The sequence below is a fragment of the Onychomys torridus genome, chromosome 7 (genome assembly GCF_903995425.1).
Source record: "Onychomys torridus chromosome 7, mOncTor1.1, whole genome shotgun sequence".
In the NCBI taxonomy this organism is placed as follows: Eukaryota; Metazoa; Chordata; class Mammalia; order Rodentia; family Cricetidae; genus Onychomys; species Onychomys torridus.
Genome location: NC_050449.1, coordinates 19,946,890 through 20,018,978, shown reverse-complemented (window position 1 = coordinate 20,018,978; position 72,089 = coordinate 19,946,890). Strand labels below are relative to the sequence as shown.

Here is a 72,089-nt window from a genome sequence, read left to right as displayed (position 1 = left end):
GTGATATTTTGGTGAAGAATGTGGCTGCCTTTTGCCCCTGTCTGAAGAGTCTGCCTGAGGCTAAATCGAAAAGTTTTGGATTTATTCTGCCAAACTCTCAAAACTGCCTAGTATAGATTCCATCATGTGGCTATTAATGGTAACTCTAATGAAGATTTATAATGAAAAGGAACAAGCTAAACAAGGAAAAACACAAAATGTAGAACAGTTTGAGGAGAAAAGGAGCACCAGGAAGTGGAATGGACCTAAATCCTGTTTCCAGGGAGATAAACAGATTAAGGAATGGAATAAGGGGAGTGGTGACCTCAGGGCAAGATCCCACCCAGCTAAGGTTTCCGACTTGTGAAAAATTTAGAGCCCAGTGTGGAGATGCACACCTTCATTCCCAGAACTGGTAAGGCAGAGGCTGGCAGATTATGGAGTTCAAGCCCAGCCTGGTCTACAGAGCAAGTTCCAGAACAGCAAAGTTTAGGCAGTGAAGGAAACCACGGAAAACACAAAACTGGTGAAGATGTGATTAAACAAGGGGCCATTTTTCAGCCCCAGTGAGCAGCAGGACCTGGCAGCTTCAGTCAGGTGGTTCCAGCATTAAGGATACACAAAGGGGGCTATGAAATTTGCCTCTGTGACTAAGAAAAGCTGCTGAGGCCAAGCATGTGTCAGAGGTGTCCCTGAAAGCAGGGTCTCTAGAGACACCATTTTGTGAAGCTGTGAAGTTGAAGCCTGGATTACCTTGGAGACCCCAAGATGTTGGAGATGCCAGAGCTGTGGAATTCCTGCCAAGGACAGCTGCTAACAGGGAGTGGAACCAGCTCAAGAGAAAGAAGTGTGTTGCAGTCAACAAAGCTCAAAGGAGTTGGAGATCAGAAGAGTTCTTTGACATCAGACATGGAGATGCAGACTTTGGAGTTTACCCAGCTGGTTTTCAGTGTTGCTTCTGTCCAGTATTTCCTCACTATGTCCCTTTACCTATGTTTTGGAACGGCAATGTATATCCTGTGCCATTATGTGTTGGAAGTATGTGATCACCTCTTTGATTTTTATTTTACAGGTGATTACAGTTAAGAGCTTGCATGAATCTTAGAAGAGACTTTGAATTTTAGACTTGTAAATAAGTCTGAGACTGTTATAGACTATAGGGACTTTTGAAGTTGGACTGAAAGCACTTTTGCATTATGATATGACTACAAGGCTTTGGGGGCCAGGGAGTGTAATGTAAGTGGTTTGAAAGAAAATGGCTCCCAAAGGGAGTGACACTATTAGGAGGTATAGCCTTGTTGGAGCAGGTGTGGTCTTGTTGGAGAAAGTGTGTCACTGTGGAGGTGGGCTTTGAGATCTCATATACACTCAAGCTACGCCCAGTGAGACAGAACACTTCCTGATATCTGTGAATCAAGATGTAAGAACTCTCAGCTCCTTCTCCAGCATCATGTCTGTCTGCATGCTGCCATGTCCCACCATGATGATAATGGGACTCTGAACTGTAAGCACGCCATCACAATTAAATGGTTTCCTTTGTAAGAGTTGCCATGGTCATGGTTCTCTTCACAGCAATAGAAACCCTAACTAAGACAGTATCCTTGGAACATTTCATGGTTTAAAAAAGAATGAGAGAATCAAGTTGCTATAGGAGGGCTTGAATATTTGCTAGACAAGCACTTTGCCTCTGAGAAGCACTCCTAGTCTTTGGAATTGAATCTTCACAAAAATACATTAGACATTTAAGAACATGTAAACATATTTGAATCCAAGTTTTATTAATATAATTCTGTTTATGGTAAAAAAAATATAAAATTTAGCCCCATTCAAGACTTCAATAACCTAAATGCAAATGATATTCTAAGGAGTCTGGCCACTGCAAAGAATCTGATTCAGTAAGACATTCAAAAACACAGAAAGATCCCAGAAGCCACTGAAGGTAGTGAAGTTAATGGGTGGATGTGCCTGTTGCCACTTGGCTCCCACATTCTGGCCACATTGATTGGGGAGGGGCAGAAATTGTAATACTATTGCCATATGTATTATCCTTAAAAGTGACTCAATCCACCCTAAGGCTGGCCTATGTGACCAGAGCTTCAAGTTTACATATGGACTTCTCTTTGGGTGAGATGGTGGTTGTGATTACCTTCTATCTATGGCCAGCCTATCCTTCTTCCATTCTTTTGCAGGTAACTCCATGAGCTGCACAGTATTAAATAATTTCAAATCCTAGTGCTTAGGATCCTACATTACTTCTTCATCTGTTTGAGTTTATCTAAAGCTACATATTATCCAGCTTGGAACTCTGTCTTTCGCTGAGAAGGTAAACTTGATACTTAAATTCCATTTTCTCACTTGGAGTGCTGTCATCACCACGCTCTGTGTTTAGTTCCTCTATTTATAGTCTATAGAATGAAAAATGAATTCTGCTTTCATTGCTGTTGGAATTCAAATTCTATTCATCTGACTTCACCATCCATTCGTTTCGCTGAGCAGACAGGTAAATCAGCTTGCAGCCAACACTGAATTATAGTTCATATTTAAGGGTACTTCAAACCGTCACCATTTATGTAACTTCTAGAATGTCCTTTTTCTAATGGAATGACTCAAGGTTGAAGTACAACTGTATTAAACAATGATCTTTCTTCAAAACTTTTCTGCCCAACCCAGCTTAGACAGGGCAGCAAAGGAAAGATAAAAACAGAGAAGGGAGCTTTTCCAGGCAGTAGATGGTCACCAGGTGCTTCCTGTGTGCTTTGAAGGCATCTGTAAGTGATGGTGCTTTCTTCTTGTGCATAACGCTGCTACTTAGTTGACACTTACTGTGAGAGGCAATGTAGAATTCCATGTGTATAAAAGAACTGCATGTGGTCTCATGTTTTTATTTGATTATTGGACTATTAAAATGATAGCTATTAAAATACATTTACAAATTACAAATGGATGTGATTTTCTCTCCTTGGCAAATGAAGTGTCCAGTTATCAAAAAAATGAAAGAAAACATGACACACACAGGGAGAACTGTTTCTCAACGGGCTATCTGACAGGAAACTGCTGGTCTTCTTAACTAATAACTCTGTGAAGCAACTGGAGATAGGAATGCAGAGTTCTGGGTTTGAGTCTCAGCACCCTATGGAGGCTCACCAAGGTCCCTAACTTGAGCTCCAGAGGATCTGATGTTTTCTTCTGACCTCCCCGGACACCAGGCATGCACCCGATGCAAATATATGTGAAACAAAACACTCATACATGTGAAAAATATTTTTTAAGTATAAAGAAAGGAAACTGAATAAAGCTTTGCTCCCTATCTCTTTGATTGGAAACTTCATTCAGAGATAGAGTGGGGTGGTGCAATGGAGACACCCAGTGGCTGGTGTGGTTAATGCAGCAACAGCATATTTCCCCGTGTGGCTTCCTGTTTTCTGGGTATATATTTCCTCTTGAAAATAGACATTAAGTATACTTACATAGAAATTCAATGACATAAAAATAAACAATAAATCTATGATTTCAATGTCACTAAAAGACTAGGCCTTCACCTGAAAGATGGGAAAAAATGTATTTTAGACATGAATGAAGATTCCTTTTTCATCATTAGCTGTGATTTAGGGAAGAATTCTTTAAAGAGATTAATATTTGAAACTTAAAACTCGAGGGCTGAGGAGGTGGTCGAGCTGCCAGAGTGTTTGCCACACCAGCCAGCCAAAGGACCTGAGTTTGTTCCCTAAGACCTACCTAACAAGCCAGCGGGGTGGTAACTCCGATATCACAGGGCTGGGAGAGGAAGGTCCATGGAGCCTGCTGGCCAGCCAGCTAGTCTAACTGGCAAGCCTCATGTCCCAGTCTCTGTTTCAAAAAATGAGGTGTGGCCAGCTAATTAGAGCTCAGTGTGTTAAAGCGCTTTTTGCTCTTGGAGAGGATCTGGGCCTGGGTTCAGTTCCCAGGACACACATAACGGCTCACAACCATCTGTGACTCTAGTTCCTGGAGCTCTGTCAATGTCCTCTCACTTCTTCAGGTAACAGGCATGCATGTGCTGCATACATACATGCAGGTGAAACACTCATACATCCCCCAAGGTAGATGGCTCTGGAAATGATACCTGAAGTTGACCTCTGGTATCCACTTGCATGCATACACACATGTACAGGTTCACCAGCATACACATGTGTACCTATACACCATATACATTCATGAACACATATACAGACATAAAATATTTAAAACTTGATAATGTCTCTGTAACTTCACTGAAATTGTCCACACATAAAACATATTAATATATCAAAAATTTAAAGACTGTGGAAAAACTTTTTTGTAAAGTACATTTATTTTATTTATTTGTAAAGTATATTTTTTTTAAAAAAAGAAAAAAGAGGGCCAGTGTGGTAGATAGCCATCCCAGCATTGGCCTGGAAGTTCCAACCCCCATTGAGGCTTCGGTAATGGTCACGCCCACAAGGCGGGGTGGAGGAGGAAGCGGAAGACCCAAGATAGAGAGGAGGTCACTCTCTCTTGGTGCTGGGACACTGGACGCTGGAGGTAGACTGAGCAGAGTTCTCCAGAGAACACCGCCAGACTGCGCCATACCTTTGCCAGACCCTACAACCTATACCTTCATTTGTAAGTTACCCCACAAAATAAACCTCCCTTTTAACTACGTGGAGTAGCCTTAATAATTTCACCAATATCTGGCGCCCAATGTGGAGCACGAACCCACGACCCTGAGATTAAGAGTCTCATGCTCTACCGACTGAGCTAGCCGGGCTTTTTTTTTTTTTTTTATTTAAGAACTTTTTATATTCCTATCTAAGATAATTTGTATATTGATACAAATACAGAACTGTGTTTGTTATATTGTACACATATTTTTACTCTTATTAGAAATATTTGTATATTGATACAAATGTAAATTTATATCTGTCATACTGTATGTATGTTCTACTTCTGTTTAAGATATTCTGCATACTGATATATATTTAGGATTATTATCATATTGCATATTGCACTATACATTCCTACCTCTGTTAAAGATATTTTGTGTATTGTCACAATTTAAAGTCATTGTCCTTTTACTGTACATTTGCTTACAGACTGTTTGCTTTATTTATAGGAAACCTTAGTCCTTAGGTTGTTTAGGTAGATAAGATTTATAGAGTTATTGTCACCTATGCTTGTCATCTCTATAATTATGTTAGTTAGGTTATCCAGATTTATAAATACATAGGTCAGATGGACAGGTAATCTTCAAACACTTCATGGACCTAGAGAATATGGCATTTAAATAATTTAGAATTCTGTTGATGTGAGACACAATTGCTCCTGGCAGCACCAATTTGATCCCGAGAGAATGTTGGGCTTCTAAGACATTTCCATTTGGAAGTTTGTCTTCTTGGCACAAAATGGCCTCCTGGGCAAAGAACTGCCCTTGCCTCAACTGCTGACAGTACAAATGCTGTCCTTTCTGGACAAGCGGGACACAAGGAAAGTGACCACTATACTTTGCCAAGATAGGGTAAGACGGTCTTTCAGAATTCCTGCTTCTGAAAATGGTCTGTCAGATACTCTAGGCCTGTAGCCAATTTGAATGCACCAACGATGTTGAGAAACATTAGGTGACTGTCCAGGCTGCCAGCTGTCTCTGTCTACTCTTGCAAAACTCCTGAAAGTAGCTTGTGTCCTTCTCCCATTTCTCAGGTATTATTATATTCCTTCTTGGGTCTTTGATGAGGTTGAAGATTAGCAGTTATAGTTACAACTTAGTATATATACATATATAATATCTTAGATAGAATATATTAAGTATTAGACTCAGGTTCTTTAGGATAGAACACCTTTTGGAATGATCTTTGTAACATGCCACCTACCCATGCTCTAGACTTCCCTGGATTTCACTATGTGTTTTTTGCTTGATACTGTTTGCACAAAATAAACCTCCCTTTTAACTATGTGGAGTGGCCTTAATAATTTCACCAATAGTCCAGTGAGAAGGCTCATTGTTAAAAGCTCTTGATGCACAAGCTCTCAACCTAAATTTGATCTCCATAATCTCATAGTAAAAGGTAAACTAACTTCTGAGGGTTGTCCTCTGACCTCCACACGTGCCCACACATGTATATCACACAAACATATAGACACTAAAAGATTAATAGGAGCTAAGGAACTGCTGCTGAGTGAAGAAATAAATGGGCTTAGTTTTAAAAATAGCTTTTATCATAAAAAGCTACATCAATTCATTTAGAAGATAGAGAAACATTGAAAACAAGAAGCAGCATGCCCACTCATTCTTGTTTTATATGTATACATATACGTATAGACACACATACACATGTGTCTACATGCATTTCCTCATACAGTGATGATTTTCTAGCAAAAGAGGCCACATACTGACCTGTCCGAGAGGAAGCTCCCCTAGCCCAGAAAGGCTAATGGAAATGGGTCAAACCTAGTGACAGCGTTTGCATCTCAGTATAGGAAAGCAATCTAGTTCAGACTGTTTAATCAGCTTCTCATTTTTTCAGTGAGCTGCTCATTTCCCAGTGTCAGATTGATTCTGAGCTTGGCGGGGCTTAAGAGGAAAGGTGTCCTAGTGTCAAGGAGCAGTTCTTTTATTTGTACACGACATCGATTTCCAAACTATGTATAGCTAGAGAACTATGGCTTAGATGTGTATGTATCTGTATATGAGTATGGCCATGTAGAATAAAAATTTGCAAATATACTTAAAATTTAAAAAAAAAATTGAGACAGGGTTTCATGTGTAACAGCCTTGGCTGTCCTGGAACTTGCTCTGTAGACCAGGCTGGCCCTGAACTCACAGTGGGCTTGCTTCTGCCTCCTGAGTGCTGGGATTAAAGGCATGTGCCATCACCACCTGGCAAATTTTTAAACTTTTCTTTCATATGTATGAGTGTTTTGCCTGCATATATATATGCACCACATGCATGCAGTGCTCATGGAGATGAAAAGAGGGTGCTAGATACCTTAGGGTTGGAGTTACAGACTAATATGGCTGCTGGGAACTGAACCCAGGTCATCTGCAAGAGCACCAAGTATTCTTAACCACTATGCCATCTCTTCAGACTCTACAAATATACTTTTAGGGTAAAAAATAAATTAATAAAATACTGTATGTATAATTATTACTTTAAAAGACTCTGTATGTACATGAATTACTTATAGATAAATTATAGATATGTATATATAACCAGCTAGAAGACATGAAGAAATAAGAGCTGCTGCCTTAGATTGATGAGATCATATATTAGATTAAATATTTTATAAAGTTACAAAAGGCTTTCAAATGAAGGAAAATCATAGCCAATACCAAAACCCTTATAGAAGATGACTTCTATAACATAAGACCATACCTCCAGAATGAAGATTTCTAAAGGAAAAAAATTAAAGATATATGTGTGTGTGTGTGTGTGTGTGTGTGTGTCCCCACAGGTATGCAAGGTATGTGTGGGTGCCTATGGAGGCCAGAAGAGGGTGTCAGATTCCCTTCAGATGGAGTTACAGGCTGTTGTGTGCCACCTAATGTCGGTACTGGGAACTGAATTCTGGTCCTCTGGAAGAGCAGCAAGTGTTCTTAACAGCTGAACCACTTCTCTAGCTCTTCAAAGGAATTTCCATGATAACTCGAAGAAACAATTTAGAAATGGTAATGAGCAAAGAATACCATCCCACATGAACTGGTTTTGACTTTCTGTAAACTTACCCACTGCTATAGGTTCTTTGGCATCCTTATAATGTGTGGTTCATAAGAAGGATGCCTCAAGGTTTCTTCTTTGAGTATTATGTTATGAGCTGCAATCTACTATAGAAATGAATCAAAGATGTCTGTGTTAGACAAAGAATGACTTTCATAGATACAAATGTTTCAAGCATGTAACACTTTTAGAAGATCCCAGACATATGTACAATAACTATTACCAGATTAATTACTGTTTGCCAAAGGAGCCTCAAGAAGCTGGCTCTGTTAAGGCCAGTCTTTAAATGAGAACGTGTATAAGAGATAAGAATCAGGCAGAATGCTGAATCTTGTGGCTGTTTTTCCTTATTTTCTGGGTGGTTAAGAAGCACATTGGTGGCGCATGCCTTTAATCCCAGCACTGGGGAGGCAGAGCCAGGTGGATCTCTGTGAGTTCGAGGCCAGCCTGGTCTCCAAAGTGAATTCCAGGAAAGGTACAAAGCTACAAAGAGAAACCCTGTCTCAAAAAACAAACAAACAAAAAACAAACACAAAAAAAAAAAAGAAAAAAAGAAACTTTGACCATGTGGCAATTTTGTAGTCTTTCTGCTTAACTCTGTATTCTAATCTCAACACCATTAAGATGTTTCCACACACTCTATGTTTACCATCATACAGGGTAGAGGACATGAAATGGTTGTACAAAAGCTCTTCATGACTGTATCTAGAGTGATGTTAAATATAAATAAATGAGAAGCTAACCTATAATTATAAGGCTGTTTGTAGCAAGTGTTCTATTAATTACTAAGTGGTTGATCCGTAATGAATTACTCATTTCTCTACAGCTCATGTAAAATGAAAATTATCATTTAATTGATAGTATTTATTACTTTGCAAAAAGGGGTTATGTGGGAGCAATGGTGATATAAAAATGGTTAAAGTTCAACATTTAACCAAAGCCTGGTAGGAGACAGGCATATTAAGGAGCTATCATACTGTGAAACTCCATTTTACATGGAAGCCTCTAAGGCTGTGACAAGGGTAGGTCTGAAAGTGGCATCAGGGCTCATCTTGAAGAGATTCAAAGAGATCATCCTGTATTAACACCCTGCACACTTCTCATCTGGAAGGGCCCCTATAATACATTTTTCTGCGTGTTGCAGTGATTTTGGCTATGCATTCCTACAGCAGAACTGAGCATTCTTCCACTGACAGCAAAGTCATCCCCTTTGGGGATAAACGGCTGCATTTTTGAAGGATGACTATTGCAAAGGCTATGTTCCAGCATCTTGTAACACTGGGAATTCAGTACATTTTCACTAACTTGCATTTTCAAAGACGCTTTGAGTTGACAAACCCCAGGAAGTCATGAAGAGCAATATACAAAGGAGACTAAGAAAGCAAAATATGCGAACCCAGCCGAGACTGTTCTCGGAAAAATTTGGCATTTTCTCTTGACTAGTTATATAAATATTTAAGTGGTTTGCATGGTTTTAGAAATGTTTTCAAGATGAGATAGAAAGCAAAGCGCGTGTTTGGATTACTGAATGATCAGAACAAATAAATGAAATAGGCTTGGGATATATAGTACTTGAAGCACTTGACCTGCCAGTTCCCATTTTTTTTTAACCTTTGTCAGTCACACTAGTCAATATTGTCCTGATTCTACAGCTGGCCTTAGAGTTTGGATTTTGTTTTTGAGACGGTGTCTTGCTATGTAGCCCTTGGCTGGCCTAGAATTCAGTATGTGTACCAGGCTGCCTTTGAACATTTGCTGAATCTCCTGCCTCTGCCTCTTGAGCACTCAGAGACTTGTGGCACTGTGCCCAGCCTAGCCTTAGACTTTAAAAACATTTAGTTAGGAAACTACCACCATGGTAAGGAAATGGCAATGGAGATCAGAAGTAGAATGGGAGGCAGTGGTGGAGAGTGTGATGGAAAGGCTGAGGCTGTCCTCCAGAATGGCAGTGGGGCTGGGGATGGCACAGGCCTAGGATGTGTGTGCGTGCCAGCCAAAGCTTTGCAAAAGAAAATGACTCAGTGGACGAGTAGGAGTTAGCAGGTATGAAACAGACACCTGAGAGTTGGGGGCCGATCCTAGTTCTTGTATCTTACAGGGTCAGTTTTCCCACAGGGCAAATGGAGTCTTGTCTGAGTTGGAGGAAAGACACTGGATAGATGTTAACATAAAATGTAGGAGATATTGAGGAAAAGAGTGTGGGAAGGAAAAACTATGTCAAACTATTGTTTGCATTTGAAAATTGCTCCAGCTCGCTTTAATATATATCACGTGCTTTTCCTCACTTTATTCTTCTCTTAACTGGTGATGCAGAAGGGCCTGGAGCACCTTCCTCCCTCTATTTTGTTTTTATAGTCACTGGGTGTTTGTCTCATTTTCTCCTACTGGATTGTAAACTCCTGGGAAGGAAGTGGATTGTGTTATTCCTTACATTCTCTGTAACAGCGACTAGAATAAACACTAGCGTTTATTAGAGCCTGCAAGCCTCTCTGATTCATTTTTACAACAGCCTGTAAAAGAAAGAGGTCCTCTTTTTTGTTTTTCCTCAACTTCAGCCACATCAGCAGGTTCATTTCAATGGCGTCGCCTTGCAGTGTACCTGGGAGAGTGACCAGAGCTTCCCCAGTGTTGCTCCTTTCACTGACACCCCTCCTGCTCTTGCAGAAGGCAGCCCCTACTCTGCAGCTGAGATATAATGCAGCTCAGCAGTATTTCTGTTAGCCCTGCCATGCCAGGAAAACTGCTGTGAATGTGGGCTGCTGCTGACTTCAAGCTCACCCAGTGGGAAAGCCACTTTTGCTAGTAAAAAAAAAAAAAAATCTTAGAAGCTTCGAGTGACTTGGAGTTCATGGTCCCAAGAGACAGATATTTATCAGACTATCAGACTGTATTTGCTCCAAACTACAGAGGAGGCACACACACACACACACACACACACACACACACACACACACACACACACACAAAATCTGCAGGGAACTATGACCACGCCTAACAGCAACTTTGAAATCTTCAAAAGGATGATGGGACCCCACAAAGATGATTTTACATGGACTATGGTAAAGCCATTAAGCTGATTAACACCACCAAAAGATCGACTTTGGACTACAAACTACTCAGGACAATTTTGAGATGGCTAGCTGAGATGATGCAGCCTGACAGACTACTTGAACAAGGACTTAAAACAAGCCCTGCACTTTCTCATTATGCATCGGCTGGACACATGATACAGGACTTGACAATTAACCCAAAAATTTTTCTTTTCAGGATTCCCTAAAGATGCCTTCACCCCCAGAAAGCAATTTTAAGAAAACGATGCCCACATTTCCATGAGGTGAGTGGATGTTTTTTTGGTCATTCAGTGGCTTATGGATAATTGTTATTGTTTGTGATGGTTGGTTACAAGTTGTTAAATGTTAATGGTTGCGAAAAAAGCTGAACAAGGAGATTAGATTCAGAGTTTTTGTTTGAAAAAAAGGAAAAAGAAAAAAGAGAATATAGATATGAGATAGATCATTGAATCTACTTTGAGAAAAATATAAAGAAATAATAGGATAAATGGGTAAATCATTGAATCTACTCTAAAAAGAAAAAGAGGAAGGTATAAAAATGACAAAAGGTAGATTACTGAATCTATTATGAAAAGAAAAAAGAGAGAAAATGTGGATATGATGAGATAAAAGGAGATTATTAATCTACTTTTAAAAAGGAACCACTTGTTTTACATAGGATAAGTAATGAACATTTTTGTCTGAGTTTATCAAATGTTACTGGACTGGACATTGTTCATATATATATTTTATATGAACATATAATATATATATATATATATATATTATATGAACATATATATATATATAATGGAGTTTTTTTTGTCTGAATCTGTCAAATGTTAATTGACTAGACACCATTAATGTAATTCTTGACTGTATATATTGTATATACTTATTGGATAGTTTTTCTTATATTAGTTATAAGCTTTTTTTAAATTTTAGACAAAAAAAGGGGAAATGTGGTGGCATTGTGTTCCCCAAAATATTGTGCACTCTAATAAACTTATCTGGGGTCAGAGAACAGAACAGCCATTAGATACAGAGGCTAGAAAATCGTGGCACTCACACCTTTAATCCTAGCATTCCAGAGGTAGAAATTTCTCTGGATCTCTGTGAGTTCAAGGCCACACTGGAAACAACCAGGCATGGTGACTCACACCTTTAATCCCAGGAAGTGATGGCAGAGAGCAGAAAGGTATATAAGGCGTGAGGACCAGGAACTAGAAGCTTTTGGCTTGGTTAAGCTTTCAGGCTTTTGAGAAGCAGACCAGCTGAGACCCATTCAAATGAGGACAGAGAGCCTTCCAGTCTGAGAAAACAAGATCAGCTGAGGAACTGGCGAAGCGAGGAAGCTGTGGTCTGTTTTGCTTCTCGGATCTTCCAGCATTCACCCCAGTACCAGGCCCTGAGTTTGTTTTATTAATAAGACCTTCTAACAATTCTGCTACATCTATAATTTGGTCTGGCTCCAAGCAGACATCTCTCCTCTAATAGCCAAGCCCTAAATTTCAACGCAAAACTTGAATATAACTGCGCACCCAGTTACTGAGTCAGCAACTCTTAAAAATTGAAACTAGGGGTGGTAACATTTATTTCCAGTACTGTGGAGGCCAAAGTAGGAGTTCAAGGTCTGAGACCAGCTGAGGAACACAGTAAAACCATACATAGACCCAAAACAAAATCTGTGTTTGGTCTTCAATAGCACCTCTCACTCCATGTCTGCAAGCACTAAAACATCCTTTTCAGTTATAACAGAAGTTTCTGGCCTTAGGCCGTGGCTGGTGCTGGGACTTGTTCTCTTTCTGGAGCTACTCAAGGGCACAAGCGTCTCTGTCCCACCACCCTACAGCTATTGAAATGGCTGAAAATGTCAAGTGCAACACCCAGCTGTGGGACCAGTTGCCCCATTATCTCACCTTCAAACTCAGAAGAAGACATCTAATTGCAGTACCCCTGTATCCCAGAGGTCTCCAGCAGGACATCTTACTGAGAAAGGCCACAGTGAAAGGATACAACGAAGCTGATTCTCAGTTTGTCTCTGTGTGTCCATCTCCGGGGGTCATCCCTCAAACCAATTCCGTTTTAGTTCGTGTTGAATAAAAAAAAGACAAATCATACACTATTTTGAACACAAGGGTTCAAATAAAAGAATTTTTACTTATTACAAGGACAAGGGGCAGCAAGGGGATGGCTAGAAAGGAACATGCAAAACCCTAAAGAATATAGGAATAACATATATAGGGATGGGTCACTCCCCTCAGGACCATGACTCAGTCATACAGAACCCCAGCGAGTGTGGCCCACGGATATCCAAGGTTCTAAGAGGGGCACCCATGGTGTTCCACTAGGAAGGCAGGTGGAGGGGTCCAAGGAAGCTACCAGTGGAACTGCCTGAAGTTTGCCTCAGTGTGCTCCTAGATAGATAGCTATGGGAGAGGGGTACAGTGTATCACTGGTCACTGCCACTGGTCACTGTCACTGGTGGAATCTGGTGCTAAAAGTGTAGATTTCATGTACTGAAAGAGCCTGTCTAAGCCCGGTGTAGGAGTGCATGCCTTTAATCCCAGCACTCAGGAGGTAGAGGTAGGCAGATCTCTGTGAGTTTGAGGCCAGCCTGGTCTGCGGAGTGGGTTCCAGTCTTGAAAAAACTGAAAAATAAACAAAACAATAGCAAAAAAATAAAAAGGAAAGGAAGAAAGAAAGAACGACCTGTCAGTGTCTCTTGCAGAAGGCTCAATTCCCGGAACCCACGTGGTGGTTCACAACCATCCATAATTCCAGTTCCAGGGGATCTATCAACTCCTCAGACACCCATGTGACATACAATACACACACACACACACACACACACACACACACACACACACACACAAATGCAAGCAGAACACTCATACATATAAAAATAAATCATAAAAAAGAAAGAAAAAAAAGTAAAAGAAAGAAAACATACTACCAGGTAGATACCTCTCCAGTGCTCTCTATTGACAGCTTAAGTTCCTGCAAAAGTGTTCAGAAGATTTGACTATTTCTTACAGCAAGCAAAGGAGGGTATATTTGGAATCTTACAGTAATAATGTTAACTGGGCACTTTTTTAATTGAAAAAAAATCTCCTACTGAGAACTGTATCTCATTGGCCTTTGAGAAGCATTGCCAGTGAGCCAGACACTCTCCTGTATATAAATGGATGTCTGTATATACAAACACAAACCTTAGAAGATTCAGGAGCATGTGTACCCTGCATGCCTGTCTCTGAAGGAAGATTAGAACTACTTCCCCTCTGCTGGTTAGGCTGATAGCTCTTCTCTTGTTTAAATTTAATGTCATTGTTTCAATTTCATTTGAATGTTGCTTTTGAGGCATTTGAGAAACAGTCAACTGTAGGACTAAGAAATCAATGAAAGAAACACCCGAGCGCCTATGAGCAGAAGGGAGAGTAGCTGTGAGCCACTTGGGATTGCTCTTGGACAGTCATCGGCAGAAGGGGAAGGGATCTGCTGTGCTGTAGTTAAGTCCATTATGGTAGCTTTCCTGGAATGAGACCAACACACTCCACTGCCTGGAGTCTATGTATATACTCTTCTTCCCACGTCTTATCAGGATGAGTTAATGTGACCAGCAGAGCACAACAGGTGACCAAATGGTCTCCAAGGTTGTCAAAACAGGCATCATGGCTTCTGCACTGGTCTCTTGGACATCTCATTCTAGGGAAAACTAGCTGTCATGTGTGGGACACTCAAGCAGTCCTGGAAAGAGGCCTAACCAGAGAAGAACTTAGACATTAACCAATAATCAGTACCATTGTACAAGCCATGTGAGTCAGGTACGTGCAAAGTTGGTCCTCCTTTGTTTACTGAGTTTGTAGATGACTGGGGATCAGCAGATACAATACCAGTTAGAATCTCAAACCAGAAGCACGAAACAGCTCACAATTTTCTAACCCACAGTGTTTGGAGGCAATTTATTTTATAACTAATACATGCTCATAGATAATATTCTCAGAGAGTAGAATCTGTCCCTCCCCACATCATAAATAAATGTGAAGAATTTAAAAGGAATATACACATTTTTTGTGCCACATTTCAGTGGCAGAGTGCTTGCCCAGCAAGCAGGAGACCCTGCTTTCAATCCATAGCACCAATAAAAAGGAAGAATAAACATATTTTGGATTAACCAAAGGGGAAGAGTAGGCCTAACAATGGGTGCTAATACTGCAGACTTTAGCTCACTTATAACAGCTGTGGATGTTTATGTGACTAGCTGTGCTACACTGAAAACTAGGATTCTCCTTTCTCTGCAAATGTTTTCCAGCCCTTCAGAAACGTGGGAAGAGTGCCTGAGTGCCTGTGGTATTTGGAATGCTGATCTAGCTGTCTTTAAAAATGTTTCTGAAAAGCTTTTCTTATGATGTGCCTTGTTATCCATGATTTTTTTTTCCATTTGAGATGGTGCCTTGTTAAATTGCCCTGGTCTTGAACTCTTTGTTTTAAATTAATTTATTTTTATTTATTCTTTGTGTCTTTCACATCCTGCCTCCTGATCCCACCCATCTCCCTCCCCACCCCAAAACAAAATAAAATTTAAGAGAAAAAGTGGGGGAAAAACTGTCATGGAGGCTGCAGTGTGACACAGTGAGTTACGAAGCAAACCTCTTTAGCCATACATTTTTTCATGCCTGCATTTATTTATTTATTTATTTACTCATTTATTTTTATATTATTTATTTCTTTATTATCCTCTCTCTCTCTCTCTCTCTCTCTCTCTCTCTCTCTCTCTCTTTCGGTTTTTTTTGAGACAGGGTTTCTCTGTGTAGCTTTGTGCCTTTCCTGGATCTCGCTCTGTAGACCAGGCTGGCCTTGAACTCACAGAGATCCGCTTGCCTCTGCCTCCCGTCTGCTGGGATTAAAGACGTGCGCCACCACCGTCCGGCCATGCGGGCATTTATTGAAAAGATCATTGGGCTGGTTCAAGGCCCTTGGTCTCTGCTACACCATCGACTCTGGACCCTCCTTGGGGCTCTTCCTGGACATCCTGTTGTTGCTCTGTGTCATGGAGATCCTTCAGCCCTGAGTCCACAGGACTGCGCCCCACCCCCACCCCGATTCCAAAAGTGGGTCAACACATAACTCTGGTTCTGGGCCTGGATAGTTGCAGGGTTGGTCAGCAGTCAGTTCTTCCCTGTCTTAGCCGCCAGGGTGGGCTCTCCAGCTTTGCCCTGGCTAGTCCACCCTTAGCAGGGATGAGCAAGGGGCTGGGCCAGTTCTCTGGCTTTCACAACCAGGTTGGTGGTTCTCCTATACCTACACCTCCAGCTCTGCTGTGTTGCCCAGGGAGGTGTAAAGGCCATTCTCCTCAGGGCTGCAGCTGATGAGGGGCAGGGACAGCTCTCCCGCTCTGCTCTTCTGACCTCAGGTATAGCTCTGCCATCTGCCTCAATTGTCGATGGGGGTGGGGGACAGGGTCTTGAACTCTTGAGCTCTATGGATCCTTGGCTCCACAGCTGGGACTATGGGTATGTACCACTGGGCCAGCTCTTTTCCATTCTCTACAAGATGGTTTATAATCAAACATCTGAGACCAATTAGGATTTTTAAAAATAGCACTGAAATGAACTAATTTTTATAGGGTTCCAGTACAGGTGGTTTTTGTTTTTGAGGGGTGTGTGTGTGTGTGTGTTTTAAATAGCATAGCATTTGATTGAGACTTGATTAGATATTTTGTGGCATAGCATTATAAGAAAATGCCAAGGATGGTGAAGGAGGAAATGGAAGAAATTAGAAGCCAGATGGTCAATGTCACCTTTGAAATAGGCAACTACAAGAACTACAAGATAACTTAACTTGACCAGAGCCCTTTAACCCAAGATGGCAATCAATCTATCAGCCATCCACCCAGCATATACCAACCAACATCCTCAGAGTATTTTAGATTCCTAGAAGGTACTTCAAATTTCAGATATAAAGCCTTGATTTTTCCTTGAATTTTAAGAAGAAACTAGATTCTCATAGAATGAATCAATTATGCCTTTTTAAAAATCTATCTTTGCCCCCTACCTTGATGATTAAAAGAATCAGAATTAAGCATTCCACAAATACTGGAAATCACTCTTTGCTATTTAAAAATAATTTTCCTTAAATGTCTCTTTTACTTTTATTTTCAGTAGTGCTACTCCATGGACAGAAATCAACCTTAACCACTAGCTGATGTATAACAGAAAAGTTAATATTGTTGAAGAACATTAATCAACAATCACAAATTTTTCATTATCTGTTAACACCGAACTCTTAAGAAACAATGGGGACAATAAAATAAAACACACCAAGACCAAATAAATGAACAAAAACCAAGTGTTTGTCTTAGAATCTGTCTTTAGTAACAAAGTATAAGTGACACCTTTAATTGTTTTGTATTTCCAAATTTTATGTACCACATGTAAAGAGAATTTTAAGTGGCATGTTAGTGCTAACATTTGGTTATCCCAAACTCCAAGTCACAGTACCAATATTCTGGGACCACCATTTCCAGTATTATTCTATACTTACACATTAAAAAATGAAATATTTATGTAATGTGCCTCATTTGACCCAGTTCAACAAGAGCAAAACTAGTTTTAGGAACCCCCTTAATACAAGTTTATAAAGTTTAAAATCATCTAACATATATTTTAAATTTCTTGATTTTGTTTTAATGTTTTTCTCTATGCAGTAATTTGATGGACTCTACTTACCACTGTGAAATGCCTTACTGTCTTAGTAATTATGAACATTTTGTGGCTGGTATGCATCTTATAGTGCTGCATGAGATGGTTACATCAACTCTAAAGGATTCCTGGAAGCCCTAGTCAAAGGCTAGGTGACAGGAGCTGCAGAATTGGTTGATGGGGGTTGTAGGGAGTTCCTGGATTCAACAGGATTCTGACATAAAACAAATCTTATGAAGACAGATCACGATGTCATTAAGGACCCAGCCTCCAATAATTGTTCTGCCACTTTCTCATTTCCCTCTTTGTGGTTTTTGTTTTTGTTTCTTCATGTCCCCCATGAACATATAAATGGTTCAAAGTCAAATAGCCACTAGCTTTAAGGGAATCTGAAAAACTGTTTTTAGCTAGAATTAAGGTCCCACGGGGGTGACTCGGTAAATAAAGAGCAGTCTTACAGAAAACTTGGAGTCTAGGGGGCTATGGTCACAGTGACTGGGAACGGAGATTTCACTCTTTCTAGAGAATAGAATTTGAGACAGTACAGCTACAGTATCAAGGGTGTCCTAACATAAATGCAAGGTAGTATGGGGAAGGAAGATGTAGGGCAGTCGTTCTCAACCTTCTTAATACTTCAAGCCTTTAATACAGTTCCTTATGTTGTGACCCCCCCAACCATAAAATTATTTTCATTGCTGCTTCATAACCGTAATTTTGCTAGTTATGAATCTTAATGTAAATATCTGATACGACCCCTGTGAAGGGTGTCATGACCCACAAGTTGAAAACCGCTGGTATAGGGGATTCCGCTCTATTTAACCACTGAGAAGAATTTCCCCTTGGTCACTAACCCAGCGGTAGCTTGAAGTCCTTCCTAAGGGCAAAGGAAGAGCCCAGCTCCTGAAACCCTTCCCCCGCTTCAAGTGGATCCCTGGAGCTGTAAAAACGCACATCTAACAAACTTTAATTTACTGTATGGACTACTTAACCACAGCAAACACGAACAGGGCAGGGTGCAACAGTGGACTCATCCTCGCATTGCCATGTCTAAACTGCAAGACAAACTGAGCACTACTATCCGTTTTCAGGTCCCGCTGTCCCCGAACACACGGCTGATGCAAGAACTTGACACATTGTGGGAGAATTAAGAGGAACTGTGACAGGCGGAGGTTGGCGAGACAGCCATGCTACAGACACGCCTGGCTTTCCACTCACAGCCCACTTACGCATTGTTATGCAGTAGGACAGGTAGCATCGGCTCCCAAGCCCAGGCTCAGAAACAGTTAACCAGAGTTGCACAGAGCCGAGGTGAGCTCAGGTTTGAGTCGGAGCTCCCTGCACGACGTGGCACTGGTTGGCAGGCAGCTGACATAGAGGAAAAAAACGAGAGCCTAAGTTTGGACTCAGCCTCAGGAAGGGTATGATATTATTAACTCTGCCGAGCCAGCTCGTGGGACGGAGCCCTTCCACCACTTCCGGGGGTGTGGTGAAGGCGGGGTACACCAGTGCCAGCCACACGCCAGGGGTGGCGCCTCGCGGGGGACTGGGCTGCACACCAGCCCACTCGGGGGCCCTGCTGGCCCGGGGGGCGGGGCTAACCCGGCCAGGTCAAAGGGAGAGCCGCGACGTGACGCACTTCCGCCTCGCTCCTTCCGGCTTACCCGGGACCCCGGCCCTCCTCACAACAACAGTTCCGGGCGCTCGCGCGGCGCCGCGGCCCTGTCCCCGCCCTCCCCCTGCCACCTGCCGCCCGGCCGCGATCAGGAGGGCCGGAGTAGTCCACCGCCACTGCGCTGCCCCGCCCGGAACACCGGGAGGGCGAGCGCCGCGGAGCCGCGGAGCAGGGGCGGCCTGCCTTCCTCCAGGCTCGGCTCGCTCTCGGCCGCGGCCTTGCTTCCCCCAGGCTCGCACCCCGGCCGCTGCCTTCTTCCAGGCTCGCACCCCGGCCGCCGCCTTCCTTCTCCGAGGCTCGCCCTCCGGCCGCTGCCTTCAGCCGCTCAGGCCGCGCGGCTGCTTGCGTAGGGCCTTGTTGCGTTTCATCTTGGGGGTCGCGGAGGCAGGGGCGGGGCGCTGAGCGGTCCCCCGGGGCTTCTCCTTCGCGTCCTACCCAGGTCGCCTGCCCGCCCGCCTTCCTCCGCAGTCCGGAGCCAGGCGGAGCCCAGACCTGGCGGGGACAGCCGCACCCCCGGCCCGGCACCCAGAGCCTGCCGCCACCACCGCCACCGTCCATCGTTGGTATCGGCGATGGCCTTCGTATCGCCCGATGTGCTTGTGACTGATTTGGACCCAGAATATTGAGGACTCACGTCTGTCCCCACCATCCCAGCCGTGCCCGCCCAGTGAGGGCTTAGCTGCAGCGCCGCTAGACTGCCCGATTTGGAGAGCACCATGGACCAGAGTGGGATGGAGATTCCTGTGACTCTCGTCATTAAAGCACCGAATCAGAAATACAGTGACCAGACTATTAGCTGCTTCTTGAACTGGACCGTGGGGAAACTAAAAACGCATCTATCTAACGTGTACCCTAGCAAACCAGTAAGTGTAAAACTGGACGCGGCTGCTCTGACCTGCAGCCCCCACCCGTGTGCCTGGTACCTCCCTTCTCCCAGCCTGCCCCTCCTCGCCAGTCAAATAGGTCTCCATTCGAAATACTTTTGGTTCTGAGGTTGCAGGTGTCTCCTGAGTGACCCATCATTATTATCCGCCTAATGAGGTTCAGTTAATTAGCGAGTATACAGAAATACCAAGAGACAAGAATTTGCAGTTATGGAAAAGGGACCATCTTCCATGGACCTTACAGTCATCTCATGTGAATGTCCGATGCTATTTTGTGTGTTTTTGAGATAAAGAATCACAGCCCATATAAGAACTTTCGTTGCTTCCTAGGCCAAAATTCCATTTTAATTTTAAGTACCTGGCTCAGGAATATGTTCATGATGGTGAAGAGAGTGTTTTTCTCTTCTGGAATAAGTATGTGACTTAACTTAGCGAAAATTATCCTTTAACCATCACTCCATTGTACGTGTTGTAAGTTGCAGACTCACTTTGTTTCCCCACTTCCCACCTCCCATTCCTCATGAAGATACATTGAGACGAGCACTTCTTCACCCACCCGTCATCTGATGCCTGTTTTATTATTTGGTTGTGTCATCTGTTTTGCTCAAATCAGTGTGGCTTTGTTTTCCATTCTTAACTCTATCTTGGTATTGGAAACATTAGCAGAATGTCGCCATTTGTCACCACAGTCTGATTTGAAGGTACGTGGTTGGTAAGTCTTTGAAGAGTTGAGAGAAGTATGCCATATAGAGTATATTTGAGGCTTTCATATTCTCTATTATATAACTTTTCATTCTTGAGTACCTAAAAGTCAACTACTAAATCTTATAATTAAATGTAGTAAAGAGACTTTTTTAGGTTGGGAATATTTTGGCATATTTACCACCAGCTAGATGGAAAACAACTGCTTTTTAGGCAGGTCTGTTTTGTGCTCCTAAGTATGGAAGATGTTGTTGGTCCGTGTTAAGATATTTATGAGTTAGAACCATGTTTATTGCAGTATTGTTTAAGATTTAGACTTCTGGAATAACCACTGAATTATTTTATTGCAAAGGTCGGAGGTGTATATTTTGTTGTTTGTTTGTTTTAAACTCATTTGGCATTAGCTGTATTTGTGACACGAATATTTTTAGTATGGGGGGGGATCACCGAGTTACTTAACTAGTGGGAACAAACTAAAAAAGTTAGAACTTTGACTTATTCAAAGCTTAGGTTTGAAAGTGAAGATTTACACCAGGATAACAATTTGCTAAGAAATTGAGGTTTATAAAATTTTTCTGTTGCATATTATTGTTTTCCCACATTTTTGAAATAGAAAGCACCTAGTGAGAATAGTTATAATTGAAGGACATAGATTTTGTAGCAGCCCAAAATACTGTTTTGAAGTATATTCTTAAGACTGCATATACCTGTATGGTATGTACTAAGGTGAAAGTCATGTGTTGTTATATTATTTTACCGTTAAGGGACTTGATCTGGAATATGTGGATCAGAAGTTTGCATTAAACCCCATGTGGTACAATCTTAGCACCTGAGGTAGAAGCTGGAGGATCAGCAGTTCAGGGTCATTAACTACGCAGTGAGCTTGAAGCTAGTATGATCCTGTCCCCCAAACCAAAACAAATTCAGTACTGTTCTAAAACTTTTCTTTTAAAAACAAAACACACACACACACACACACACACACACACACACACACACAAAAAAAAAAAAAACCCATGTGAGATAGAAATGTGAAGCCTGTTTCCTTCTCTGCCCAGGGATAATAAGCCTACTTGAGGTTGGAAGTTTGCCCTTGCACAGCTAGTCACTAGCGGAGGACTGTTGGTGCAGCTGGATATTAATGCCTGAAGAGGAGATCACTTGCAAAACTGTTTTTCCTGACTTGCCCAACTCATAGACACACTGGAGAGTCTTTTGGAGGCTGCACCACATATTCTAATTAATGACTTAACCTTGTAACATTTCTCTAGCAAGTTTTCTGAGTGGATTGTAATGCCCTGTCAAGTTCATGTCTAGGTTGAAAATTTTGTGTAATTATTAAACTTTATAGGTCTCTGTTCTGACTTGTCACCTGGAATTCATTTTGGAATATCACGGTTGCTGAGTAACTGCAGTTAGTGGTATCCTGTAGCTAGAGAAAACATCAGCTCTTGGAATTAGGAGTCATAAACATTTTCTTTTTGAGGTTATTTAGAAGTCAAAATATTTTGTAATGAAGCAGATTATAGCAAGAGTTTAGATCCTTGTGACTTCCCACAGTGACTCACATTGGCTCTTTCAGTGTTTTAAATGTTGTATCCTGTGTGTGTATTCATGTGTGCATGCTTCACCTTCCTTGTGAGACAAGGTCTTACTGGTTTGCACAGCATGATCTCAGATTCTTGGCTCAAGTGATTCTCCCACCTCAGCTTCCCAAGTTATGGAACTATAGGTCTTGCTCTTCTTTTCTCCCCCCTCTCCCTTAACAACTACTATTCTTTCAGAGTTAATGTTGCACTGATGACCCTACACCTTAACATTACTGCAATAATAAGCAATACAGTTCTAAGAAAAGACTAGATACCTAGTGGGCAGAAGGGGAAGATATTTGTCATATATATGTGAAAGGTGTATGTGGAGTTGAGCTTTTGGAATTCAACTAACTTCCGAAGATACTGGTAATTGGATTAGAAACTGGGACGTTCACCAGTAACAGTTCAGGTTGATAATGTTTTAGATCACTATGAAACCTATTCTAATAGGACATTTGCTGTTATTGATGATTTTGTTTTTCACTCCTGAAATTGGCCTGAAGTATGAAATAATCATTCTTAAATTTCAGTAATTGCTACAGGATCTTGAAGAACCCTTTTGGAAGGTCACTTTTTTATAGCATGAATTGTTAAGAGGGTCTTATTAATAAAATCAAACCTGAAGCCAGGTATTGGGGTGAATGCTGGAAGATTAGAGAAGCAGAACAAGCCACAGCTTCCTCGCCTCTCCAGTTCCTCAGGTGATCCTGTTTCCTCAGATTGGATACCTCTCATCTGAACTGTGCTGCTCCAAAGCCTAAAAGCTTAACCAGGCTAGTTCCTGGTTCTCACGCCTTATATACTTTTTTGCTTTCTGCCATCACGTCCAGGGATTAAAGGCTCACTTTCTGGGATTAAAGGCATGAGTCACCATGCCTGGCTGTTTCCAGTGTGGCTTTAAACTCAGAGATTTGGATGGATCTCTGCCTCCCAAGTGATAGGATTAAAGGCGTGTGTGCCACCATTTTCTGGCCTCTATATCTAGTGGGTGTTCTGTTCTCTGGTTGCACAATATTTTGGGGAATACAACATTACTACACTTTTCCTTGAGTGTTGGATTCTAGTCTGAACTTGGACTTAGTTATCAGAGATGTAAATGCCCAAATGGTTGAACTTCCAATTGTTCAATAGAATACTATCCAATAGAAATTAAAAATATACAAAATTCACCTATCTAGTTAGGCACTTTCCCATCTCTCTTTCTTAATGTCTTACTTGCAGATGGTAGGTAGTTAGAAATGGAGTTGACTTACCCTGAATTTGATGTTGAGGACAAACCTTTCCAGTGCTTGGGGTCCAAATGCCTTGTGATGTGTGTCTTCCTTCTGGGTACATCTCCTCTGCCTTTGCTGTTTATTTTATGGTGGTAAAACTACAGCAGTCACTTCCAGTGCTTAGATCTTCTGTCCTCCCTGATTGGCCAGGGAGGCTTGTGCTAGCTTTCCAGGCTCTTCTTTTACTTTGACATTCTATTGGAATTCAAGAAGCAAGAGTAGGACCAATTGTATATAGGTTCTGTTGTGAGAATATAACATTCTGCAGTCCAGAGGAAGTTCTCCTTTTCTTCAGTGGAAGTAGTGTATCTTGTACCTTTTGGAACTTTTTTGTTTGTTATTTGTAATTCCCTATTACCTTATTTAGGTCATTATTAAAAAAATGTAGTAACTTGACCACTTCAGGACTGTTGATTTCAATAATCCATATGCATGAATACTTTTCACTTGATAAGACAGTTGTCTTATATAATTTTAACAAATTTAAGAGGTCTTCATGTCACCTAGCAGTATGGCTCAGATTTAAAAACACACTTCGTGAACAAGTGATACTGTCACATTTAATGTGAAGATGATGAAAACTAGAAATTTGGACTTTTTAATGACTGCTGACTAAAATTTACTCAAGTATTTTGTAGTCTTATCCTTATGTCTTTTTTTTTGGGAAAAAAATGTAAAGTTTTGTTTAATAATGCATTAATGCTTTAGGGGGTTCTAGAGTTTTTAGTTTAAATTTCTCTTTATGTAGTACTGATTATCTAAAATGCTTTTATTTAATTGCTCTGGTTTTAAACTGCCATTTAAGCTAGGCATTCTATTAAATACTTGCTTTGCTCCATAATGTTTATTTGTGGTAGACACCCTGTGATGTTAACTCTTTTATAGATGAAGACACAGAGACGTGATGAGTCTTTTGCTTAAAGTCATAAAACTCTTAGATTTGGGATTTGAACCCAAGCTGGTCTGACTTGAAAATTAAGGCCCTTAGCCATATCTATATATGCACACATACACACAGACACACACTCAGCTATATATAATGAGATGAGGGCTGCCCTGTAGTTACTTGACTGTATCAATTATACACCTATAAACAGAAAACAATAAATTGAACTATTAAAAGATGTTTGGGGCTGGAGAGATGACTCAGGAATTAAGAGCTCTTATTGCTTTTGCAGAGGATCGGATTCAATTGCCAGCACCAACATGGCAGTTCACAAATGTCTTAAACTACAGTTGTAGGGGATCTGATGCCATCTTCTGGCCTCTGTGGGCATCAGACACACATTAGGTGCATAGGCATATATGAAGGCAAAACACCCATACATTTTAAATAATTTTCTTTAATTAAAAAAAAGATATACATTTGGATGCTATGATACTTCAAACTATATAGTTGAGTAACGTATCCTTATTAATGTGCTAGCACCCAATCAGCTTACTGTGTAGTTATTACTATTTATTCTGATAAACTATAGAGAAAATGTGGGAACATACTATTTTAAGATCGCAGAGTGTGTTGCTTTGTTCTGTCTCCTCACAATGTATTAATTTCTATACTTTGGCAGTCTCTATTGCACAAACATCTGGCATGTGACTGAATGGTTTGTGAGTGGAAACCTCTTTATGCTGGTTATTGTTGTAAGGAGCTAGGAGCTAGAGGCTGTTTGGTACTGAATCTCTCAGAGCTTTGGACTAAGTGAATTTAGTTAGAGACATGTTTAAAAATTTACAGAATTCATTTTTCCCAGAATCCATATTTTGTGTGCCTCCTTGTATTTAGCTCTTTAAGGCTATTTGATACTTGTGACTGAGCTGTGTATGGGAACTGAAATGGAATAGTTTCTATTTTCAAAGTACATGTATACTAGTTATTAGAACTTACCAGTTAGTTGAAGATTACTTTTATTGAATCATTATCATAAATCTTAAAAATCCACATAAAGCTCAAAGTTAGGGCGGACAGTGGTGGCACACGCCTTTAATCCCAGCACTCGGGAGGCAGAGGCAGGCAGATCTCTGTGAGTTTGAGGCCAGCCTGGGCTACAGAGTGAGTTCCAGGACAAGCTCCAAAGCTACAGAGAAACCAAAAAAAAAAAATTAATATTTTGAAATTATGTGGAATTGGATTATGCTAATAAAGTTGGGCATAATAGGGTCATGACTTTTAGTACAGAGGATTTTTTTTGTCTCTTTGTTTTCCATTTTTTTTTGAGATTTTTTTTTTTTTCTCTAATCACTTTATTCTGATTAACTTACAAATAGAAGCATCACATAGTGAGTTTAAGGACTTACTTAAACACTTACCCAGTCACAAGCTCTATACATCTCTGTAAACTTCTATACAGTTAAAATGGCATTCTTTTCCTACATTTCATCCCTTATTACCTGTTGTTACCCTCTCTTGGTCTCCTTTTTAAATTTTATTATACACCCACAGTGATACTTATTGACATATATACGTATGTGTTAGAGGCTAGGATCCATATATGGAGAACATGTAGGGGTTTTGTTTCTGCGTTTGACATGATTTTCTTAAGTCATATATGAGAGACTTATTTAGTCTTTTGTCTGCCAGTCTACACACACACACACACACACACACACACACACACAAACTTTAATCTTTTCATACTGGTGAATCTTTTTGAGTAAGAAAATATAGTTGGTTTTATAAATTCATGTGTTGGACTGTTGTGAATATTTAAGTTGTTTTTCTAGATTGTTGTGTATGATTGTTTTCCCTTATGTATGTATGTGCATCAAATGTGTCCCTGGTGCCCAAGGTCAGAAAAGACCATCAGATACTCACCATTCCAGGACACACACCCTGAGAAACCTAAGTCCAGATGAGGTCTCGCATCCAGCTTTCCTTCACATCCCAATAAAACCATCAAACTTGAATCTATCAGTGGATTACTCTATTAGAGTCTACACAATCCAGTTACTTCCTAAAAACCCCATCGGCTGACAACCAATCCAGTGCATGCATCTATAGGGGACACTTCAAATTCAAGCCATGACATTCATAAAAGCTAGGCAGAGAGTCACTCATGCCTATAATTTTAGCTGTGGGAAGGCAAAGGTAGGAGGATTCCTAGGGTTTACTCACCAGGCTGTCTAGCCAGGTTCAGTGTGAGCCCAGATGAGGTTTATAAGAATTCTGAGCTCAGGAGCTTCTGGCCTGTAGATTTGGGCTGGGGTTCAGATCTTTCTTTCTTTTTCCCTTCTTCCCTTCTTCCTTCCTTCTTCCTTCCTCTTTTTTTCTTTTCTTTTCTTTTTTTTTCTTTTTTCTCTTTTTTTTTTTTTTTGAGGCAGGGTTTCCATAGCAGCCCTGGCTGTCCTGGAACTAGCTTTGTAGACCAGGGTGCCTCGGACTCAAGAGATCTGCCTGCCTCTGCCTGTGATTAAAGGCGTGTGCCACCAATGCCCAGCCAGATCTTTTCTGTTCAAACTTTTTAATATTTATTCTCAGGAATAGTATTTATTCTGTCATGTTTCTTGCTTTGGCTTTTGTATCTTAAGTGGATAGCAGAGTTTTTCTGGCCAGCTGCGTAAACAGGTGTTTGAATAGACTAGCTTTGCCTCTAGGTTCCTGAGAGATCCATCTGGATCTTCTCTGCTTGTTAGGTCGCAAAGCCTGCTCCACACTACGTACTATCTAGGGAAGAACTGTACTGATGGGATTAGCTGACTGTTGGTTGTGGGAGTGAACGTCAGGAAGAATAGTGTTAACAGTTAATCTTATTAATTTTGTGCTAGAGAGCCACAGAAACAGTTTAGTACTTCTAACTAATACTGAGTCTTTGTAATTCTTAAATTTAAAGATACCATATAATTTATTCAGCAAAAAATTCATTTTTAGTGTGTGAAGTTACTGAGCTCTGGAGGTTTGTTATAGACAGCAGTATCACTTGTCTTGATAGAGAAGTGGATTTTCTCCCCTCTTCCACTTTTCAGTTTGTTCCTTGAGGGTTTCAGACAGTGTGTTTTGATCATAGTCACTCACTCTCCAGAGAAGTGGGTTTTCAGTCAAGGAAAAGGATAATGAAGAAATGAAGTCATATTACATGTTCAAGTTAAACTTTGAGAGCTCAAATTCTATACTTTAATACTTAGATTATATCAAAGCAACTAGTTGTGTAAAAAGTTATTGTCATCTGGCTTGCTTTATTTTTCAGTTTGTTGGTACTTAAGTTGAAGTGGTTTACTTTTTAAACAAGGAAAAAATTTTAAGCCTCAATTTAGGCGTATGAAAAACTCTTTTTTTTTCTGTTTTCAAATCAAACAATTCATTTGTCTTTTAAAACTTAAGATGATATGAATGCATTTGAATATTCAGATGAGAGCAACAATGTATTACTAAATTATAATTCACATACTGTAAAGTTTGTCATTTAAATTATACAACTCTGGCTTTTTGTATTTTTATAGTTATTACTTGCCTACCTGTAGCACATTTTCATCACCTCCCAATTAGTAGTTACTCCCTATTATTTGTCTCTAAGCTTCTCTGTCTCTGGATTTGCCTATTTAGGACATTTCATATAAAGGGAACATAAATAGATGGCCTTTATATCTGGTACCTTTCACTTACCATAACAGTCACTATGTTATAATGTGTACCTGAACTCCATTTCTTCCTCTGGTTGTTGTTTGTGAATGCTGTACTTTATGTTTTCATTCAGTAGTTGATGGACATTTGGCTTCTTTCCACTTTTTGGCCTTTATTAACAATGAAGTTACAAACATTCTTACATAAGTGTTGGAGTAGACATTGATTGCGGCTCTTTGTGGCATATACCTAGGGGTATAATTAGCTCTGTGTCTGAGGGTGGCTATTTCTCACTTCTGAGCAATTGTAAAAATCATGAACAGTAGCGACCCTGTTTACATCATTTGCTATGTGTGCAAGTTCTAATCTCCCTATACCTTTCTCAGTATTTGTTTTTGTTCCACATGTTCTATAAGGTTGCCTGTAATTTTGTTACATTTTTGTGTCTGCTTCTCTAAAAATTGATGTTTTCTTGCTGTGAACCATAATTTTTTATTTGTTTATTTTTCTTTTTCTTTGTGAACCATAATTTATGGGGGGAAATGCTAAAATACCGTTGCGCAATTGTTCCTTCATAATCTGCTAATATCAGTGCATCATTTGTGGGAATTAACCAGATGAATTTTGTCCTAGCAAGTGTTTCAAGCTATTGTGATTAATAGAATATCTCATTTTATTCCTTAATAATTACTTATAAAATAGTGCTAAATGAATTTTTCCACCAAATATGTGCAAACTATTCTGAACTTTCCGAATTTCATTTAACATTGCATTTAGCATCTTCTTAGGCACAGTGCCAGGCTTTGGGGACAAAATAATGAACAAAAGGGATAATGCACCCTTTAATTCTTAGCATTAGTATTTCTTTCTGGGACACAAACTTGTGCATATAATTGGCGATTGTGGTTTGTTTCAGGATGGAAAGAAGCACAATAAGTGGCAGGAGAAACTGTACTAAGTTGGTCAGGCAGCAAGGCCTGGCTGAGGCCATGTTAAAGTCAAGATCTAAAAGGATGATTAAAAGCTGCAGGAGCTGGTAGGGAAGACCACAAGCAAGATGTTCAAGTTGGGAAGGAACTGGGAATCTAAGTGAATGCTAGCTTGGCTAGAAAGTGGAGGGGGAAAGACAACTAGAGGAGATGGGAAAGAAACCAGTCAGGATTGGCCGCAATGTAGGAATTAGAGTAAATAGGCCCATGGGATGGCTCAGTGGGTAAAGACACTTTTCTTGCCTCCTTCCCCATACACTCACACATAATAATAAAAAAAAATTGGAGCCAGGTAGTGGCAATGCACGCCATTAATTCCAGCACTCAGAGTCAGGTGGCAGGTGGATCTTTGTGAGTTTGAGGCCAGCCTGGTCTACAGAGTGAGTTCCAGAACAGCCAGAGAAACTCTGCCTTGGAAAAAAAATTGGAGTTAGTATTAAATCTCATGTATTTTAGAATGGGTCAGGATTGATTGGCATTTTAAAAAGATCACTGTAGTTCCTGACTTCAGAGTGGAAGCAAGAAAACTAGCTGAGAGGCTGATCAAAAGCATAGGCAGGAGAGCCAGTAGAGATAGGAAAAAGTAGGTAGCTCTGAGCGGATATTATTAATAGATTTAATGCCAGTTACATATAGGAGGCGAGATGAAAGAGGGGTTGATTATGCCCAGGTCTTTTGCGTTAACAGCCAAGGGCAGGTGGGATCAGCATAGGAAAGAAGGAATGGGGAACTGGCATTTAGCATCCATTGTTGGTTTTTTGCCTGTGAGTTACCTGTTAAACATTAGACCATGTCACATGTCATAGCCATTGGATATATGGGTCTCTGAGAGAAACAAAGCACTTGGATGGCAAGATACAAGAAACATGTCTTTTGGAATTGGATGGACAATTGAGCAAAAGGCCGTAAGGGTTAAAGACCAGTGATACTGTAGAAATGAGAATGAAGCCTTTACTCCATCACAGTGATGCAAGTAGAAGCCTGATGTCATCTTGTAAATGCAACAGTCTTTTGTTGGGTGCTCCTAAGGCTTATCCTCAACCTGTTAGAGACTGGTTAGCCATTGTCTCATGTTTCTGTTTAGCAGGTAAAGCTTTAAGGAAGAATTTTGGGGGAAATGGGGGAAAGGGATTCTCTCTAGGCTATTAGCTTAGTTGTTAGATGGCATTTTTTTTTTTTTTTTTAGGTTAATTGGGATATGCTTTAGTTTACTTGTTACTTTTTGAGATAGGATTTCTCCATGTAGCCCTGGCTGTCTTGAACTCACTTTGAAGACAGGGCTGGCCTCAGACTGAGAGATCTGCCTGCTCTGCCTCCTGAGTACTTGGAATTAATAGTGTATGCCACCATGACTGGTTAGTCCTAAAATTTAATAATTATGCATATGTTCAAATGAAAGACCCATAGTTTGGGAGCTAGGAGTTCTCAAAATACTTGATTTTGAGATTTTATCTTTGATATAAACGTTATTAGTAGTCTAGGTGATCACTGTATATATAGTTATGAGATTTTAGTACTTTGGTTATTTAATTTTTTTATTTAAATTTTTGGGGTGTTTGTAGAGCTAGAGTTGTAAGCAATTGTTCTGAGTTCTGGAAGCTGAACTTTGGTCCTCTGCAAAAGCTTATGTGCTGGGTTTGTTTGTTTGTTTGTCATCTTGACACAGCTGGGTCATTTGGGTAGAAGTAACTTCCACTGAGAAAATGTCTTCCATCAGAGACATTCGGCCTGTAGGTAAGTCCCTGGACATTTTCTTGGTTAATGATCAATGTGGAAAGGCCCAGCCAGCTGTGGGAAGTGCCACTTCTGAGCAGGTGGTCCTGGCTTGTGTAGAAACAAGCAGAGCGAGTCATGGAGCACAAGCCCAGTTAGCAACATCCACCTATGATGATCTCTGCTTCAGTTCCTGCCTCCAGGTTCCTGCTTGAGCTCCGGCTCTGACTTTCTCAGTGATGGATTGTAACCTGTGTTTGTAAGGTAAATTAAACCCTTGTTTCCTCAGGTTGTTTTGGTCCATGTTTTGTCATAGTAACAGAAGCAATCAGACACAAGCTGTATGCACATTCAGCTGCTGAGCCATTTGCCCAGTCCATGAGACAGGCTCTCTCATTGAACCTGGAACTCCCATATTCATCAGTGAGCTCCAGGGATCTACCTGTCTTTGCCTCCTGAGCACAAGGATTGCAAGTGTTCGTTGCTGTGCCTGGATTTTTATGTTGGTGCTGGGGATCCAGACTCAGGTCCTCTTGAATGGCAGACGTTTTACTGACTGAGCCATTTCCTCAGTCCTAGTACTTGTGTTTTAAACTGAATAATATTGCAAAATATGTTATGATGTAGGTTTTTCAAGCGTATGCTTCTGGAGACTGAAGTGTCTGAAGCTATTGCTTCTGGGAAAAGTTAGTCTCAAAATAAAGTACAAAATTGTTTTTCTAGTGTACTTTATATATATTATTACTACTATATTGTACAGACTAATGGCTTATACTCAAAGTGTGTGTGGACAGTGGTCTTTAATACTGCATTTTCTAACATTTTTATTTCTTGCTCAGAAGCTATATTTTATGATTAATTCTATTGCTGTCACAGTTTAATAAGAAAGTAGAGGTAATCTATATAGGAAAGAAAGTAGATAGTGTACAGGTAGGTCGCTTTCCTTAGAAGTAGTTGGTAAACATGGCGTTCTTCCACTAAAAATCCGAGGTTAAATGATTTAAGCTTTGGACATGGACTTTCTGCCAACATCAAGATGTATTTCTGTACAGACTTCAGTTGTTACCTTTTGAAATGGAGACTTGAAAGTTATTTTAGTATGGGTCAAAGCTTTCGTGTTCAGCCTTTTGTAGCCTTAGCTGAGTTTGTTTTTGTACCAGTCATGCTCCTGAGCATCCTGAATGCTAAGTTGCAAAGCAACATGCTGGAAAGATATATCGCTTTTCCAACAGTCTCACATAGTCCTGTTAGGTCTTCATGAAACCACATAATATAGACACCAGAAATTAATATCTGTGATGCTTAAATGTGTTCTGCTTTAACAGCTTGATGTGCATTCTCTTCTTAGACTCCAGCCTGTGCAGTAAATACTGTTGTTATCCTCTTTTGTAGATGGAAATGTAATGGTTGTAGGATCTTGTACACATTTCCTGACTCCTCTTCAGCTATCTATAATACTGCCCTGTGAGTCCGATTCCTATACACAAGACCCCACTTGTAGCAAATCAGTGATGTTGCTCTTGATAATCTATATTTTTCTATCCTACAATGTCCGTTTTTTCTATTAGATTCTTCCTTTTGGCATACAGATGTTATTTCATATATATAAACAATCCACAAAAGAAAGAAATATGCAAGAACCAAAGATACTAGACCTTCTCTAGATCCAACTTCTCTTGCCTTCTTTCTCTCCTATGGGACAAAATGCCTTGTTAGTTTTTATATATTTACTCTTTCTCACTACATTGCTGTCCTTTTCTCTTGAGTCTGTCCCAGTTAGATTTGTTCTTTTGTAGCTGTTGCTCTGGCAAGGTTGTTTTCACTAGCATATTAGTGAACTTCTTGTAGGGTGCTTTGTGGGGAATGCAGAGATAAATAGAACAATGTGAGAGAAGTTTCCTATATATCAGAAGCCTGGGAACATTTGAATAAATATAAATAAATGTAGTACTTAAGAACAATAGAGTATTTTGCATTTGTTGGAAAGAATTAAGAAACTTATTTGTGTATTGCTAAGGTGTTATCCACAGGATGTACTGAGAAAGCATGGCATCAGAGAACAAGCATAGTTTCCTGCCTTTTATGTAATAAGGGAAAGAGAATTGTGTATTTCTATAATGAGAAGGAATATAAAATTACAGGGTGTTATTGGCTTGACAAAGGGCACTTACAAATGCTTACACCACTGAGGACTATGACCCCCCACCTCCAGCAACCATTAACTGCCCATAGCTCCTCAGGGAGGGCTGGGCCTAAGAGCCCCATCCTTGAGGGAATGTTGATGGGCTCCATCTTGTGTAGGTAGCCTCTGTTGCTGTGACTTTGTGGTCTTCCCATTCTCTGGCTCCTGCATTCTTGCGCCCCTTCTCCCACAGTGTGTTTCTTTGGAGGAGAGATGATGTCCTATTTCAGACTGAACTCTCAGCAGTCTTGTGTTCTCTCAACCCTTTGACCAGTTATGAGTCTAAATTCACTGTTTCCCGCTGCAGACAGAAGCATCTCTGACCAAGGCTGAGGACAGCACTAATTTTTGGTTGTAAACAAATATTTAAAGGGCACTTTGACACCATATTCATTTAGCAGAACAACAAAAGTTATGACCTTGTTAGCTATGAGTCTTTCATCAGGTGTACAGTGTCAGGCATGAATTATTACTATGGAGTGGGCCCCACATCCAATCAGAACCTATGGCAGACATAGCACTATTGTGCCAGTGGCTTATTTTGCCTGTGAGGCTGGCATTGTAGCTTCTAGGGAGCTCATTAGTTTGACTGTGTGTCCCTAGTAGTGTGTATCTTAGGGCAGGGAGGGAAAAACTATTGGAAGTCATAGATTTCATTCAAATCATTAGTAACAATCTTGTGATTATTATTTTGAGATTATAAGTAATGTAAAACAATTTTCAAATAGCATATAAATTTCATCAACAAGTTTAGTTTTAAAGGTGAGAGAAGATATAAATAAGTAAAAACTTGAAATAGAAAATACCAGTCTGAATTCAGGGGCTTAAGTTTTTTGTTTTTTGTTTTCCTAAAAAATAAGAACTTATTTTGTAGCTTTGCCCACTGAAGACAAAAGTAAGTACTACAAATTTTCAGATTTTTGTCTTAGGTACCATTTCAATTAAAAAGAATTGGGCACCTGATCAGTGGCAGTTCTCGGCCTCAATAGAAAATGTAGAAGCTGAACCTGGGCACTTTGTATCTGTGAGCAAGAAGACTGTTAGAGCAGACAAAGATCATGTCAAATGGCACTAGAGTAAACTTCAAGGGATTCCCGGTGTTCCAAGATAGTACAGTCTGAGGAGTAAGAAAATGGTAGTGTTCAAAAGCATAACATTCTGTGAACTCTCAAGGACACTAAAGGAAAAGGATTATCAGCACCTCACTGGTTTTTAGGGTTGCTTGGGCAGTCACCCTAAAAACTGACAAAGGGAAGAGTTGTACATTGTGCTTGTTTTCCTCATATAGACTGAGTAACCAGATAGTGAATGAGATAAAAATCTAGAATGATCATACTGAAAATAGAAGGAATTCTGGAGTTAGAAAAATGAGTTTGCTATTCCTAGTGAAAGAATGGAGCAAGTCAGTAGCTAATTAACAAGGTAGGTAGGAAGTATATAAGGGACAGATCAGTCTAGCAGTGTCAGAGCCACTGATCAAGCTCAGTATCACTAAAAGTCACCATCCTAATCTACGTGTGCTGATGGTGCAGGAAGTACCTAGCTCTCTCACAAAGTACACCTGTCACTGACCTTAATCTGAGCCTACTTAGCCCTCTACACCTAACTACTACAGTATGCAGTACCAGGAGGATACAGCTGACCCAAACAGGACAGATGCCTTTTTTCAGAAATACACAGGAAAAATGAAAAGAAAGTACAGATGTTTGAGGTTGTAGCTCAGGTGGTAAAATGTTTGCCTAGCATTCATGAAGCCCTGGGTTTGTTTGATTCCTAGCATCACATAACTAGACATGCTGTTACATACCTGTAATCCCAGTGCTTAGCAAGTGCAGGCAAGGGGACCGGAAGTTCCAGCTCCTTTACAGCTATATAGGCTGCAATACATGAGAAGAGAAGGTCATCTGCAAATGTATAGCAAGCTTGGAACCTACCTAGGTTACATGAGCTATTGTCTCAGAACAGAAATAAAAAGATTGAGATGTAATTCAGTCTCGTGTGTGACTCTTGTTTGAATTTTGATTTAAACTATCTCTAAGAAATGAGAAAATTTGAGCGCATGGTTGAATGTTACAGTCTTGTAGTAATTAAAAACCCAAACCCAAACCCTAAAGGTTGTATCCAATCAAGTGAAAAGAGAGATGCATTTGCTCTTCTGTAATCTCCTCAAGAGGTGAGGTTTCCAGGGGTAGGGAGGAAAAGGATAGATTAAGAATTGTAGAATGGCAGTTGATGATGAGTACTTGAGAGTTCTTTAACATGGTAGTGGTTCTTTTCATTCTATCCACTCTGCATGTTAGAGAATTTTTATATTGAAGTAAAGAAAAAAATCATGCAGAAGAGCTCTTCTTTAGGCCGAGTGATGGTACAACACAAGTATCTACTAGTTAAATGTTTGGTTTAGTGAAAAAATGATGGTTTAAGATGCTATAATACTTACAAAATGAACTTTAGAATTTGTTTGGCCAGGTATTGAATCATTACTTACTTAGCATTAACTTGTGCATATATATATATATATATTTTTTTTTCCATTCACTGCCTGTTGGCTACAGATTAAGAAACTTACTTTCTCCTATATCACAGCATTCCGTACAGAATACTTCTGTGATGACTTCTGTTCACCAAAATGTGTGGAAATTGCTCTGAAGACACCAGCTGAGTGTCATCTAATTGAGTTCACTTCTGAAAATGTACTGTCAGATCCCATATCTAAGAACTGCAGGTCTGCCCTTCTCTCTCCTTCTTCAGATGGGTTTTATCAGGTTGTAGCTTGTGATTCTGACCAACGGCCTCTAAATTGCCCCCATCCTAAGACTTCTGCTGTCTAGATACTAGTTATCTCATTAGCAAGCAAAATCTAGAGTTTAAAGGATTGTAGGGAGGGAGGTTAAATGGGAGGAAATAAGAATACCAGATGTATACAGAGCTCTATTCAGTTTTTATGTGCTGGTTAGAGTTTTCAAGACATGCATTAAAAACAAACAAACAAGCAAAAAAAACTTTATATTTGCTTTTTTTAAATATAGGAATTTACACTTTGCATTTTAGAAATGGTACATTAAAATCATGTCTGTTAGTTAAGCATCTTAGAGAATAGCTGCGTTTCTATAGTGTCTTTTGGTGTCTAAGAATGCCTGAACTGTAGATCTCACTTGGCATAACAATTTCCATTATGATTTTCGAGTATATGACTCTTGTCATAGCCATGCTGAAAGTACAGTTTGTTTAAAATTATATTTATGGCTTGGATTGGATTTTGGGTTTAACCTTTGGCCTAACTAATAAATGATTTTCATGGAATTCAAGGGACATTTGCAAACAGGCCTAATGGGGACTAACAAAAACACACTAATTTAAGTAACGCTAGCAGTGTGAACTTTAGCAGATTTATCATGAAGTACTAAACTGTAACAGAGCCAACCAGAACATACTTTCTATTATAGGTTACAAATAGAGGTGATAGCCAAATCTCCATGTGTTTGTGTTGATTTTTCTTTGGTTTTGCTGGTTGAGCATGTGTAGATATTTGTAATTAATATCTTATTAATAGAATCTTATTAATAGAAAACCCAGAGCCAGATATTGGGGTGAAAAAATGAAAGATCAGAGAAGCAGAGCAAGCCACAGTCAACCTCACCTTGCCAATTCCATGAATCCTCTGACTGAAATCCTCTGAGTCCTCACTCGAAAGGGTCTCAGCTGAACTGCCTTAGTTCTTATTTCCTCACACCTTATACACCTTTCTCCTCCCAGCCATGTCACTTCCTAGGATTAAAGGCCCGTGTGCTCCCCAGTACTGGGTGGGATTAAAGGTGTGTGCCACCACTGCCTGGCTCTGTTTCCAGTATGGCCTTGAACTCACAGAGATCCAGATGGATCTCTGCCTCCCATTTGATAGGATTAAGGGTGTGTGCCATCACTGTCTGGCCTCTATGTTTAATCTAGTGGCTGGCTCTGTCCTCTGATCCGATCCCCAGGCAAGTTTATTAGGGCACACAGTATATCACTACAACTTTCAAATTAAGACCAATAAATTCTTTTGTGTTATGTTTGGAAGGAAGAAAATAAATCTGTATATACCTTATATTAAAAATACTACAAAACAGTTCAAAATAACTGATGATCTTGAAAATTGATCTTCTATTGACTATTGATAGAAGGCCCTTTGCTTTTCCATTTATTTGAACTTGAAGACTTTTAATTAAGACCACTACATTATAGTTGATAAAGCAAACTTCTGGTTTACCTTTTTGTCAAGTTTTATGGTGATGATCTGCATTTAAATTTTTCTTTTTTTTAATTATAGATATGCTGCTATTTGCTCAGCTCTTAAATGCCTTAAGCAGAACTTGGGACACAAAAGTTCTTAAAATATCTGCTTTTCTGCTTATTTGTCCTCAAAGAGAGTTTAGTTTTATTCGTATTTAGTCATGTTTTCTCCAACCTTAAATATGTGTAATTAAAGAGCTGAATTCTTTCTTCTGTCCCATTTCTAGTTGACGAAGGACCAGAGGTTGGTGTATTCAGGCAGACTGCTTCCTGACCATCTGCAGCTGAAAGACATTCTCAGAAAAGTAAGCTCTCCTTCTTCCTTAGAAGAGTGGGAGAGACGGTCTTCCTCGAGTTTTGTCTAGTCATCAACCACTGTGGGAGCAGAACAGATCTGTAAGCACAGAGGTGGTTTGGCTCACAGTTTGGTATGCCCATCTGAGCTAAATCTGAAGTTACTCATGTTCAGATGTTTTTCATCTTTGAGAAGAAAACACTGACTTATCAGTACTCCAAGAGTAGAGTGTTTACCGTGGTGGAAGAGTGATAGCCTCTCTTTAAACCCATTTTTAATCAGGATGTATAACATTCTTAATAAAAAATGGTTTGAGTTAGGAGTTTAAGGCAAGAAAGGAAATAGGATGGTGCCTAAGTGGTACACCTGTTATCAGAATTTAAATCTGGTGCTCAGACAGTGCTGTGTTTCAAGGGAGCTTTTTGACAGTCAACTTGAATGCTAATTATTTTAATGGTGCCTTTTAGCTCATTGTCTTTGTGAAGTTTTTACTTTTAGAACTTTTTATTCTTGCTATGCTGCTTTTTGTTTGTGAATACAGCAAGATTGGATAGCTTTATACTTTGTGTTTGGCTTTTTAACTTAACTCTTAATTCAGATATTCCTGATCTATTTTATTCTGTTTATGATCACCTGTGGGAAACAAAATGTAATGTCAATGCATTTCTTCTACTTAAGTGACATTTTAGCTTTGCCAGTGTGGCTCTGACTGTTCAGTTGTATGATTTCAAATGGCTGCAGTGTTTTACTATGCCCACCTAAAATATATTACAGAGTATAGCACAAAGATTTCTCATCCACTTTCCCGCTAATGTGTATGCTACCCCAGCTGTCATAGCTGCTTTCATGGCACATCTGTTGTGATCAGTGAACATTATCACTAAAATTATACATACTCAAAGTTATCACTATAGGTGATGCATACCCTGTGGATTTTGGCAAATGTTTCCACCATTATAGTATCATATAGCATAGTCCTAAAGTGTGCTCACCTATTCATTTTTTTGTCTTCACTTTTTGTGGCGCTGGCATGATTCCCAGGACTTGGCACTAAGAGCTCTACCATCTGGCTATGCTGACCATTGTTTTATTTTCCTGTTTAAAAACTCTTATGCTATCTGCTTTTTGGAATACAGATGAATTTGTTGTTCATTGTTTTCTGAAGAACAGCCTGAAATCTGCACACTCTCAAAAGCTGTTGCAGATCTTATCAAGCACTTCGTTGAACTGTTTCTCTTAAGTTGGCTTCTTTTTAGTAAAATATTGCTATTGGCTCTACAAACTGTCGAGTTATAAAATGTTCCATAGGTGTATTTCCTGAAGGTGAATGGATGTTGTGCTAAACGTTATTATATGACCTTTTGGCCCTGGGTGTATGGGGCTACACACTGGATACTTTTTATTGTTTGCTGTTCAGAAGCTGGGTCTGATTTATGAAGAGAAACCACCTCTCTCATGCTGTCTGTCTGAAACCTTTCCTTAAACAGCAAAACCCAAGAACTTCATCTTCTGGACTCCTAAAGCAACTGTAGCTGAGGCTTGTCAGTTCTTTGCCAAGTGTTTCCACGTATGTTTGTCAGTGCACCCGTTGCACCGATCGTCAGTGTACCCTGTTGCACTGATTGTCAGTGTACCCGTTGCACCCATTGTCTGTCAGTGTACCCGTTGCACTGATTGTCTGTCAGTGCACCCATTACACTAGTTTGGCTGTCAGCAATATCGTAAGCTCCTTTAAGACTGCCCTTGACTTTCTTGAATTCATCTCAGAACTGAGCACAGGTCTGGGGCCCTTTGCTCACCTCAGGCATCTTTCTTGACTGTTGCCCACCCACCCTTCCCCATGCTGCCGTTCTCCTCATTCTCTAAAAAGACTGACTCGTCACTCGGATTCATTGTTGTCTGGTGCCGTCAGGTTTTCCAGCTCTATGTCTTGTGTAAATTTGTGTGTGAGCTCACTGAAGCATAAAGACCAGTCTAGTCATGATTGAAGATGTCTTCTCTTAGCCGTAGTTGGAAATTTGTGCAGATAATGTGGGATATTTATAGAATACAGTTCAAATATGTGCTCTATATCTGTGTGTAAGTTTTACACATTAAAAAAATGTTGGCTTAATTTGGAAAGTAGTAAAAAGCTATACTTCACCTTGCTAAAATTAAGGCAAATGAAATTGAGTTTCTTTTATCAATACATTCAAGTAACTGAAGTATTTCCATTATTCAAAATTTGTGGGTCTAAAACTTTAAGGTGGCTCTTATATTGTTATTAAAACAGTATATGTTTTTATATTGAAATAATAGTTTATATTTGTTAAATTTTGTAGTATTGCTTCAAATATGCTTTATGTATGCCAAGTACTATTAACGTAATAATTATTGAATATTTGAACCATTCTTCAAGCATGGAGAGAAAATAGTGAATTCAGAAGGCCGCAGAGTATTAAAATGACAAAGGTATCTCCAAATACTGAACAATTTATTATTAACAAAATAGCTAGGATAGAGAGGAAAGGAATTTAAGTCTTAAGTTGAGTATTTCAGCTTAGCTATTGGTTTTTTGGAACTGTAAATTTTCCTTTAAATATGATTTTTTTTTAATTTTAGCAAGATGAGTATCATATGGTTCATCTAGTCTGTACTTCTCGGAGTCCTCCAAGTTCTCCAAAATCCAGCACCAATAGAGAAAGTCACGAAGCACTGGCATCCAGCACCAATTCTGTGAGTTATTTTGAGAGGAGTAAACATTGAAATTTTCTGATTTTCTTTTTCTGCCTCTAAAAATTAAATGGAGGGCTGGGGTGTAGTTCCACAGTACAGCAGTGGTCTAGCGTATGTGAAGCTCCGGCTCCCAGCAAATAACAAACATGCAAACAAAACAAGCTAACCTGAATAAAACAGGACATTGGAGTTCGTAGCTTTGTTTTGTTTTATTTCTGATCATCATTGGGTATTTTGAGAGAGGGTCTCGTGTAACTCTGCTGGTCTTGAATTCACTGTGTAGCTGAGGCTAGCCTTGAACTGCTGATCCATTTGCTTCTACTTCCCAATTCCTGGGATCAGAAGCCTTTGCCACCACACTCAGTGACATGGTTTGGAAAAGTTAAGAAGTGAAATTTAACATTTGTTTTTGATACACAATGTTACTTTACTTCCAAGCTGTGTTCACCATGGAGTTACAATTTGATGAATGGACAGGTCAGAAATGGAGCCAATCTTTACAGATTTAGTTACTGAAATATTCTGGAAACAGAATTCATATGGTATTATATAATACAGATCTTAGGCTAGTGAAGTTTAAGAAATATTAAGGTATCAAATGTAGTATATTTTATTCAAAGTACATTAAATTATTTAAGTTTAAGTGGCCTAAACTTTTATTAAAGTAGATTACTTGGAAAAAGACTTTGTGGGGCTTGTTGTTTTTTGTTTTTGTTTTAAAGATTTATTTATTTATTATGTATACAGAAGATGGCACCAGATCTCATTACAGATGGTTGTGAGCCACCATGTGGTTGCTGGGAATTGAACTCAGGACCTCTGGAAGAGCAGTCGGTGCTTTTAACCTCTGAGCCATCTCTCCAGCCCTTGTTTTGTTTTTTAATCACTGGATTCAGGCGTATATTCACAGTGAAGGGGGAGGATAATTACTTAATATATTTACCTCTTACATAAGTAAATATTCATTTCTGCCTGAAATTGTTTTGGGAACTTGTAAGAGTTCAGCTTTGAGGTGAGAGGATGGAGATTATAGAAACTTACTTTCTTTACTGACTTCTTGGCTAGGCAGGGAACGTTGATTGTGTTAAAAGTATTTCCCTTGTTAGATTTCAATTAGCCAGCCAGTGGTGGCTCATAACTTTAATCTCAGCATTTGGGAGGAAGAGGCAGGTGGATCGCTGTGAGTTTTGAGGCCAGGATGGCAAAGGCTACACAGAGAAACCCTGCCTTGAAAAACAAACAAACAAACAAACAAAAGGATAAAGAATTCAATCAAAATTTTAAGGCAGGCATGATCAATAGGGTAAATTAACTGAGAGATCTTCTGATATATATTAAATAACTAATTCTTTAAGAAATAAATCCTGAAATTGCCATATTTACTCAGTGTGTCTTCTGTGGTACCAGCCATGAGAATTGAACTTATATTAAATTGAATATACCTTGGCATGAAAGGGACAAATTCCAGACTAGCACAGAGATTTTTTTTTTTTTTTATGTAGTTTTGGATGCAAGTATATTCTAGTTTTTGTTGACTGAGCCAGTGGATTCTTGGCCATAATTTTATGTCATTAACATGTATTTTTTTTCAAAGTGTTATGGGAATATAAAAAGTATCAAAGGAAAGATAAGTTAATTTCCCCTAAGTTTTCATGGCTTAAAGATTTCAAAGAGGTTCAAAAATAAAAATCTATTCATAAAAGGATTGCCTATGGTTGGGGATTTAGCTCAGTGGTAGAGCGCATGCCTAGCAAGCGCAAGGCCCTGGGTTCGATCCTCAGCTCAAAAAAAAATTGCCTAATAAGAAGAGATGTAATTAGTTTTAGAGAAATTTGGCTGTGTTGACATAGAGCTAGGCTTTACTATTAACTATACTAATAAATACCATATCTTTTTTTTTTTTTTTGCCATTTTTTTCAAGACATGGTTTCTCTGTGTAGTCCTGGCTATCCTGGAACTCACTCTGTAGACCCAGATGGCCTTGAACTCACAGAGATCCACCTGCCTCTGCCTCCCAAGTGCTGGGACTAAAGGTGTGTGCCGCCACCACCACCACCCAGCTATGAATACCATATCTTAATGTTCCATTTAATGAATTTTTTTTTTTAAAAAAAGCCTTTCTTGGTTATGTCATAGAGAGCCAGATTCCTTAATAAAATATTTGGTATCTGTTTTTCATGAAGTAACTTCTTAAAGAGATCATTTTCCACTGGACAGAACTTAGGAAGACAGACATGCTAAAAGACACACTGCTTATCAAGAGGCTGTGGCAATTTTAACAAACTTAAGAGGATTTAAAAATAACATTGTATCTAACTTTTCATAACCAGAGTACTACAATTTATATAAAATGTAATTATGTTTTAAATATGTACAACACTTGAAACTGTTTTCTGACCATTTCTCATTGAGGAACTTTACCAGGCTATGCTTACTGAATCATTTGAGCATGAGCACTAACATCCTGATTAGTATCTTGTTGGTTACAAAATTGTTTATGGCATTTATAAGCTGATAAAAGTTTAGAGTTGAAAAGTCTGAAAATCTAAGGGCAGTCTTTTTTTCCAAGAAAGCAGAGATGGAGACTGTAAATGACTCTTAAGCTATTTTCTTTGTTAATGTCAGATCCAGCAGGGATTTTTAGATACCTAATTTTCATCATTTTGTTGGATAGTGTTATCAATGTGTATTACAAGATACCTGGCATATAGTAACAGTTTAAATGATTAGACATTAGTGGCTTTATTAGACACTTTCTATGTGCTAGGCATTGAGAAAGGAGCTTTGCTGTAGTTTAATGTGCATAGTTATGTAATTTTTTTTTGTAGGTTGTTCTGTTGTCTAGCTGATAAATACAGTGTTTACTACCACAGTCCTGGATTTCTGACCCTTTAGTTTCATTAAAATCAAAGTATGGTTTTTTGGGGTTTTTTTTTGTTTTTTTGAGACAGGGTTTCTCTGTGTAGCTTTGTGCCTTTCCTGGAACTCACTTGGTAGCCCAGGCTGGCCTCGAACTCACAGAGATCCGCCTGCCTCTGCCTCCCGAGTGCTGGGAATTAAAGGCGTGTGCCACCAATGCCCGGCTCAAAGTATGTTTTATTGGATATGAGATTCAAATCAGTTTCTAAATTTTTTCCCCCAGAGGGATTTTATAAATACATGTTTAGTAAGACATACTTACGTTTTTTGTTTGTTTATTGTAGAATTCAGATCACTCAGATTCAACAACTCCATCCCCCAGTCAAGAGAGTTCGTCATTAGTTGCTGGTTCTTCAGAAGGATTGAGGCAGCGTATCCTTCCACAGGCACAAACTGACCCAGCCCAGAGTCATCAGTTTCCATATGTAATCCAAGGGTAAGTGAAAGTATGGATCATAATTAGGGCCTTCTAAAAATCACAATAAAAAAACCATTTACTTTAGTTTTTTTTTTGCTGTAGCATCTTTTTGATTACTAAAGTATATTTGAAACTTATTTACTTATTTTTCAAGTACTTTCATATGCTTTATTCACAAACAGATGAAACAAACAAAATTAGACCATTAGTGAAAGTGAGAAGCTAAAAGAAATGTAACAAACACCTAAGTGTATATGTAACAACAATATCTGGTAGGTTGGCTGAATAGATAGACAAGTTGTTTTAATTTTTTTTTCAAAACTTCATGCATTATGTTTATTTCAAACACAGTGAAATATTTGCCACCTATAATTTACCCTCATGTTCCTCAACATGCCCTCCTCCCCAACTTCATGTATTCGTTTTGCCTCTTGAAAAATTCATTAGGTCCAGCTAGTGCTGTCCATAATATTCATGGGTGTGGGACACCCCCATTGCAGCATGAGAAACCTGGTAGCAGGCCACATCCTCAATAAAGAATGGTTCTCCACACCCCAGCAACTATCCACTGTCAGTAGCTCCTAAGGGCTTTTGCCTAGAGATCTTTTGGTTGGGGTGATCTTGTGTAAATCTAGTGCAGGTAACCACAGCTGCTGAGTCTTGTCCAGAAGACTGTTTTCTAGCAGCCTTCAGCTCCCACCCCAGCTTTCATTCCTTCTTCCTCCTCTTTTGAGATATTGCTTTAGCCTTACTGTTCTCGTGGTGTTAATATAGATGTTCCAGTTAGAGTGAGCAGTCAGACTTTACCCTCAGCACTCTGAGCAGGGGTGCATCTCTCTGTTGACTGCTGGGCACTGAGAAGTTTCTTTGACCAAGGTTAAGAGCAGCCTAGGACTGTGGGTACAAACATGAGTATTTAGAAGGCAATTTGACAGTGTGGTCATTTAGCAAAATAACAATAGCAAGTTCTACTCTAGGGCCTATGAGCTCCCCAGCCATGGGCTTCTGACCAGGACCTCCCTCATGTGGAGCAGGCCTCAAATCCATTAAGAAAGCAATTAGTTACCCTATAACAGTCATGCTTTTATAGCTTGTCTGGCAGGTCCATATTATAGCATGCAGGGTCCATGGTCCAGGGTTCAAAAGACCATTGATGTCTTTCCACCCCCAGCAGCCTACATAGTATCTTCTGGCACTATGAAAGCTAACGAAGCAAGGAGGAAGTTTCCTGGTTAGTTTACACTCGATTTCTGTATGTCCTGCAACCAAATTATGTGGTATCGTTAACAATAGGGTTTTACCATGTAGTTGTGATGGGTAGTTAAGAGCAATGACTATAACTTGCGTTGTTTTGGAACCACTTGGTCTTCCTTGACCAGTAACTTGTAGGGAGGCATCTCATGCTTTGTATTGAAATTTTCATTTAATAACCCATGTCTTCTGGGAGTGACATTGTCCGTCCATGCAGAGTAGTTCCATTTGAATTCTTATTCTTTAAAGTTGTAATTAGCTTACTAACTCATGGCTTTCCCTAATACTTTTTCAGATATCCTTAGATCTAGTTAGCCACGTACTGTCTCTCCTTTCCCATACCCCTCCCCATCCCTGCTTAATCTTTTCACTCATTATTCCTCATTTCTCTTCACATGTGTCCTATACGCTGGGTTTGTGGTAGTGGGCTCCTCTCTGGTTTGGACACCCCTTTCCTTTGGATCCTCCCTGATTTTCTCCACACTCCCACACCTCTCCTGCTGAAGCCCTCCCACCCTAGTACTCCCTCACTACTTCATCTCACCTGTGTTCCATTATCCCTCCTTTCTTATTGCGCCTCCCCCTCCCCCGGCCCCCCAAGGCTTCTTTATACTGCCCTCATTCTCACTCGTGTTCCAGAGTAAGTACACAAACTGAGAGAGATCTCCAAATGAGAGAGAACATGTGTGTTCTCTTTCTGGGCCTGAGTTACCTCATTCAGTATAATTTTTCTAATTCCATACGTTTACCTACAAATTGCATGCTTTCCATTTTTCTTACAGCTGAGTAGTTTCCATTGTGTGTAAGATCCAGATTTTCCTTATTCATTTATCTACTGATGGACATCTAAATTGTTCCCATTTCTTATCTGCTGTGAATGGAGCAGTAGTGTAAGTGTCTCTGTAGTAGGCTATGAAGTTCTTTGAGTATTAGCCCATGAGTAGTGTAGCTGGGTCATGGGACAATTTCAACTTTTTTGAAGGATCTCCAGACTGATTTCCAAAGTGGCTGCACTGGTTTCTGTTCCCATTAACTATAAGAGTTCCTTTCACCAAATCATTCTAGCATTTATTGTCATACTGTGTTCCTGATGTTGGCTATTCTCACTAGGGTGAGGTGGATTCTTAAAGTGGTTTTAATCTTCATTTCCCTGATGTCTAAAGAAGTTGAGTATTCTTGTGTTTTGTAGATATATTTCTTTTGAGATTTTTTTGTTTAGTTGTATGGCTGATTTTTTAAAAACTGGATTGTTTATTTTCTTAATGTTTAAAGGCTTCTTTTTTTTTTTGTATATTCTAGACACCAATTCTCTGTTGATGAATAGCTGGCAAAGATTTTCTCCTTTTCTGTGTGCTGCGTATTTGTTTGCTTTAAGTTTTCTTCACTGAAATGAAGCTTTTAGTCTGATGATATCCATCCCATCTGTTGCTTGTTGGTCTTGTTTCCTGTGATACTGAGGTCTCTTTCAGAAAGTGTGTCCCTGTGCCTGTGAGTTGAAGTATGCCCTCTACTTTTCAGCAGTTTCAGGTAGAAGTCCTTCATCCATTTGGAGTTGAGTTTTGTGCATGGTGAGACATAATGGTCTAATTTCATTTGTCTTTGTGTTGAAATCCAGCTTTCCCAGCACTGTTTGTTGAAGATGCTGTCCTGTTTTCTAATGTGTATTTTTGACATCTCTTCTAGGTAACTTAGTTTTGTAGACTTCTGTTAGGGAATCTCAGTTCTATTCCTCTGACCTGTGTGTCTTTGTGCCAGTACCATGCTATTTTTACTATAGCTCTGTAGTAGAATTTGGAATCCGATATGATATTTCCTGTATTATTCTTTTTATTCATGATTGCTTTGTCTGTCCTTGGTCTCCTGTGCCTCTATAATATGTCAGATTGTTTTTCTGTTTGAAAAATGATGTTGGAATTTCAGTTGGGGTCAGTGAGTCTTAGATAAGCTTTGGTAGGATGGTTATTTTCACAATGTTAATGCTTTGAATCTGTGAGCATGAGATATCTTTCTATATAATCTGCTTCAGTTTCTTTCTTCACTTTCTTAAGAATTGTCATTGTAGAGGCCCTTACTTGCCTTGTTTAGGTTTTTCTTCCTGCCCTTTTATGACTAATGTGAACAGGAGTAGTTCCCTGATTTTTTTTTTTTTTTTTTCAGTCTGTTTGTCATATAGGATGGCTACTGATCTTTGTGTGTTATTTTTGTATGCTGCCACTTTGTTTAAATTAGGATTTCTTCTTTCGAGGATCCTATTGTGATTACCATACTATTGTTTCTTATTTTCACCTCTTTTATCTCCTTCTCTTGTCTTTTTGCTCTAGCTAAGACTTCGAGTACTATATTGAGTAGGAATGAGAGAGTAGACACTCCTGCCTTAGTCCTGTTCTTAGTTGGAACACTTGATGTTGACTGTAGGTTTGTTGTATAGCTTTTGTTATATTTAGCTTTGCTTCCTCAGTCTGTAGACTCTCTTTGACATGTATCATAAAGAGATGTTGATAAATGATCTTTTTCTTATGAGACTGAATTTGTCCTGCAGTATTTTAATGAGAAATTCTGCATCTGTGGTCATCTGAAAGATCTGTCTGTAATTTTATTTGTTTGCTTATTGTGGTGTCTTTGGTTTTGATATCAGGGTAATATTGATTTCATAAAAATATTTTAGGGTCTTTTCTATTTGATGGAATAATTTGAGTAGCATTGGTGTTAATTGATTTTTCTTTGAAGGCCTGGTAGAGCTTTACATTTATATTTACTCTGGCAGACTATTTCTATGTGGACTAATAATGCATGTAAAATGTTTATGCACATAGTGATATACTAGCAATAACTTACAAATTCATTGTTTTAGGTGAATGTTGCATATTTGGCAAGTATGCCTATTATTCTAAAACACTCAAATGAATGAATGCCTGTAGCTGGAAGGTTTCTTTGGTCCCACCCAGTCCCTCAGTCCCACCTGTGGTCCCGCAGCTGCTTATAAAATTATCACTCAGAGGCTTAATATTATTTACAAACTGTATGGCCTATGGCAGGCTTCTTGCTACCTAACTCTTTCATCTTAAATTAACCTATTTCTATTAATCTATGTTTTGCCATGTCGCCATGGCGTTATCTGTCTGCTGTCATCTTGCTCTTTGGCAGCGGCTGGAGTCTCCCATATATCTCTATATATCTGCTTGGCTTTCCCGCCTGCCTCTAAGCTGCCTTGCCATAGGCCAAGCAGCCTTATTTATCAACCAATTAGAGCAACACATATTCACAGCATACAGAAAGACATCCCACAGCAAATGCCAGTGTTCAAAAACAAGACTTTCTGTTTGGAGAAAGTACTTTGTGATTCACAAAGCAACTGATAGGGAAATTCAATAAGTAGATTATCTAATGTAGCAGTACACTTTTTGGGTGTGTGCATATTAAACCCAGGGTCTGAAGCATGCTGTACAAATGCAATATCATTAATTATGCTCTAGCTTTTGGATATACTGTCATTTTTTTTTACTTATAAAGACTTCACTTTCCTTTTGGTCAACTTTAACATAGCCCTTTCCTTAAATGTGCAAGAGCAATGATTTAGTGACTTTGGGAAGTTTAATAACAAAATAAAAGCTCTGCTCTCCATTTCCAAACTCCAGTACTACAATTGCATAGCTAAACTGCAGTTGTCTACCACATAGGCAAGGATTCTCTAGCTCTAGTGTGCTTGCTAATGTTACTGCTTTCTGTGTCTTGCCTCTGAAGCTTCTGGTTTTTGGATAATTCTCAAGAGCCTGACACCTTTACCACACATGGTGAACTTGACTTGTAGAAATCCTGAGGCTGATAGTTAGAGCTCCCTTTGCTCTTAGGGAAACTTGGGGACACAGAAGAACATGCTATCACTACAGTGGTTTACAAAGTCCTATTTACAGTAACTGATAGACTGTTTTTAGACTCATCTGTTGTGCCATTACATTTATTTAACTTGAAAAAATGCTGACTACTTTGTTAGACACTCACTTTCATAGATTCAGTTTTTCTCCTCTTTGTTTTGTATTTCAACTGAAAACCCACTTGTAGCCCACCACTCAGAAATAAGCCTTACTGAAGTTTTTGTAATTATACTTCCATATTTTTCTGTGTACATTTAAAATTGGAAGATCATAAATTTTATTCTATCTTACAAACTTTTTTTTTAAAAAAAAAAGTCAGAAATATTTTCAGGTCTATGTAAATTCACATTTGGTTTGTCTGTTTTTTCATTATTTGGTTATGTTAATTTTTTTACTCTTCTATGGAGGCAAATTGTATTATTTGGTTTTGCTGCATATTACTCCAAAGTCTCAGTAGTGTTCAACAAGACATTTCTTGCTCACAGGCCTGTTAGTCACCTAGGACAGATCTGCTGAATTGAGGCTGTAGATTGAGTTTAGATTTTTTCATGTTTCTTGTTGGTGGATCAGTAATTCCCTGGGATGTCAGAGGATAGGCGAAGACCTAAACTCATTTAAAGCCTTGTGCATGTCACATTATTTGACTAAAGAAATAGTCACATGATCTCTTAATAGCCCCAAGGTGGTGAAGTGTTCCAGTTATAACCAATGCTATGTAGGAAAATTAAGGCCCTCAATTTGCTCATTCCTATGACATAAAGACTCCTACCATGACTGATTTCAGTATGTGAAGGGCAGGCTGGGAGGTGGTGGCACATGCCTTTAATCCCAGCACTTGGGAGGCAGAGGCAGGCGGATCTCTGTGAGTTCGAGGCCAACCTGGGCTACAGAGTGAGTCCCAGGAAAGGTGCAAAGCTACACAGAGAAACCCTGTCTTGAAAAACAACAACAACAAAAAAAGATGTGAAGGGCATATCTCTATTTAAAATGAAGGTATGCTATTTGTTAGTCTTCCCAACCCCTACAAGCTATAGAGACTAACAAAAAGCCCAGTGCAAGGCATACCCCTACCATTCATTAATAATTAGAGGAACCCAAGAGACTCAAAACAATATAGGCTATTGCCAGTTGCCCTTGCTTGCCTTCTAGAACTGAAGGTAATAGGCTGATGTTGAAGATAGCACAGACTTTGGACATAGGACTTGGTGGAGTTGAGCTGGATCAGACCTGGAAGCCTCCTCCTTGAGAACTAGTTTTCATAGTATCAGAGGAGCTGTGCGATGGCAGTCAGTAGTCTAACCAGCCTGAATGCCTCTGAACCATGACAGTGGTCAGGATGGCAAGCTGTCTCTAAAGGTGCGATGATGAATTGCACTATAGCTTAGGAGTGACCATCAGCTGTCTAGTTGAACGTATTCATGACTGGTACATAAACCTAGCCCATTACCTGTGGCTGGTGAAAACATGGATCCTAAAGGAGGACCTACTACTGTTACTTTCTTAAACCAGTGTAATTTTTAACTGTATTCTAAATACTTATGCTTACATCCACAGATAAGTTTAGCACTTAACTCTCCTCAAAGAAGCTGCTTTTTGTTTTTGTTTTTTTGTTTTTTTGCATCTGATGGAGACCATTACAGAAATCTACAACCAGTCAGTATGCAGAGTTTCTTGGCCCCAGTTGATATTTCTGTAATACAATCCTCATGACTAAGGCTCAGGAAATACTGTGGAAGAGAGGCGGAAAGACTGTAAGAGCCAGAGGCCCAGGGCATATGCTTCAAGATAGTGTCATCTGTGTGCAACAGGGAAGCTGCACCCATGCAATCTCAATATATTACAGAGTACCTGATAGAGGATGGAGCCTTTGGTCCTCACCAAAAGTGTGTTTGTATACAAATGTGTAGGCTAGAGGTCAACTTCAGGTGTTGCTTGTCAGGAGCCATCCACCTTGAATTTTTAGACATGATCTCTCATCTCAGTGGGTCCTAAGGCTGACCAGAGAAAGCCAGGGATCCACTTGTCTCTGCTTCTCTGATTCTGACACAGATTCACCACCATTCTCAACTCTCCATCTTCCCCAAGTCAGGGTTTCCTCTGTGTAGCCCTGGCTGTCCTGGAACTTACTCTCTGTAGTTCGGTCTGACCTTGAATTCACAGAGTTCAAGGATAAAGCTACTTGCCTCTGCCTCTCCAAAGGCATGTGCCTCCCCCACCCAGCTCATTCCCAACGTTTGATGTGGGTGCTAGGGATTAAAATCCTCATACCTGTGCAGCAGGCACTTAACCAGTAATGCATCCTTCCAGCTCTTAAGTCTCCTTTATCCACATTGAATTTTGCTTTAGGCTGGCATTAGTTTGATCTTCCCAGATTGAGATAAGAATAACTAACATTTTATATTCTAAACATAACATTAAATATAACATATTTATTTTCTAAATATAGACTATACATATGTTAGGAATTGTTGATTGTAGAGATAGTTTAGAACAATTTGGGAAGGCTAAAGTGTTATGGGCATATTTTAAATATTATTAGTATTAGTATTCCACTTGTAGGGGGGCATCCACCTGTTAATAGAGCTTCATAAATTTCTAACATTAATAAGAAATATAATTTTAAACATTTATTATATCAGTTTCACAATGAGAACACTGGATTTTTTTTTTCTCTCCAAGATCAAGGGAAGAAAAAGAAAGAAAAAGAAAAAGTAGCCACCCTTTAAAAATCTGTAGTTTTCAGGACTGAGAAGATTGGATTAGATCCCTTGCACCTACACAAAAGGCAGGCACAGCACCACACATCTATAAGCCCAGCTTTGGGAGTGCAGCTAGGAAAGGTGGTGGTAGAGCTGGCTACCCAGCTACTCTAGATGAATTGGTGAGCTCCAGGCTCAGTGAAAGCCCCTTTTCAAAAAAATGAGCTAGAGAGCAATAGGAGAAGGCACCCAGCATTGACCTTTGACCTCTACATTCAGACACACAAATATGCTTGTGCACCTACACATTTGTACATACTACTTGAACAAAGGTGCACAAACATATACACACATGCACAAACAAAAGACAACATACTTACAGATGTTTTGTTTACTTGTGTATGTACCCCATAGTTGTTTTGATTTATATAAATATCTCTGAGTCTTTTAAAATGGAAAATAGATTTATAGTTTTCATACAGTATATTCTTATCACAGTTTTTCTTCCTTCAACTCCTCCTTGGTCCTCTTCTACTTCACCCACCCAAATCTACACATCTTTCTTTTTGTGTGACATAGTGATACAAATGGGCATCTAAATAATAGTAATAACAACAACAACAACAACAACAACAACAACAAGCAAACTGGAACAGGATGAAGCAAACAAATTACCAGGAGAAAAAAGCCAAAGAAAAAGCACAAGAAGCACATAGAGATAGAGAGACTCATGCATTCACACACATACAAACTCTATAAAACACAACACTAGAAACTGCAATATATAGGGAAAAAAGAAAAAATTAAATACGATGTTCAGACAAAGCATTGTGAAACAAGGAACCTCCAAAATAGCCATTGGGTTTTCTTTGTGTGGGCACTCTATTGCTGGGCGTGGGGCCTGGCATTAAGAGTGTTTGAACACCCAGTGGGCTCCAGTGGGAAAAACTAAGTTTTCACTGAGTGGTTTTCAGTTGTAGAAGACAGCTTCTGGGTTAGGAGTGGGGGCTTGTGTCCTCTTTCCCTCCCAGCACTGGACCTCATTTGGGTTAGAACCATATAGGGACTGTGTGAGTTCATGTGTGTGTCAGTCCTCATGTGTTTGTAAAACCTTGTTTACTGTCCTCCATCCCCTCTGGTCTTATACTCTTCCTACCTCCTCTTCTGCAGGGTTCCCTGAGCCCTGAAGGGAGGAGTTTGATGGAGGAGACATCCCTTTTAGGACTGAGTGCCATGGTCTCACTCTGCAGTTTGTTGTGGGTTTCTATGTTTGCTCCCATCTACTGAGGAGGAAGCTTCTCTGGTGATAGTTGAACAAGGCACTGATCTATGAGTATAACAGAATGTCATTAGGAGCCATTTTATTGCTGTCTTATATTATGTATTTTGGGGTCACAGTCTTATTTAAGGGATGGTTAATAAAAGCAAAGCTGGCTCACTGTAACTTTCTTCTTTGTTATGACCAAATATTTGACAAACAGTTTAAGGGAGGAGGAGTTTAGTTTGGCTTGCAGTTGAAAGGATTCAGCCCATCATGGCGGGGAAGGCACGGTTTCAGAAGTGTGGGTTAGCTGGTTGCAGTGGGTCAGGAAACACAGTAAGTACAGGAAGTGGGGCTGGGCTATTAAACTTCAAGGTCTCACCCCCCCAACTCACTTTCTTTTGCAAGACTGCATCTTCTAAGGGATCCATAACTTTCTAAAACAGTGCCACCAGCAGGGGACCAAGTATTCAAACACATGAGCCTGCCTGGGACATTTAAAAACTTTTTTTTATTATATTTAATTACATTTTTTTTCATTTATTTTACATATTGACCACAGTTAACCCCTCTATAAGTGAGTGTTATAGCTCTGGAGGAGACGGTATCCTGTTTGGGAAGTCAGGCTATATACCTGGAGCTCCAATAGTCTTCTTTATCCAAGACTCTTTTGAGAAAGAGATTTGGGAAGGAGGAGTTCAGGAGAGTGGCTGCCTCTGCCAGGTAGGAAAGCAGAGCCCACAACTGAACAGGCAGAAAGGCTAATATAGGGCTTCTTAGGGGCGGAGTTTCTCCAGGGAGATTTTCTGCTCAGGGATTGGTTAGTTTTCCTGCTCAGGGATTGGTTGGTTTCATTGGTCTGGGGAAGAGATGGCTCTGATTTCAGGGCCAAACTGTGTTTCTTTCACTGGCCTTTTTCAGTTTTTTTGGCTTCTAAGACCAGGGCATATTTCTTTCCCTGACTCTGATTCTAGGGAGTTTCTTTGGCACTGGTTTTAGAATCAGGGCATGGGTGGGTTTCTTTGGCTGGCCCCTTTTCCCTGCACCCTTCCTCCTCTTCTCTCGGTCCCTCTGCCCCCACTTCCATCTACCCCCCTTCCCATCCACTTCTTCTCAGTCTCCATTCAGAAGATCTCCCATGGGCTTGAACAAAGCATGGCACATTAAGTTGAGGTAGGACCAAAATCCTCCTGCATAAAGGCTGGGTTGAGGTTAGCCAGCATGAGGAACAGGTTCCTAAAAGCCAGCCAAGTGCCAGGGACACTGCTAGGAGCCTTACAAACAGACCAAACTGTAACACACATGCAGGGGGCCAAGGTCAGTCCCATGTAGACTCCCTAAGTGTGTGCTCCCACAAGCTCAGGTCAGCTGCCTCTGTGGCTTCCTTATCATTACTTTGACACCCCTGGCTCGTCCCTCCTCCCTTTCTTCAGGAGGACTCCCAGAGCTCAGCCCAGTGCTTGGCTGTGAATCTCTGCATCTGCTTCCATCAATTACTGGATGATGGCTCTATGATGACAATTAGGATAGTCACCAGTCTGATTATAGGAGAAAGCCAGTTCAGGCACCCTCTCCACTATTGCTAGGAGTCTTAGCTGGGATCATCCTTGTAGATTCCTGGCAGTTTCCCTGGCACCAAGTTTCACCCTAGACCCAAAAACTGCCTGGGACATTTTATATTCAAACTATAATATTAGTGTTTGCTGAATAGAGTAACAACATTTTGAGAAAGAGTCCATTTAAAAATTATGGAATCTGAAGCATAAGGAAGTTAATGATGACTTTCCAAAAGTTTTACTGAATTAAAAGAATTTTAACTTATTTTAAAAAATTCAGACGTATGTTATTCACTTTAGGCTCTTTAAAGGACAGTTTACATTTGAAAATTTGTATTTTAAATTATTTGTCTGCTGTATCTTTAATAACATTTTACTACCTGGTTGTGACCTGAAGTTTGTTTTATAGCTTTGATCTTTTTCTCCTGAGATAGGGTTTCTGCATGTAACAGTCTGGGCAGTCCTGGAACTCACTCTGTAGACCAGGCTGGCCTTGAACTCACAGAGATCCCCTTGCCTCCGCCTCCTTAGTGCTGGGATTAAAGGCATACGCCAACACTGCCCAGCTATAGCTTTGATTCTTAAAGAGAATGTACTTGAAAATCAAAGTATTTTTGGCTGTGTTCACACTTGCTTCATATTTTGTGGATGACTTATTTTGTCTATCTACTTGGGCCCAGGGCCAGCTTAGGTAAGGTATTTGAAGAATGTTGAAAATCAGTGTCTTACAGTAAGATTTAAAAATGCCCTATTAGTAATTGACTTACGGTCCATAAATAATTCAGCGGAATGCTGTTTAGCTTTTGACACATTAAAAAGCTTCATTTATTTTTTATTGCAGAAATGTGGACCACCAGTTTCCTGGGCAAGCTGTGCCACCGGGGTTCCCAGTGTACCCTGCTCTCAGCCCACTGCAGATGCTGTGGTGGCAGCAGATGTATGCTCATCAGTATTATATGCAATAGTAAGTCTGTCTGAGTCATTGTTTTAGCTACTCTGTTAATGGCTTAATGTTCTCTTACCCTAATGAAGTCGACTTGGGGTTGCATTTGCTGCTGTCATTACTTGGTTACTTTAGAATTACTGAGTAGGAATTTATAAACTTCTCAGAAGATACTTATTTCAAATTACTTGGCATTTCCCTCCATTTTACATCATTAAGCCTGCTCTTAGCCCCTTCTTCGTGCCCCTGATTTTATTTAACAATATTCAGATACTTTTTAAACATAATATAGAAGTCTAAGAAGAGAGTTTTCCTGAAAGGCTGCAGATCTACAAGGAGACAAAAAGTCAAAGGAAAAGGGTCCATAGGAAGTGTCAGGCCCAGTGTGGCGTATATGGTCACTGCCCTCATTCTGGACTGTGCAGAGGAACTAGGCATCTGTCCCATACTTGGTCATGTCTCTGCTGTGTTCTCCCCTTCTTCCTCATCCTGGGCACTCACCCACACTGTCCAGCTGCTGCTGTTTCCTGTCCTCTGCTGGTGTGTTTGTTCCTGTTTTCCTTCTCCTCCTCTTTCTCTTACCATCATTTTCTCCCCTTGTTTTTAGCAGTAACAGTCTTGGCTCAGTTTGGCAGGTTGACCTGGCTGCTGTGTGCCTACTGACCCCAAAATCTGTCCTGGGCAGTACTCTTAGATTTCGGTCTTCTGTGGCTGCAGCTGCGGACTCTCACTCTCGACCTTCTGTGCTTCCTGTGTCGCTGCTGCTTGGGAGACTGTGGAGTAGTTGCTTTTGCTCTAAGTTCAGAACATCTGAACTTTGGCTCCTCCAGTCTTTAAATGCCTTTTCCTTCTAACTTCCCCGTTAGTTGTCAAGAACGTTCTTGGCCTTAACCATTTAGATTCTAGCTTCTGTTAGCCTGAACCCAGTGCCCTACAAAAATGATATAATTGAACTGCTGCTCTTTCTTTGAATCCTGCTTCCAGAATTTCAGCTAGATCTACTTCACATTAGCCTTCTTTTCTATCCCATACTATAACTTTATCCTACTTCAAACAATATTGCATTAGGCATTTTATTTTATCTTTTTTTGCTTCAAATGTCTACTGACTTTCTTGCCTCCAGCCTGAAGGATATATATATATATATATATCCCTGTACAAAGTTCACCTCCTCAATGGAATTCTTATATTAATGTTTGGTCATAAACACTGGCTTCAGGGAGACTGTACTTTTTATAGTGTCATGGTGACAGCTATCTTTCAGAGATGACTTTGTGTTTGGTACTCTGCCTTACACTTTTTGTTATGTTTGTGACCTCCATGAGAACCCCATAAAAGAAGTAAGACTCAGCTGTAGCTTACTGTTGAGTCATTACCTTGTGTGCGTCATTTAACTTTTGAGTCTCAGGTTCTTAGCTTTAAAATAGCTTGCCTGTGTTATCAGAACAGCCATGAGATAATAAGAAATGTTTTAGAAATAAAAGGCTTATTTAGAAACAAGGTATTAGCACATTGGTTTAAATAGGAATTTATATCCCATAGAACATTTCCTTAATTTTCATTAGCTATGTTGACTAACTTTATTAATTTAACCATTTAAAAATACTTAATAGTAAAACAAAATACAAAGTAGTAAAACAAATCCCTGTGTACCTGTATTTCAGCTTCAATAGTTACAAAATCATGTCAATCTTAGTCTACAACTTTTCCTTTTCCTTGTTATAATTTAAAAACAAATCCTAGCCATGTTTTGTTTTTTTGGGGGGGAAACCTGTAATAAACAATTTATTCTAACCTGATTTTTCTTTGTGAGACAGGGTCTCATGTAGCCCAGGTTGGCCTCAAAATGGCTATTTAGCCAAAGATGACCTTGAACTTTTGCTCCTAGAGCCTCCACCTCCCTAATCCTGGACTATAGGCACATGCATGCTACCATTCGAGTCTTATGTGATGCTAGGACTTTTGTGTATGGTAGGTTGGTACTATATTCACTGAATTACATACCCAGTCCTTTTTCTTTCTTAAAAAATGAAATTTCTTAAAATCACATTTTTTATTTTGAGTGTGGGAGTGTGTGTACCCGCATGCACACTGTGTCCCACGTGGAAAGAAGCAGAGGGCGGCTTATGGGAGTTACTTGTCTTCCTCCGCTGTGTGAGTTCCCGGGATCAAACTTTGGTGGTCAGGCTCAGTGGCAGGTGCCATAACCGACTGAGCCATCTTGCTAGCCTTGTTCTGACTTGCACAATCATGTCATCGGCACTTTAGAGGACACAATTCTTTCTCAGGTGACAGAAACCAATAGTCCTCAAATGGAGTTGCCAAAAAACTAGGACTGGGGTTGATGAGTGGTTATCCAAGATTCATTTAATGTTTAAACCCATATTTAGATAAGTATGTCACAGTGTGGCTTTGAATAATGAAAAGAGCCATTCACTGAAAGATTTGTAGTTACTATCAGCTTGTAAGCCAATTTACCGGAGCATGAACGTGGCCATTATTATTTCTTCGTCTCTGTTTTAGTCTTAGGGGACGAGGCTAAGAGAATGTCCTAATCTTAGCCCCACTATTCCACTGGAAACTGCTTCCTAAGAAACACAGAGCAAGAGTGTGATACTCAAGATTAGGGTTATAAAAATTTTACAGTACCTAAGACATTTTAAAAATGCATAGTATGGTAAAGTTTTTTTTTCTTCTTTTTAATATTTTGGTGAATATTTCAGTCAAGCTGCAGTTACAGCTCAGGCCACATCAAGTGCCAGCTCAGCCCAGCCTACTGCATCACCACCTCTAAACTTGGCACATGTTCCTGGGGAAGAGCCTCCGCCAGCTCCCAACCTAGTAGCCCAAGACAACGGGCCCATGAATGAGAATGTCCAAATGAACGCGCAGGGCGGGCCGGTGCTGAACGAGGAGGACTTCCACCGCGACTGGCTAGACTGGGTGTACACGTTCTCGCGGGCTGCAGTGCTGCTCAGCATCGTCTACTTCTACTCCTCTTTTAGTCGGTTTATCATGGTCATGGGAGCCATGCTGCTGGTTTACTTGTGAGTGATGGCATTAACGTTTGTGGTTTCTTTCATGCCTTCTGAAACAATTGATCACAGATTCTAACATAATGTAGTTAGTTAGAATGAAGGGCTGTTAATATTGGCCTTCAGCTGTCCAACATGTTGATGCTAGTCAAAAGTAATGGCAGCGGTATTGTGTAAGAATATTTATAAGAATTGTTTAAAAGCAGAGTATTTGTTGTATTTTATGTAAATTATTAGTTCAATGATCCATAGACTTTCAGTTATTTAGAACTGAAATATATGATAAATGTTATCATAAGGATGTACTTTTATATTTATTAATAGTAAGTCAAGAGACAAAGAGATGTATCTAGTTATATTTCATTTTGAAAAAAGCTCCAAAAGATTTTGTGATTTAATGTGTCACTTTGAGCCAGTTATATAAGATAGGCTTGTGGATTTGAATTGAATTTTGTTTTGCTGTTATTACCTTGAGAAATCCACTGACTTGAAGTAAGATACTTGTTTTTAATCATTTATTACAATACCTCCAATAGTTTTTCCCCCGAGGGACTCTATTTTATAGTATTGAAAACACAAGTGATTGCGGCTTATTTTCTCTATTTTGCTGAACAGACACCAGGCTGGATGGTTCCCTTTCAGGCAAGAAGGTGGTCAGCAGCAGGTTCCTAACAATGTTGACGTTAACAACGATGGGCAGAATGCAAACAATCTAGAACTTGAAGAGATGGTAGGTTGTTGGCTTTTGTGTGGATTTCACAGGTAGATAGTCCTTAGTCCTATATGGAACAGAAATGGTGATGCTTTACAGATGCCCAAGGCACACACAAAAAAGCTGATGTAAAAACTGTGGTGGTTTCATCTAGGGAATTTAGCATGTAATGCTGAGTCAGTCGTATCCTCTGTTAGAATAAGTGGGAAGGATTAGTATCTCTCTAAAAATAGTCTTGAAAGATACTATGCCTGAGTAAGAATTCATTATATTGGCAGTTATGTACACACCACAGAATTGATTAATTTTAGACTTCACAAAGACTTCTCATTGCCCCAGATCTAACTTTTTCCCTACACACTTAGATTTTCTCTTGCTATAGAAAGTTTTAGCTCTCTCCTGTGCTACTGTAAGTTGGTGTTTGTGGTACCAGTTACTCAGGACTGTGTTTCTGTTGTTTGAAAGGAGCGTCTTATGGATGATGGACTTGAAGACGAGAGTGGAGAAGACGCAGGCGAAGACGCCAGTGCAGTTCACAGGCCCGGCTTGATGGCTTCAGCGTGGTCCTTTATCACCACTTTTTTTACTTCACTAATACCAGAGGGGCCTCCCCAAGTTGCCAATTAGACCTGAAAAACTGTGCCAGCTGCAAAGGAGGGTTTGACTTTAGAAAAGTGGTTTAATAACAGTGCAATTTCAAAAAAAAAAATGTATAACTTTCTTTTGATGATCATGTACAGAGGTCTTTTCTTTAAACTTCTCACGCATATGAATATTTTAAGCACAAATGGACTACTAAGCGTGTGACTTTTTTGTTTGTTTAAAGATCCTAACAGAACATAGCATAACAGTACTGGTCTTCCAGTTTTATTCATTTCAATTATGTGTAGTGCGCCAAGCAGAACCACTGTGTGTTGTTTCTTTAAAGAGCTGCTACACCTTTAAATGTCCATAGCTAGACGGCCAGCCCTTCAATGTATCCTTTAAAAAATATATCTATTTTCTGTGAATTATCCTGAAAGTTTTAAACAGAAATGACCTCATAGTTTTTAATAAAGAAGTTTATTTACCTAAAATGTGCTAGTAGCATCTTGCCCACCCATAAAGCAATAAACTTCTCAAAAATCTTAATTTTGACATTTGAATAAATGATGGAAACTTTCTATTTTAAGGACACATGTCGCATCAGTTGGAATTAGTATCTTAAAAGGAAAAAAAAGGCAGCTCTTCATTGGAATTAAGTGATATAAAATGTTTGATATGGCAGTACTTTTATAAAATATGCTGGAAATTGCTCCCTGTAATTTTTTAAATAAAAAGTCAATTATGATAAATAGCCTTATGGGATATTTATTCAAGTTCTTCAATAGTAATTGACCTGCAGAAATATGTTTAAATTTTACAAGTGTTTGGAAGGGTTAATGTCTTCCGGGTCAGTTTGGCCTTCTTCCATTCTAAAGGGCACCTCTTAATTTCCAGGCAGTCTAACACTGACAGAAATGCTCCTTGGGTTTGAACCCGAGGACCTACAGGGTAGTGGCAGAAGAATGGAGAGCTATTGAAACTCTTGATAAGATTATTTCCTTCTGTTGGGAGCTAGAGAAAAGAGCTGTGGCATCTGTCGAGGGTGCAGCATTTGGGGGCTACTGTTGTCAGGTGTTGTAGTTACAGAGGACCCTGCAGGGGGAAATGAGCCTCCTCCTTGTGTCTCAGCCCAGGCGGAGCCTCAGGAGGAAGATGCTGCTCAGATTTGCCTTGAGAAGTACAACTGTAGGTTCTAGGAATGGTAAATATGTTATTATTTTTAATAATTTTCTCCATGTTAATTTCTTCATATCAGCCTTACTTTCAATAAGTCTTGGTAAAAAAACAAAAACAAACAAAAAAAACTCCAAAAAAACTAATCGTGTCAGCTGTGTTTTGGAGAGGCCTATATGGTGTTTTAAGATGGTTTTCATATAGCAGAAGAGGCTGTGTGGAAGCCCAGAGACTGTCTGAAGCCAAGTCATGACCAGTGATAACTAGGATATGTTTTCTAGAGTGCTTCCAAAGCCTTTTAATATTCTCTACACTTGACAGAGGGATTAGGCTTTCTCCAGTGAAAGGGTCTATGTGTGGGCAATAGGAAAGAGAGGCCCGAGGGCTGGAGAGGTGAAGACCTTTGCTCTATTGTTTGACCCACAGCTCAGTGTACTAACTAGTTTCTCTAGCTCTCTCCACCAACACTACTGAAATTGTCTATTTTAAGTTAGTGGGAGATAAACCATTTTTTGGGCCACAATTTGTAGCTTAGTGGCAGGTTTTGTTTTTTGTTTGTTTGTTTGTTTTTATTTATTATTGTTGTTTTTGTCTCATAGTTAAGACTGGATTTCCACCTCACATTTTAGTAGACTATGGTGAGGCAGCTTTACATCTGTTGAATCTTGAACAGTTGGCACTGGAGCTGCAGAACTGGACCAGGTTCTGGCAAGGGGGGGTCTTCACTAGCAAGTTGTCTAGGAAACCAGTAGGGCCAGCTTGTCTCCACAGGTGAAGGGGCCAGCCTTGCAGATTCAAGGTGGTGGCAACTTCTGTGTGGTGGTTGCAAAGCAAAATCATTGTGTCTCATTTCTCACACATACATTATTCTTTGGGTGTACCAATATTTAGACATTGAGAAGCATTTATACAGAACAGAAGTCCATGACAATACTTCCTGAATGCATCTGTTAGGGAGTAGTGCAAGCCTTTTCATCAAGGTCCCTGTGGAGCCTGTGAGAGTTGGCCTCTAAAAGAGAGCACAGAGCCATCACCCAGTGTTCTATTCCTGGCTTTCAGGCTTGTTTCCTAGCCAGGACTCTTGGGAAGGAATCTTTGCCCAGCACCGTGGGGCTGCAGCCCTACTGAAGACCTGTCTCTATAGCACACTCCCATGGGTGCAACTGTCCTTTCTCTACACTTATGGGTATGTCCCAGAGGTCCCAGTCTTGGAGACCAGTTTGGAAGTTACCTTGTCAAAGTTTCCTTCCCAATCCTACTGCTCAGTTCTGACTCTTCCTCTTACTGACCTGCTTTACAAAAGGAGCATGCCACTTCCTGCACACACTGTTCACCGAGTATGTGCAGCAGCTCATGCCTGAGTGAGCCAAGGCTACAGAAGAGGCAGGTGGGCAAACTGAATATGGATGGTCTTCACCAACTACTGTTCTCATGGAAGATGCACAGAAAGGCTGCTGTTGGGCCATCCTGGCCAGTAACACAATGATAAAAATGACCAGCTAGAATGCTTCAAAACTGTTGCAGATGTTCAAACAAACGGTATATTCGTGCTGCCTAGTTAATGTTTTCATTGTGATGAGCACCATGACCAAGAGCAATTTGGGGAGGAAAGGGTTTTTTTTTTGGGGGGTGTACTAAAACTTAGGGCAAGAACTCAAGGACGGAAACTGGAAACGGGAACTGAAACAAGACTATGAAGGATGCCTGCCTACTGGCTTGCTCCCTGTGGCTTGCTCAGCTTGCTTATACCACGTAGAATCACCCACCCAGGGGTGGCACCGCCCACAATTGGCTGGGTGCTTCCAAACCACTAATCAAGAGAATACCCCACGGATTTGTCTAAAGGTAGTCTGAGGCATTTTCTCAGTTGAGGTTTCTCTTGTCAAATTGACAAGACACTGACCAGCACACCTACCCTGTGCTAAGTGTACCTTCATTTTAAAATGTTTAAAACAACTCAAGGTGACGCCCAGTGTTACTTCTGTTTTCTAGATGAGAACACATTTAATTAAACAACTTGCCCTAAATCATGCAGGTAGTATACCCCAGCATTCTGTTCTGTTTCAGACCTTGCACCCTTTTCAATTAGGCAGTTACGCAAATAAGGCCTGTGGGGGTTCTTAGCTCTGAGAAAATTGTGATGAAGGGTTTCTCACACCAACCCTTCTGTGGAGAAAACAAGAAAAGTCCTAGTATAATCATCTGTCACCATGTTCCCTGGGCAGTCAAGAAAGAAAGACAAGTAAGTGTTCAAGAGCTGGGAACAGTGACTGGCACTTGCTGATGTAAGGACTGGGATACTGAGTAGAAATTTTAGAAGACTTATTAGGAACAAAAATAAGAGTTCAGGAACCATGTACTAATCTTATGTTCTTGAATTGTCTTGAAAACAATAAAGATGCTAACTTGCATTAGAAATTAATGATGCAGGGGTGGGTTAGAAAGAGTGGAGGGAGGGGAAATGGTTGGAATGTATTGTATGAGAGAAGAATATTTTCAATAATAAATTTAAAAAATGGAATAAAAATTAATGATACATTGAGGATAACTCAGTCAAGTACTTGCCATGCAAACAAAGGGACCTGAGGTTGACCCCAGCACCCACGTAAAAAGCTGGTAGTAGGTTCCTGTAATCCCGGTGGTGTGGAGGTGGAGACAAATGGATTCCTGGGGTCCACTTGATAGCTAGCTAAGACTAATTAGTGAACCCAGGGTCCTCAGTGAGAGAGTCTGCCTTAAATACAAGGTAGACAACTCTCATGTTACCTTCTAGTCTCCACATGCATGTGTGCATACACCTGCATACAAACATGAAAGAATACACTAATGTCAACAGTGGCCTGTTTCAGTGTCTATAGTGTATTCAAAAGAATGGAAGAATAGTAGAATATGATGCAAATAATCTAAAAGAATAACTAAAAGTGAGAAATAGGAAAATAGATTAAATAGAAGCAGAGAGGAGACACGTTTGATTGCTCCAAACAGCAATGCCTATCTACGTCGAGCCCATGTGAGTTAAGCATTGCAACCTGAAGACAGTGTCAGTCTGGATAAAGAACACCAGTGTAAGAGTACAGAAAAGGGGATGAGGAAAGACCTAGTAAGCAAGGAAGAACTGAGTAGAAGCCGGTGTGTGCAGCACACACATGGAGGCTAGGGAAGAACACACAGCCTGTTAGGCAATTGGGCTACTTTGGAAGCACAGGAAGGTCCTTTTGGCCCTGTCTGGCCTCGAGCTGGCCAGAGGAGCCAGACTCAGGATGTGGGAGAAAGGAGAGGGTGAGGGCAAAGGAGCTGATGTCCAAAACCAGGCAATTGGTTGTCAGAGTCCCGGCTTCCACTCACAAGTGGCTCCCAGAAGTTACAGTGTGACTATTTCTGTTAGATCTCGTACCTTTCATGGAGTGTCCTCCGATTATTTCAGGTTGACGTGGAAGGTTTTAGTTTAGAAAAGGCTTTAAAGCAGTGCTTCTCACCCTTCCTTTAAACAGTTCCTCACGGTGTGGTGGTGTCCCCCGACCACAAAGTTATTTTGTTGCTACTTCACAACTGATTTTGCTACTGTTGTGAATTGTAAACATCTGATAGGAAGTATATCTGATGTGTGACCCCACAGGTTGAGGACCACTAGTATAGAGGAGGAGAAGGAATACATGCTTCTTGGGGCCTGCTATGGATTCAGCACTCATGCATTTGTAGGAAAAGAAAAGTATTAGAAATGGTCAGTAGCTGAACAAAACACAGTAAAAGGAAAGGGTGTGTGTGTCAGACTCCAGAGCTTTCCCCTGGTAACCTGGTTTGTCACACTAGAAATGAGAGCACACTTGCCAAGTCTTTGTTTATTGCTGCTTAAAGATTGTGAACCTGTTACACCCCCAGCGATGGGCAGATGGCTGCACTGTGTTACTCTGAGCACTAGGTGGTGATGTAGCACCACATAGATCTATGCTATAGATTTATTTATTTATTTATTTATTTATTTATTTATTTATTTATTTATGTATTTTTTCGGCGCTTGGGGACCCTGATAGGGAGGACTCCCTTACCTTAGCATGAGTAAGCATTTACTTAAGAGAGGAAACTCTTAACCTTGGGAATGTGGTCTTGATGTAAAACTACAGGAAGGCTGAAGGCCATGGTTACTAGTTACTCCTGGTTCTAATCAGGTCCGATGAGTCAGCTTAGGCATTCACCCCCGCAGAGGGTTTTGTGAATGAACGAGGTGCAATAACCAGGTAGCTAGAAGCTTGGTGTCGTGGAAGGAGTTCAGAGAGGAGAGATTTAAAAATTCCATCATCTGTAAGCCAGGGTGGGGGTGAGGGGATGGGGGGGTTGCTGCCTGCTCCTACCAGCCATGTTTCCACCCTCCCCCATGTGCTTGAGGGCTTGCTGGTGATTGCAGATTCTTTCTGCAAGAAAACCTGGTTCCTCTGACTCCTCCCGGACACCCTGGGAACTAACTGCAGAGGTATGTTCAATGGAACCACTCTGGGGGCTTCCATGGTTTATTACTCTTCTCAGAAAGATCAAGGTCATGAGAGGCAAAGGCTGGGAACTGCCCTGTGATATTGGAGGCCATAAGGAGCCAGGGCCCCTAAGCGCAACTTCCGGTGGTGGGTGCTTGTGGGACAACTGTTAGCAATTGAACAGAGCCTGCAGCACAGCTTGTCACATGACACTCTAATGTGCTATGACCATCATCAGTATTAGTGATTTGAAAAGATGGGTAAATGGTATACAGGATTTTTTTCAATAAAGATTTTTTGTAGTGTTCTGTAAATCTGAAATTATTTCAAACTTGAAAGTAACATAAAATCATAAAACATTACCTTTCCATGACTATAGAATGTTTTAAATAAACATAAAAACATAGAGAAAATAGTGATGACTCTTGTACAGGTGACTCAAAGGCGTTGGATTTGCTGACGGGGTGCACCAGAAATGAAATGCTTTCTGAGGAGTTGGCCTGTCATTGCAATTGTGTGAGGATCTGTCTCCACCCAGAGTCAGCTCCTGGTGGTATAACTGGATGACAGTTTTCCAGGCAAGCGTCACTTAAATATCAGACAGCCTCTGTAATAGCACCAATCTATTCACATGCTTAACATTTGCTTAATGAAAATCCATCCTATGCCTTATGCCTCATTTTGCAATTCTCTAGGGAGACTTTTCTGATTTTCTTTTTATTAATTCCATAATACAGGGATTTAATCATTATTGCCTAAAATGAAAAAATCTGATCAAGATGGTCTTAATTGCTAAATGCTGTTTTTTTACATCATTCTTTAGCTCTTAAGATCTGAACTTACAATTTTGGAAGTTTTAGGAAAGTTACAGTGAAGTCACAAAAATAACAGTCCTGACTGACCCACTCCTGTTAGCCTCACTTACGTTAGTTTGGGGTGGTTTTTGCAGCTAATAAACTGATTTTGATACATTATTTTAAACTATAGCTTATTCTTTCTCAGTCATCCTTGCTCTTGAATGGATGTCCCATTTTTGTTCCAGAATCCTTTGCATGTCCTGGTAAGTTTCCTTCTCTTGACTATTCAGTGGGTTCACAGCTTCAAAACTCTCTCAGACCATTTTGTTTCTGAAGACCTGGTCCATTTTGGGAGCTATGGGCCAGATATTTTGAGAGCTGTCTCTCATTTTGAATTGTGCTGATATTTTCCCTATGACCTCAGAAGTCAAGTGCCATTTTCATTACATTTGAGACATGTGTCGTCAGCATGACTTAGCACTATTAATACTGACTTGGATTACTTCGCTGAAGTAGTCAGTTTCTCCCCTGGGAAGCTCTTCTAGGCCTCTCTGGAGCTCTGGAAATAGGCTCTATATGCAGCTCTTACTTCAAGAGTAGGAAAGCTCACTCCACTCCGAGTAGTGTGTTTACATAAATCATTAGCCATTCTCCCACAGGGAAGCTTGTCTCCTCTTTACCTACTCATTTATTGGTGTCAACTGGGACTGGTTCTACTTATTTATACTTGGGGTTTTAACCCAATTCCAGCTTTGTTTTGTTGTTAAGTCCCCCAAGCTTTGCTTATGAGGACGACCTCTTTCAATGGGCTCCTGCATCCACTGAGAAGCACCTTCTGGATACTTCCTCATGTCCTGGTGCTTCAGGCTCACCTTGTGTATTTTGTCCTCCAGTACTAAATCAGCCAATTCTGCAGTAAGCTGGGACCCTCCTAGTGCTGGGACCCTGTCTAGCTTGAACCTGTGCAGGCCCTGTGCATGCTGCACAGTCTCCGTGAGTTCATGTGTGCATCAGTGCTGTGTGTCTAGAAGACACTGTTTCCTTGGAGTCATCCATCATCCACTGTAGCCAGAAGGCTTCTCTGGTCCCTCCATGCTCCACAGTCCCGCAGCTACTTATAAAATAATCACTCAGAGAGAGGCTTACTATTATTTACAAACTGTATGGCCTATGTCAGGACTCTTGCTAGCTAGCTCTTATATCTTAAATTAACTCATTCTATTAATCTATGTTTTGCCACATGTTCTGTGGCATTGCTGGTCTCCTGGCATGTTGCACCTTGGGTTGCAGGCTGGCCTCTCTCCATACCCCTCCTTTCTCTTTCTCCTTGAATTTCCCACCTGTCTCTAAGCTGCCTTGCCATAGGCCAAAGCAGGTCATTTATTAACCAGTGGGAACAACATATATTCACAGCGTACAGAAAGACCTCCCCTAGCAACCCACGGATCTTAGAATCTTTCCACCTTTTCTTTGGCATAGATCCCTGAGCACTGAGGGAAGGGGTTTGATGAAGACATCTCATTTCCGACTGTGTTCTCCAAAGTCTCTCACTCTCTGCACATCGTCCTGATGTCAGTCTCTGTGTTAATTTCCATCTACTTGGAAGAAGCTTCTCTGATGTGGGTCGAGTGAGGCCCTGATCTAAGGGTACAGGAGTATGTTATTAGGAGTCATTTTTTTTCCTACTCTGTTCCATTAGCAGAATAATAGTATTAGTTTTTCCCTAAACCTATGACCTATCAGTCCCACATTGTTGGCCACTTTAGCAGTGTCAGGTATGGATTTCCTCTCATGCAGTGGGCCTCAAATCCAGTAACAAAAAAAGGTGTTACTCCCATAACATGTGTGCCACTAATGCACCAGTCTATCTTACAGGCAGTCATTGCTGTAGGTCTCAGTGATATTGATGGTTATTTTTCTTCTCTGGTAAAGTGCACAGGACCTTGCAACCATGAATGAATGATATAAACAAGTGTTGTCTTCAGAAATAGGGCCTTATCATCAGGTTGTGGAAAGCCACCAACAGCCTATGATATTTGGCAAGGAGGTTCCATGGGACACCTTTGGCCAATGACTCTACAAAATGTCACTCATTCTTGATATTGAAGGTTTTGCATGGTGGCATAGGATGTCTAACTGGGGCATTGTCTCTCCTATTATCTGGTGACTTCATTTAGATTCCTTTCATGAATGTATATATTTTAGGAAGTCTCTATAGTAGTAGGTTTTCATATGGGTAGGGACTGGTCTTGGCTCAGGACCTTGAAGACCAAGTTCTCAGCATAAAGGAGATTTATTTGCCCCAAAGGGACAAAGGGCTGGGGATAAGAGACAAAGACAGGAGATAGAGGATGAGAGAAGAGGAAGGGAACAAGGGAGAGAGGAAGGGCTATTTTTCCTAGGGCAGAACAAAGGACTACCTCTGAATAGAGAGGAGACAGGACTCACAGGTAAAGGGCGGTTTATAAAGGAAAAAGAAACCCCACATTAGGAGGAGGTGTTTAATTTTAATTGGGCGTGTTAATTAGGTGAGCCAAAGAGGCTTTTGATTGCTGGACTTCAATACTTTGATAGCTGGACCTTGGTAGTCAGTCTGAGAAGGAGGAAGTGGCCAAATAAGGGTATAAACCTTGATGACTGGCTTTAGGAATGTAATCTAATGTTTTTTAGCAAGGCAGAGAGGATGGGGGAGAAGGGCAAGGCCTGCTGGAGCCATGTTTGTTGTGCACAGGTTGGCTAGAGTCCCTTCAATATAGTTTTTCAGAAGGCCTTTAATGCCCCTCTCTGTTCCTGCCTTACCCTGTTCTCCCACCCTGTACTGGCCCATCCTATGTCAGCTTGACACACAAACTAGAGTTATCTGAAAGCAGGGAACCTTAATTGAGAAAATGCCTCCATGACATCCAGCTGTAAGGCATTTTCTTAATTAGTTATTGATTGGAGAGGGCCCAGCCATTGTGGGGTGGTGCCATTCCTGGTGGGTGGTCCTGGGTTCTATCAGAAAGCAGGCTGAGCAAACCATGGAAAGCAAGCCAGTAAATAGGGCCCTTCCATGGTCTCTGCATCAGCCCTGCTTCCAGGTTCCTGCCCTGTTTGAGTTCCTGTCCTGACTTCCATCAGTGATGAACAGCAGTGTGGAAGTGTGAGCCAAACAAATGTTTTTCCTCCTCAGCTTGCTTTGGGTCATGGTGTTTGGTCACAGCAACAGAAGCCCTGACTGAGACGCACACGCTCCCATTTAATCTTCTTGTTCTAGTTTTCTTTTATGTCTCCACAACTCTGTGTTCTGTTTCCTTTTTCTTGAGACATTTCTCCCCTGGCCTCTTACTAGAAACCTACCTCTGTGGTTAGATAGTTTGTAGCACACATATCTAGAACTTAAAAGCTAACATCCACATATAAAATAGGCAACATTTGCCTTTTTGTGTCTGGGTTACCTTACTGTAGAAGATTTTTTTTTTGATCCATCCATTTGTCTGTGAATTTCATTTTTATTAACAGATGAATAATATTCCATTGTGTGAATGTACCACATTTCCTTTACTTGTTCATCAATTGATGGATATCTAGGCTATTTCCAGTTTCTGGCTATTGTGAGTAGAGCATCAGTGAGCATGGATGCACAAGTTATTTGTAGGATAGTAGATGTAATAGAATGTAGAGCCTATGGGTATATGTTCAAGAATGATATAGCTGGTTCCTGAGGTAGATTGATTCTCTGCTTCCTGAGGAACCACCACACTGATTTCCATAGTGGCTGGACCAGGAGATATATACGGGAGAGAGTTGAAGGGACAACCCATGGTGATGGTGAAGGAAGACCCCAGGATGGCTGCCAGAAGCAGACATAGAAAGTAGCAACTGCATACCCATTCCAAGGACTACCCACTCCAAGATGCTGCCTCAGTACCATACGTGAGGATGAAATGCTTTGAGGGAACTAGTCCATGTTCTCTATTAAAGTCCAACTTTCTTTTTGGTGCTTGGAATAGTTTTGAATAGCTTCTGAGAATTTACAGAGAATCCCTGTGAATTTATAAGAAAATACACAGTGTTTTCTTCTCCCTGATGGACATGCAGTAGATTGCCGAAATTACTCTTCTGCTAGATGCCCCATGGAGATACATATGGTTTCCAAGGCTCACTCCTGGCCTTGCCTAATGACAGCCCAGAAAGGGCTTGTGAATCCTCAGGAAGCTGAAGCCAGGCTGTCACTCAGACAACTTGTCATCTTATGTTCTTTGAGGAGCATTTTTATAATATTGCCAGTATCTTCTTCCTACATATGTGCTTCCTTGCCATATTTTTTAACTACACAGACAATCTAAGGAGTGCTAACTAACACAGGAGGCAGACATGGGTCATCTCTTAGGGGAATGGAGCACTGTGACAGAGGTTATGTGTGATGGGAAGTCCTGTGCAAGGGAAGGGCCACATTGCCAGCCTCCTCAGGGTAAAGGTGACAGCCTGTAGCAGTTCTTCCCAATAAACCATAGATGTGTTCCCTTTGATAAGGGCAATTAGAGGGGTGAAGGCTCTCACTGCTCTTTTATATTTGTCTTATTTTGATAGAATTTAAAAAAAAACCTCCAAGGTGGTAGAATTATAAAATAGAATTGAGCCAGAGTCTTTAGTTACCACTGGGTGTGTGAAGGCGAGCCTGTGTGGTCTGTGTATGGTCTGTTCTACCTTCTGTGGTTTCAGTTACTATACACTGAAAGTGTTAAATGGAAGTGTCCCCAAATGAACACAGCATGACTTTTGAGCTGTGCACTTCTCTGTGTTGTTATTGCAGTGCTAGTGTTCAGGTGACCAGTATGGGATGGCTTAGTGGGAACTCACAGTGCCTGTTGCCATCCATCCTTCCCACATCATCTCATCATGTAGACACTGTATCAGCACATGTCAGCACATAGGTGGGCCTAGTACAGTACAAGAGGACATTCCGAGCAAGCACAGCCACAGAACTTCCATTGCAGCATACATGATAATAAAACTTTGTTTGATTAGCCACATGGATGCAGCTTGATATGACCATAGCCCTCTTGAGTCATCGCTGCCAGGACTGCCCTTGAGTAGTCCTAGCCTGTTTTCCTACACAGCTGCGCAGCAAACCACAAATAGATAAAACCTTACATAGGTCCTTGGAGTCCTGTGTGGTCTTTACCATTGGACCCTTTCTCCAGGGATCTATTTCTCCCTTTTATATTATTTTAAGATAAGCCAGGTACATCTCAGAGATGATACAGTTACTTTTGTCTAATTCATAAATACATCTCTCTGAGTCACGTTTTGGGAATTCAACTGGTTTTGTTGTGGTCCACCTAGGACCACACTTTGGTCATTCCCTAGGGCATTTTGTTCTGTATAATTCCAGATCTGTCTGCTTCTCTTCCACCTTTCATGTGGGGCCAATCTTCAAACACTAGGACCCAACTATAAATGGCTTTGTGTTATCTGTTGTTTCAGGAATCCACTAGAGTTTGTGGAATGTATCTCTCACATAAAAAGGAGACCTTCATAAATGTGTACACGTGCTTTTAAATTGTTAGCATACATTACTTTCACATAGGAATGGGTTTATTAAAGCACTTTGTTCTTTGTATGAGTTTTAAGTCAAGGAGATTGTATGACCTGTCTGTGACTGCCATAATATAGTAATGCATGTACATGAGGATCTTCTGAGGTAATCACACTCTACTTTTTTAAAAACTGGGTAACATACACATGGGTATTGATTTTATTATTCTTTGGATTTCTTACATTTCAAATACTTCTGTTTGTCATGTGCATTTCATGACATGGAGTTGAGAGTTGACCTATTTTATCTTGGTCCAGCTGAGAGCATGGAACACACACTGGGACAGTGTTTTAGGAGAAACTGTTTCACAAATTAGGTCAAGAAACATTCTCTTTTTGTAGAGTCATTTCATTTCTGGTAGTTGAAATTAGGAAAATAAACTTGGATAAAAGTTCCTGCAGAAGGATGTTCACCTGTAACATTAGCAACAGTGGTGAGAAATGGAGAGAAAGGTGGGTGCTGGAGTACATCTACTCAGTGGGTCGTCAGGCAGCTTTTCAAATGACAGTTGTAGAGATTATGATGTCACCTCAA

General features: G+C 40.2%; 1 protein-coding gene across 1 annotated transcript; it reads left to right on the top strand.

The window, feature by feature from the left end:
• The first annotated feature begins 19,078 nt into the window (after positions 1-19,078).
• Herpud2 (HERPUD family member 2) lies at positions 19,079-60,287 on the top strand. The gene is made up of 8 exons (XM_036193820.1): positions 19,079-19,977; positions 37,505-37,582; positions 40,174-40,287; positions 43,491-43,642; positions 55,105-55,227; positions 57,930-58,253; positions 58,857-58,971; positions 59,419-60,287. The coding sequence occupies exons 1-8, from the start codon at positions 19,831-19,833 to the stop codon at positions 59,578-59,580; spliced, it is 1,215 nt and encodes a 404-aa protein (XP_036049713.1). The 5' UTR covers positions 19,079-19,830; the 3' UTR covers positions 59,581-60,287.
• Positions 60,288-72,089: the final 11,802 nt, after the last annotated feature.

What these genes read in the sequence shown, in the direction of transcription:
- Herpud2 (XM_036193820.1), top strand. Translation starts at nt 19,831, where the DNA reads ATGGACCAGAGTGGGATGGAGATTCCTGTGACTCTCGTCATTAAAGCA. An exon ending in TGGCATCCAGCACCAATTCT is followed by an intron (nt 40,288 to 43,490) that starts GTGAGTTATTTT and finishes TGTTTATTGTAG; the next exon opens with AATTCAGATCACTCAGATTC. An exon ending in CATCAGTATTATATGCAATA is followed by an intron (nt 55,228 to 57,929) that starts GTAAGTCTGTCT and finishes TGAATATTTCAG; the next exon opens with TCAAGCTGCAGTTACAGCTC.